Source organism: Trifolium pratense, linkage group LG1, assembly GCF_020283565.1.
Source record: "Trifolium pratense cultivar HEN17-A07 linkage group LG1, ARS_RC_1.1, whole genome shotgun sequence".
Lineage (NCBI taxonomy): Eukaryota > Viridiplantae > Streptophyta > Magnoliopsida > Fabales > Fabaceae > Trifolium > Trifolium pratense.
Genome location: NC_060059.1, coordinates 27,535,759 through 27,607,216, shown reverse-complemented (window position 1 = coordinate 27,607,216; position 71,458 = coordinate 27,535,759). Strand labels below are relative to the sequence as shown.

Below are 71,458 nucleotides of genomic sequence, written 5' to 3'. Positions count from 1 at the left end.
ACACAATGTCTCTCACACAACACACAGAACCTAAGACCTATAATGAAGCTTGTAAATCAGACCATTGGATACAAGCTATGAATTCTGAACTTGAGGCATTGGCTCGTACTGGTACTTGGAAGATTGTAGATTTACCACCTAATGTTAAGCCAATTGGTAACAAGTGGGTTTACAAAATTAAGCACAAGTCTGATGGCACAATAGAGAGATACAAAGCCAGACTTGTGGCTAAAGGCTACAATCAGGTAGAAGGCCTTGATTTTTTTGACACTTTCTCACCTGTTGCTAAACTCACTACAGTTAGAATGCTACTTGCTATTGCATCTATTAAAGGGTGGTTTTTACATCAGTTGGATGTAAATAATGCCTTCTTACATGGAGATTTACAAGAGAATGTTTACATGAAAATACCAGATGGTGTTCAGTGCACTAAGCCTAATCAAGTATGTAAGCTGCTCAAGAGTTTGTATGGCTTGAAACAGGCCAGTAGAAAGTGGTATGAGAAGCTTACATCTTTGTTAGTCAGGGAGGGATATAAACAATCCACCTCTGATTATTCATTATTCACACTCAATCAACAAAACAATTTCACTGCATTACTTATATATGTTGATGATGTGATATTGGCTGGTACCGATATGCAAGAAATAGATAGAATTAAAACTATCTTGGATCATAACTTCAAAATCAAGGATTACTTGGCTCAAAACCTGCATCTACACCTCTGGATCCCTCTATCAAGCTACATCAAGACAATGGGAAACCATTTGAAGATATAAGCTTGTACAGGAGACTTGTAGGGAAATTATTATATCTCACAAACACTAGGCCTGATATAACATATGCAACACAACAGCTAAGCCAGTTCTTGCATAGCCCTACTGTAACACACTACAAAGCAGCTTGTAGAGTCATTAGATATCTCAAGCATAATCCTGGTAGAGGCCTTATGTTCCACAGAAACACAGATATCCAACTCCTTGGATACTCAGATGCTGACTGGGCAGGGTGCTTAGATACAAGGAAATCAACCACTGGGTATTGCTTCTTCTTAGGCTTATCACTAGTTTCATGGAAAGCTAAGAAGCAGTCAACTATATCCAAGTCATCATCTGAAGCAGAATATCGAGCACTATCTTCAGCAACATGTGAGCTAACATGGCTGCTATACTTGCTAAAGGACTTGCACATTGAAAGTTCCAAACAGCCAGTATTATTCTGTGACAACCAGAGTGCATTACACATAGCCTCCAATCCTGTCTTCCATGAAAGAACTAAGCACATAGAGATAGATTGCCATCTTGTTCGAGAAAAGGTACAAGAAGGTTTAATGAGGCTGCTCCCTATTTCAACACAAGATCAATTAGCAGACTTTCTGACAAAAGCATTGCCTGCACCAAAGTTTAATAATTTCTTGTCCAAGCTTGGATTGCTTGATATATACCAAGCATCAGCTTGTGGGAGGATGTTAAGTGATGCTCATGATCAAGCCTAAGCAGCCATATGCAATGTACAGCTAACAGACTTGTAACTAACTTGTAGCTCAAGCTATTGTGTAGATAGTGTAGCATAGCTTATGGTAGGATCATTAGAATGTATATAAGCAAACATTGTGTAAGAATCATTCATTCAATTCAATAATGAAGTATTATTTTCTTCATTTCACTCTCAATTCTTAGATCATAACAGTCCGTAATGCTACCTCCAAATATTCTGACTTCAACTCAGCCGCACGTTATCAAGACTTGAGTCATCCTACAAAACGCGCCCTCTTTGACATCAAACCTTGCTACGAGAGAGAGGCGGTTTCTGACTCACTCTCAGAAGAAGAAAATGCGTGTTACACTTATGTTAATCCCTTTGCTCCTCCCCAGAAGAAGCTGAGGAAAAAGAAAACTGACAAGGGTAAGATGGTCGTGGTTCCTTCCAAAGATCATATGAGCCCTCGCATCAGTCCACATCCTGGTCTTCAGGTTCCTATACTTGCCGGCACCTCCACTCTTCCCGCTAATACTTGGCGTGATGTGCTGGTAGTTGATGATTTTGGTGGCGAATCCAACTCCGCATGGGATGTGCAGTTTTCTGGTGAGGAAGTTGTATCACAATACACCACCGCCTCGGACCAAGAGAACATTAGAAATCTTGGGTTGCTTTAAAGGATCGTTTTAGTATATTGTTACTGTGTTTGTGAAGGATATGGTGCCTAGTTGTGGCTTAGATTGTTTGTTTGGGAGGAAGATTTAGTGGAAGAGTGTAGGGATTTATTATCTAATATTGTTTTGCATGATAATGTGGAAGAGTGTAGGGATTTAAGTATGCTCTCTCACGGAAAGTAAGTTAAGGAATGTCTTCATTTGATTTGGTTAGCATGCATATGAATCTGGAAACATCATAATAATTTGGTTTTTGTTAATCCAAATCGCCTAACAAGTTCACTATTGACATGGTTAAACTATGGATTAAGGTCTTGGTTATTTGCTAGTTGATTCATAGTTTCTATTCGGTTTGGTGACACTGTTGTTTGGTGTCTTTTTGTAATTTTTTACTATTGTTTCCTTTCAATTTCAGCACTTCTTATGTTGTAATTGTGTTGTTTAATATATGTTTTGGCCTTATAAAATATGGAAATGTCTTAGATGAATTTATCAAAAGTTAAAAACTTTTTTAAAAGATAAGGGATGGAATCTTTTTATTAAGGACTAAGGAACGATAAAAAAAAATCAAGGTTTAAATATCACATTGGTCCCTATATGTACACACTTTTTTTGTTTTAGTCCCTGTATCATTGTTTTTGTTTTAGTCTCTGTATATCTAAATCTTGTTGATTTTCGTCCCTCCCATTTGCGTTTGTAGCTAATTCGTAGCTAATTGGCTACCAATAGTTATATACAAATGAATCAACACCTCTTCTTCAAAAAAAAATGAATCAACACCTTTCAAGGCTGTAAATCATACTAGGAATATTTACTAGCCTAATATAAAATATATGCATTCATGTACAAAGATATTTCCATATTCTATCTATCAAATGTTTATTTCCATATTCTATCTATCAAATGTTTCCATATTCTATAACACCCTCGCAGTTGAAGCGGGAGGATCACGTACGCTGAGACTGGTACGAAAATCATCAAAGAGTATGCGCGGAAGACCTTTAGTGAAAATGTCAGCAATTTGATAGCGAGAGGGAACATGAAGGACACGAACTTGGCCACGAGCAACTTTTTCTCGAACAAAGTGTATATCCATCTCAATATGTTTAGTGCGCTGATGTTGAACAGGAATGCCGGAGAGATATATAGCACTAACATTGTCGCAGTACACCAGTGTAGCTTTGCGTATCGGATAATGAAGCTCCAAAAGTAAATTACGGATCCAACATGACTCGGAAACAACATTGGCTACTCCTCTATACTCGGCTTCAGCACTGGATCGAGATAAGGTGGGTTGCCGTTTAGAGGACCAAGAAATCAAATTGACTCCAAGAAAGACGCAATAGCCAGAAGTGGAGCGTCTAGTATCGGGACATCCACCTCAATCTGCATCAGTGTAAGAGATGAGACCACTTATGGAGGATGTGTACAAATGTAGACCAAGATGAAGTGTGCCTTGTACATAACGCACAACACGTTTAAGAGCATTCATATGTTCAGTTTTGGAACCATGCATGTGTAGACATATTTGTTGAACAACATATGATATGTCAGGTCTCGTAAAGGTAAGATATTGCAATGCTTCTACTAAACTGCGATAATGAGTGGGATCCTCATATGTAGAGCCTGAGGATGCACTATGCTTCACATTTGTATCTACTGGTGTTGACACCGGTTTGCAAGAAGTCATGCCAGCTCTTTCTATGATTTCCTCAGCATATTTTCGCTGGCATAGAAATAAACCACCTGCATGTCTGGTCACTGAGATGCCTAAGAAATAACTGAGAGGCCCCAAATCTTTCATAGCAAACTCTGAAGCAAGAAGTGACATAATAGACTTACGAAGGTCATCAGAAGAGGTAGTAAGAATAATGTCATCAACATATAGTAGGATATATGCCATATGGTTACCGTTGTGATAAATGAACAATGAATGATCAGATTTACTATGGTGGAAACCAATGGTGGAGACAAAATCAGCAAAACGTTGATACCATGTGCGGGGAGCTTGCTTTAAACCATAAAGAGACTTCTTCAACAGGCATACATAATCTGGATGAGATGGATCCCAAAAACCCATGGGTTGATGCATATAAACGGTCTCATGTAGATTTCCATGGAGAAACGGATTTTGGACATCCAATTGATGAATGGGCCATGATTTTGATAAGGCGATGCTGAGAACAATGCGAATTGTTGCTGGTTTCACCACTGGACTGAAAGTTTCATCACAGTCGACTCCAGCCTTTTGAGACCTGCCATCACCAACAAGACGAGCCTTATACCGCTCAAAGGAAACCATCAATTTTTTTTTATGTTTAAAAATCCACATGCAACGAATAATATTGACATCAGGGGGCGTAGTACTAAATCCCACGTCTGATTTTTAATAAGAGCATTGTATTCCTCTTGCATAGCAGATTTCTAATTCGGGTCGGACAAGGCTAGTTTTGGATTTGCAGGAAGAGGCGAAGGGATTGGTTGGGTAATTGTGGAAGCTGGTAATTGTGGAAGCTAGATGGAACAGACATTTTGGTTTTACAATGCCATGCATGCTTCTAGTTGTCATGGTACGTATGGGTGTTTGTGTAGGTTGAGGTTGGTGTTGGTTGAGTGGTGGTAAGTCTGGTGGATGGTGAGGGGGGGAAGCTGTATTTCGGGAGAGTTAGGTTGGAGTGGAGGGGTAGGGGAGCGAGCTACAACAGGCGAGGCTGGTAAGTGTGGGTCTAACATTTGGTTTTGCCAATGATGTATTAGATTTGGATGTAGGTCATCATTTAGGAAATCATAGGTAGTAGGGGTGGGTGAATGTAGTGTGGCAAAAGGGAACTGAGATTCATCTAAATGGACATGTCTTGATATGGTTATTTTGCGAGATAACAAATCATAACATTTATATCCTCTATGATTTGGGGGATAACCTAAAAACACACAGGGGGTAGAGCGAGGTTGTAATTTGTTGATGATAGTGGAGGGGACGAGAGGGTAACATAAACAACCAAAAACCCGTAAATGTGCATAAGCGGGGTCCCGATGATAAAGAATTTGAGTTGGGGATTTGTGGTGAAGTATTTTGTTTGGGAGAATGTTTAGAAGATAAGTTGACATTTCTAAAGCATGATGCCAAAATGACGAGGGCATGGAAGCATGGGCAAGAAGGGTACGAATAATGTTATTAATGGTTCGTATTTTTCGTTTGGCTTTTCCATTTTGTGGAGAAGTGTGAGGACATGAGAACCGAAAAATTAGACCATTTGTGTCGCAAATTTTTTTGAAAGACTCATTATCAAATTCCCTCCCATTGTCACATTGAAAACACTTAATATTCTTTTCAAATTGTGTCTTAATAAGAGCACTAAGAGATGAAAAAAATCGAGTATACTTGGGACTTTTTGCTAATTGGAAAAGTCCACAAGAAATTAGAATAATCATATAAGAAGAGAATATAATATTTATGCCCTGTAGTGCTTAAAACAGGAGAGGTCCATAAATCACTATGCATAATATCAAAAGACATTAAAGTATTAGAAGATGAAGCATAAAATGGCAATTTAACATGTTTCCCAAAAATACAAGACTTGCAAACAATAGAAGAGGATAAATGTTTACAAGCAAATAAATTTATTCTTGCTAAGATAATGTAAAATAGATGGGTCTGGGTGTCCCAATCTATTGTGCCATAAACTTGGAGTAGTTACAAACGCAATCGTTTTTTAACGGGAGGGACGAAAATCAAGAAGATTTACACATACAGGGACTAAAACAAAAAATATATATATACATGGACTAAAACCAAAAAACACATATATACAGGGATCAATGCAATATTTAAGCCAAAAATCAATAATAATTATGAAAAATAAATTGGTTCCATCCTTGCTTATTTACCAAAAAAAAAATCCACAATACTCTTAACGAGACAAAAACTGGATAATTCTGGCAGCGGGGTTTTGTTCCGGAAAGCTCCGGTACGGTAGAGATAGGCTCTTAGTGCGGCGGATTGCGGTGACGAATAAACCTACAAAAGACATTAGCACTCTGACGCGTTAGTATGAGATAGAGGTAGATTGAAAGTTAATACACATTTTAACTTATTTAATTTTGAACGTAAGATGAAATTAATAATTTTATTAATAATTTAGAAATTTAAATATTATGAATATTAATTAAAAAAATACGACGAAATTAATATATTATTAATTTTAAATATTATATAATTCACGCTTAATTGATTTTCTCTCATTCTCATCAGTTAAATATGACTATATACAGTCATGCATTCCAATAACAAATAACATAACTATATTTCCATCAATATATCTTATAAAGAAATAATGTCTCTCATTTTTTTTCACATATTAAATAACTCTTTGAATCATGTATATCATGTGAGATTAAATATTATATATGATTGAAATATAAAATGATCGTATATTCTAAAACTTATTTTTTTTAAATCATCGGAAAAAATTTCAATATTATATTATTTTATCAAAATATAATAATTACTTATTTGTTTTGTTTCTCATTTGTTTTCATCTATTCTTTTTCTATTTTTTTTTTATTTTTTTCACACACGTGCATAATAATAGCAGACATTGTTGGAAACACACAAGTATTAAAAAGTATTATTTATCTAACTTGAAATTCCTGGCACACAGTGGACAGGTGTTGCTCAAGGTGTAGCAACACTTGTCTGTTGTAGACAGATGTTGTTACTGGTGCGCCAACACTTGTCTATAAACAGAGCAAATAACATAAAACAATACAAACAGTAAAGTAAATAACACACGAGAGTTGTTAACCCAGTTCAGCCTAAAGCCTACTCTGGGGGATACCAATCCAGGAATGAAGTCCACTATCAGCAGTATTACTTCGAAGCTAAACTCACTCGTTTACAACTTCTCACTTAATCACTACCCAATGACCCTTCTACCTAGGAACTCCTAGATATGAGACCCCGTCCCAATTCCCACCTTAGCAACACAGACAGCGCTGCTATTCAATTACACAAGCACAACAGGTGGAGACACACTCCTAAGAAACTAGGATTCACTCTTGCTTAAAAGCTTGCGAGTAAACCACACAACACAATAGAACAATCTCCGTACTTCAAAGCTTAGGAGAAGTTCACACTTACAACTCAATAACACTCAGGTCCTAAGCTTGCATCAATGAGACACAAGAAATGCTCACAATTAACACTCTAAAATCCTAAAAACACACGCTTTGTAAAACACGATTTTAGATGCTTGAAACCATATGCTTGCCTTCGTATTTATAGTAGTAGAACGACTTGGGCTTCAAGACAAAATTAGGGCTTCTAGAATTGCGGCAGCAGTGATATATTTTTGAAAACAATAGTTATATTTTTGAAACCGCAAAAATATATTTTCCAAAAATATAATTCCTTTGGAAAATAAAACTAGGGTTTAGCTGCCTCCTGAATCACATTGAACACGTGCGTCTTCTTCTGCAAGATACCTTGAACAAATTCTTCAAACAGATCTTCAAAAGATTGAGTAGAAAATAATAACATCCAGCTGGCGCGCGCAGAACAGAGTCAGGTGTTGTTTCAAAGTGTCACAACATTTGTCACAACACTTGGGGTCAGCACACTTGTCTCAACACTTGGCTAAAATATGTTTTTGCAAAATGTAGCCAATCATACAAAAACCCAACAATCTCCCCCTTTGGCAAATTTTGGCTAAAACAATATTAGACCAGTGTATATAGAGATACAGTATTACCTTTCCTTCGAGTCAACATGATCACACAACTAGGAAAGAAAGTAACGCACAATAAGACTACTTCATAGAGATTTAAGTAGCATCAGAGGCAATGCAACAGCGGAATACAAACACAACTAGCCTCATGGAACAACACAAGAGAGAAATAAACTCTCATAGTAGATGCAAAGAGATAGGAGAAATAAACTCCTAATAGTTTAATGCGCATCCATACATCATAAGAACAACAGGGAAAAATAAATTCCCATATAACATCTGAGAAAAATAAATTCTCAGTCACAAGAGATAGTGGACTCAATAGTCAGGTGCCATAACACTTGGCACAACATTTGTCATCAAACATATTCAGGCGATCAAGAGATAATATCACTCACACTCCCCCTGAATTCATACATACACACACCAGATAGAGAAAGAATATTCACTACTCCCCCTCAGTACATGCATATTACTCACACTCCCCCTCAATACGAGCATACGAACAATTCATGCAAACACAGGTCACCAGATGTGAGAACATCTGTCTTCACACTTGTCACACACACACTACTCCCCCTTTTTAGCCACAATTTAGACAAACATCATGCATAGGAAATAGTAGTGTACCAGAGCATAGAGAATATCAGTGTGCAGTTATTACAGACAATCTAGAAATCCAGGGCCTTGCCCATAAAAGGAACAACAAAGAAAAACAACAAAAGTACATCAGAAACACCTAAGAAAAACACCAGCAATCAAATTGAAGAACTTTCATCAGAGTCCTCCATCACATCCTCAGAACCATCCTCAGACTCACTAGCCTCTTCTCCTTCTTGTCCATTTGGCTCACCCTCAGCCATCTCAGCAGCTTCCTCAGCCTTGAGTGCCTCAATCACACGGTCTATTTTCAACTTCCTGGCCTCAAGAGCTCTGCTAGTTTCAGTAAGATCAGCAATCATCTGTTTCCTTGAAAGTACACCACCCTGGACAGATGTGCCAACACCTGCTGCAGCATTTGTCCCATCCAGCAGCCTCTGCTCAATCACCAACACCCCTTTCCTTTTACAAGGAACATCAGTACTCCTTAGTATATCTGGGTGTTGCTCAAGGATTATATTACATAGCAGAGTAGGGAGAGCAACCGGCTTCTCCACAGCATAAGTCAGGGCATGGCTTAAGGTTTCTTGAAAGAAATAAGCTCCATAGTCAAAATTGGCCTTGGTACCCACAGCATAGATGAACCTACCCAATCCTCTTGCCACATCTCCTGAGTGGGTTGTAGGCACCCAATTATGGGCAGCAATCCTATTTAAAACAGCATAAAATGGAGAGAGGGAAGTTGCAGACAACTTAGCCTTGCTTGGCCATACTTTAATTCTTCCTCCAGTGAGGACTTTGCAGACCTCATTATCTGTGGCTTTTAGAGGAGCCACTTCATCAGAACTTCTTTGCAGATATTGATTAATCACAATTGGTGAGAAATTCACACACTTTCCACGTACAAACACCTGCCTGTACTCAGGACTTGCTGGGTCATTACAGTTTGCAGCCACATTAATCAAAAATTCCTTGACAAGCCTGTCATAGCACTTGTCCAAACCAACCACTGTTTTCATCAAACCTGCATACTCAAGAGCTTCAACAACAAGAGGGCATTCAAGAATATCATCTTTCAAATTTCTTTCTAGAGCCAGCCTCCTGTGATACACAAATTTCCATCTTGCAGAACCATTTTCCAGATGAAATGATATATTGTCTAAAGGAGCATAGGGAACTGTTTGAGGGATCTTCTTCCTTCCTATACTCTTTCTAGATGTGCTGCCAGATGCAGCAACATCTGTCTCAGGTTCAAAATCAGAATCACTAGTTGGTGGAGCCTTCCTTTTCTTGGTCTCTGACCTAGGGACCACTTTACTGACAGGTTTTGGAGGTCCATACACAGGCTTTTTACCAGTAGCCTTTCCAGCCTTAGAGGGTTTGGGTGTTTGGACAGGTGTACTAGCAGCCTCTACAGTTTTACCAGCCCTACTTCTAGTCCTCCTAGCCACACTAGCTTCAGAATGTGCAGGAATAGCCTTATCACTAGCAGTAGTTTCATTTTCATTAACAATTATTACCTCAGGAGTTTCATTCACAACTTTATCAGGAACAGCTTCTTTATCAGTAGCCTTAGGTGGGGGACTCTCATCAGACTCAGAATAGTCCACCAGATTTTCTTGTGCCAAAGATGTGGGAACATCTGGCACCACATTTGGCGCAGCGCCATGTGTTGCAACATTCGGCGCAACATGAGTCTCAGGAGCAGTTTTCTTGAGAGACTCATCAGCAACAGCCTCATTGGTCTCAGTGGAAGCACCAATATTAGCATCAACAACAGTAGGGGGGTTAGGATCAGTTTTCCCCAATTTTTCAGACATAGCAGGGTCCTTTAAACCTAGGGTTTCAGTAGGATTTTCAACATTAAGACCTAAATTAACAGAAGTCTTACCAGATGTGTCAACATTCTCTTCTGTAGGATTAATGACAGGTGTAGGAGCATCACTCGATGGCAGTGGATCATTATACAGTTCAGACATTGTATAGGCCCTTCTCGATTCAGTTCGCGATTTCTTGCTTTTCTTCTTCTTTTTCTTAATTGAAGTGGAGGGAGATGAAGGATTTATACTCGTTCGTGATGATTTTTCCTTCTTTGCGACTGATTTTCTCCTCATCGTTGGACTTGTGGAAGGTATGGTGTTGAGAGGAATAGCATTAATCACCATTTGTGGTGACGGAACATCTTCATTCTTCGTTGGTGAGGATTTTGCAGAATCAGACATGATTATTGAGTGAGATTTTCTAAGAAAGGTCAAGATTAAAACAGAGTTGATGAAGAAGTTGGAGAGATTTTGATCGAGAGAAGATGCAGTTCTGTTTGTGTTTGGAACGAACACAAGAAGTTGAGCAGTTGGTTGCGTGTTTTGGGAATAGAATAAATGTTGTAATGATTTCCCTTTGTAAACGTGCAGAGAGTGTAGGAGGGAAGATAAAGTAACTGTTGTACACTCTCCTTGCAATAACTGCTATTGATTTTCAAAAAGGCAAATTCCCAATTTGCCCCTCAATTTTTCAAATTGACTTGCGTCCAAAGCTTTAGTAAAAATATCTGCTAATTGTTCTTCAGATGCAATGTGCTCAAGTTTAACAATTTTTTCTTCTACAAGCTCTCTTATAAAATGATGACGTATGTCAATGTGCTTAGTCCTACTATGTTGAATAGGATTTTTAGAAATGTTTATAGCACTTAGATTGTCACAGTAAAGTGTCATGACATCTTGCTCCACACTATACTCCTTCAACATTTGTCTCATCCATAACAATTGAGAGCAACTACTCCCAGCTGCTATATATTCTGCCTCAGCTGTTGATAGAGACACACTATTTTGCTTCTTACTAAACCAAGATACTAGATTGTTTCCCAAGAAAAAGCATGCACCAGAGGTGCTCTTTCTATCATCAGCACTTCCAGCCCAATCTGCATCACAATATCCAATTAAGGTAGAATCATTGCCATGAGTGTATAGAATTCCATAGCCACATGTGCCATTGACATATTTGAAGATCCTCTTTACTTGAGTCAGATGACTCATCTTGGGTTCAGATTGGTATCTAGCACAGACACCAACTGCAAACATGATATCAGGCCTGCTAGCAGTGAGATATAACAAGCTCCCAATCATACTTCTATAGAGACTTTGATCCACATCAACCCCTTTCTCATCTTTGGTAAGCTTCAAATGTGTAGGTGCAGGTGTCCTTTTGTGACTACCACCTTCCATTCCAAATTTCTTCACAATGTTTCTTGCATATTTTTCTTGAGAGATAAATATGGTGTCTTCCATTTGTTTGACCTGAAGACCTAAGAAATAAGTTAGCTCACCTACAAGACTCATTTCAAATTCAGATTGCATTTGATGCACAAAATGTTCCACCATTTGTCGCGACATTCCACCAAATACAATATCATCCACATATATCTGAGCTATCATTAGCTTCCCTTTCTCTTCTCTTACAAATAGGGTTTTATCATTACCACCCTTCTTGTATCCATGGCTGACAAGGAATTCAGTCAGTCTTTCATACCATGCTCTAGGGGCTTGTTTCAATCCATAGAGTGCTTTCTTTAGTTTGTAAACATGGTTTGGAAAGCTTGGATCTACAAACCCTTTTGGTTGCTCAACATATACCTCTTCATTTAGATAGCCATTTAGGAATGCACTTTTTACATCCATTTGATATAGCTTGAATTTTAAAATGCATGCCACAGCCAAGAGTAATCTTATAGACTCCAAACGAGCAACTGGAGCAAAAGTCTCATCAAAATCTACTCCTTCTATCTGGGTGTATCCTTGTGCTACAAGTCTGGCTTTATTTCTAGTAATATCACCATTTTCATCAGTTTTGTTCTTGTACACCCACTTTGTACCAATTACATTTATACCATCTGGTCTAGGTACTAGATCCCATACCTCACTTCTTTTGAACTGAGTTAGTTCCTCCTGCATAGCATTGATCCAGTATTCATCAGTCAAAGCTTCTTTAACATTCTTTGGTTCAATCTTTGATATGAAGCATGAATTGGAAATTGCTTCTTTTGATCTTCTTGTTGCAATTCCTTGATTTGGATTTCCAATGACAAGTTCCAGAGGATGATTCTTCTGTGTTCTAGTAGATGGTCCCTTGTTTGGTCTAGGAACCTCTGTAGTAGACTCAGAATGTTGATCAGGTTCAGGTTCAGTTTGATCATCATCAGGTGTTGGGACAGGTGTTATGACATCTGTCTCTTCAGCTGGATCTGCACTTGTTGTATCACTATCATCAACAACAACATTAATTGATTCCATCATAGTTCTTGTTCTGGAATTAAAAACCCTGTACGCTCTGCTGTTGGTTGAGTAACCTAAAAATATCCCCTCATCACTTTTGGGATCTAATTTTCTTCTAGGTTCTCTATCTGCCAAAATATAACATTTTGACCCAAACACATGGAAATACTTCACAGTAGGCTTCCTATTCTTCCATAATTCATACAGTGTTGTAGCAGTACCTTTTCTTAATGTTACTCTATTGTGAATGTAACATGCTGTATTCATGGCTTCAGCCCAGAACTTGTAAGGTACATTTTTGGCATGCAACATTACTCTTGCAGATTCCTGTAAGGTTCTATTCTTTCTTTCAACCACACCATTTTGTTGAGGTGTAATTGGTGAAGAAAATTCATGAATTATTCCTTCAGCAGCACAAAAATCAGCAAATTTAGAGTTTTCAAACTCCTTTCCATGGTCACTTCTGATTCTTACAATACCACAGTCTTTCTCCTTTTGAAGTTGTACACAAAGGTTTTTGAATTCTTCAAAAGTCTCAGATTTTTCCCTAATGAAATTCACCCAAGTATACCTAGAGAAGTCATCAACAATAACAAGAACATATTTCTTACCTCCAAGACTCTCAACTTGTATGGGCCCCATTAGATCCATATGTAGTAACTCAAGAACTCTAGAGGTGGACAAGTGTTGCAACTTTTGGTGCGACACTTTGGTTTGCTTCCCAATCTGACATTCACCACAGATATTGCCTTCCTGTATCTGTAAGCTTGGTAGTCCTCTGACAGCTTCTTCTGATATGACTCTCTTCATGCTCTTCAGGTTAAGGTGTCCTAATTTTTGATGCCACAGCTTAACCTCTTCATTTTTAGTTAAGAGACATGTAGATACATTACCTTCTTCAAGAGGGATCCACAAGTAGCAGTTGTCTTTTGATCTAACACCCCTCATAAGGATGTCTCCTTCATTATTGCTGACCAGACACTCATTTTTTGTAAAGTTGACTTTCATGCCTTGATCACATAGTTGGCTTATACTGATTAGATTGGCAGTTAGTCCTTTTACAAGGAGAACATTTTCAAGTTTTGGTAGACCATGGTCAATCAGTCTTCCAATACCTTTGATTTCCCCCTTTGCTCCATCTCCAAATGTCACAAAACTTGTGGCATAGGATTTTACCTCTTTCAAATACTTTTCAACACCAGTCATGTGTCTGGAACAACCACTATCAAAGTACCAATCTTCTTTTGATGATGCTCTGAGAGATGTATGGGCAATCAAACTTTTCCCACTGCTTTCAGCTGTATACTCCTTGGTATTGGTTGCATCATCTTTTTGCTTCCATTCCATCTTTGTTTTAGTGATGAATTGATCAGATTCTTGTTGAATTTCACTTGGATAACCATACAGTTTGTAGCAATAAGGCCTTATGTGCCCCTTTCTTCCACAGTGATGACATCTCCATGAATGGTACCTGCTTCTTGGTCTAGGTATAAACCTAGGTCTCTGCCATCTTTGCTGATGTGGTGCCACATGTGGCAACACTTGTCTCTGCTGCCTAGGAGACAGGTGTGACGACATCCTGTCATGCACTTTTGGAGACGGTTGTTTACTTGTTTCAGGCATGTATTTCCCTTCTTTATTGTAATCCATAATCCTATTAACATTTTTGTATTCATACCCAATGCCTGTTTTGGATCTACTAGGAGCAGGCAAAGTTTCCAGGATTTCATCTAGATCACTTCCTTTGAATAGCCTAAGAACATGCTTCTTTAAATTGTCAAGATGAGAGTTTAATTCAGTTACCTCTTCATTCAGATGGGCTATCTCAGTCAGTTGTTTGATCTTGTCAGCTTCTAAGTTGATGATAGTTGTCTTCTGTTCCTCAATGATCTTTAAACTGTCTTCCCATTTAGTAGTAAATTCGGAGATTCTTGACAAATTAGCAGTTCTCTCAGTTTGTAACTTAGTGATTGTCTCCTTTTGCTCTTCAGAGACTCTGCAGACTTCTGCACTCTTCAGACACAGCTTTTTATATGATTCAGCAAGTTCATCAAAGGTTAGTTCTTCTTCACATGATTCAGTGTCAGATGTGCAAACACTTGTCAATACATGTATAGCTTTTGCAGTATCGGCTTCTCCTTCAGAATCTTCATCTGACCAAGTTACAGTTAACCCCTTCTTTTGTTTCTTCAGAAAGGTTCCACATTCACTTCTAATGTGACCAAACCCCTCACATTCATGGCATTGAACACCTTTATTTGGAGCTGATTTTTCATCTGTTACAGGTTTTCTGAAATTCCTGTAAGTGTTGCGACCAATGTCAGCTGCACCTGTCTTAGAGCGTTTGTCCATTCTCTTTAGCACCTTATTAAATTGTTTTCCCAAAAGAACCATTGCATCAGAGATGCTTTGTTCAGACTCTGTGTCACTCAGTTGATCTTCTTCCTCAGCATTTGAAACAAAAGCAATACTTTTGTTTTTCTTATCCATCTTTTCATTTGTAGCTACCTCATAGGTTTGTAGTGAACCAACCAGTTCATCTAGCTTCATATCTGTGATATCCTTTGCTTCTTCTATAGCTGTGACTTTCATGTCAAACTTCTTAGGTAGAGACCTGAGCATTTTTCTTACCAGCTTTTCTTCAGGTATCTTTTCACCCAAGGCATCAAATTGATTGTCAAAATCAAGTATGGTCATGTGAAAATCCTGAATGGTTTCATCATCATTCATTCTAAGATTCTCAAACTTAGTTGTTAGGAGTTGTAGCTTAGACAGCTTCACTTTAGAGGTACCTTCATGAACAGTCTCAAGAATTGTCCAAGCTTCCTTAGCACAGACACACTTTTTGATGAGTCTGAATATGTGCTTGTCAACACCATTATATAGAGCATATAATGCTTTTGAGTTTGCAAGAGCAAGCTCATCCTCTTCTTTGGACCATTCTTCAGCAGATTTCAATTCAAGAGTTGGTTTACCATCTTTGTCCATCTTCACAGGTGGAGTCCATCCTCTCAGAATTGCCTTCCATGTCTTGCTATCAATTTGTTTTAGGAAGGCCATCATGCGGGACTTCCAATAGTCATAGTTTGAAGCGCCAACCAAAAGAGGTGGTCTGGTAACAAAACCTCCTTCTTTGTCCATCCTTGCCAGAAACGATTTCCCTGGAGCTCACCCTAAAATTCAGAACAGGGTGCCTGCTCTGATGCCACTTGAAATTCCTGGCACACAGTGGACAGGTGTTGCTCAAGGTGTAGCAACACTTGTCTGTTGTAGACAGATGTTGTTACTGGTGCGCCAACACTTGTCTATAAACAGAGCAAATAACATAGAACAATACAAACAGTAAAGTAAATAACACACGAGAGTTGTTAACCCAGTTCAGCCTAAAGCCTACTCTGGGGGATACCAATCCAGGAATGAAGTCCACTATCAGCAGTATTACTTCGAAGCTAAACTCACCCGTTTACAACTTCTCACTTAATCACTACCCAATGACCCTTCTACCTAGGAACTCCTAGATATGAGACCCCGTCCCAATTCCCACCTTAGCAACACAGACAGCGCTGCTATTCAATTACACAAGCACAACAGGTGGAGACACACTCCTAAGAAACTAGGATTCACTCTTGCTTAAAAGCTTGCGAGTAAACCACACAACACAATAGAACAATCTCCGTACTTCAAAGCTTAGGAGAAGTTCACACTTACAACTCAATAACACTCAGGTCCTAAGCTTGCATCAATGAGACACAAGAAAGGCTCACAATTAACACTCTAAAATCCTAAAAACACACGCTTTGTAAAACACGATTTTAGATGCTTGAAACCATATGCTTGCCTTCGTATTTATAGTAGTAGAACGACTTGGGCTTCAAGACAAAATTAGGGCTTCTAGAATTGCGGCAGCAGTGATATATTTTTGAAAACAATAGTTATATTTTTGAAACCGCAAAAATATATTTTCCAAAAATATAATTCCTTTGGAAAATAAAACTAGGGTTTAGCTGCCTCCTGAATCACATTGAACACGTGCGTCTTCTTCTGCAAGATACCTTGAACAAATTCTTCAAACAGATCTTCAAAAGATTGAGTAGAAAATAATAACATCCAGCTGGCGCGCGCAGAACAGAGTCAGGTGTTGTTTCAAAGTGTCACAACATTTGTCACAATACTTGGGGTCAGCACACTTGTCTCAACACTTGGCTAAAATATGTTTTTGCAAAATGTAGCCAATCATACAAAAACCCAACATAACTCATGATGTACGCCCTTCGTTCTTTCGTCCCCTTTTATAAGCAAATATTCTCATTGAATAATTGATATACTTGGTGTATAATATTTGCGACCAAATAATCAATTATTCAACCATGATTTTTGCTTATATAAACAAAAAGAATAGAGAGTTACTATTATAAAAAATAATCACAAATTTAAATAATTGTTACTCCTATAATTATTAACATAAACTATTATAAAAAATTAAGTGTCTCTCTAGATAAGATATTGAATTTATTTATTACTAATATGATAAAATTGAACTTTTGAATTGACTAAAAAAATAAATTAAGTTTTTCAATTGTTAGGTGAAAACATTCGAGTTTAAGTAATTTTACTGATTTTATAGGGAGTTAAATTGTGTAAAATCTTTTTTTGAACAATAGAGTTTACGATTTAAAGCGAGTTTTTAACAACCAATAACCTTTTGGGTATAACATTTGAGTAATCTTAGAACGAACGTTAAATTGAAGACTTGTGGCCTTTAAATGCAAGAGAAAGTAAGCAAAACTGATCAGCCAACTTCCCCCGCCCATGCTTGGAACCTCAAACCCGTGACAGAGCCAACAGATGACAAAATACTCACGCCCTATGTCGACCGTGTAAATACCGTGCAAATGGCACCTTGACTGTTGGATTTTCAGCTATTTTTCTTTTGGGAATTTGACCAGTTACAAAACATTTATGGTCTTACATCTCTCTTTAGACATGTTATTCCCACTCGGACCAAGATATAGTTTTTTTTTTTTATAATGGACCAAGACATAACTTTACTTGTTAAAAGAACAATTAAGGTGAAGCGGAGTCAGGAACAACGAATCCATTTAGGATAAACAGATTCATTTTGCAAGTTTGTTATTACGGATAGTTTCTATAAAGGATCATACTAATGATGTAGAACAAGATGTGCATAGTGTGCCTCACTTTGACGAAACTTTTTTTTATCAATAAAATAATCTTTAGTTATCCTTAGTTGTTGTTCAAGGTTTCCATTGCTTTGATTATCCAATCAATTTGTGTATGACAAGCATCATCATGAGTTGATTAGTGACCCTTATCTTAGGGTGGCAGGGAGTACCTATGTTTGAGGTTATATGATTCATTCTCTTACTTTATTTTATGGTTTTTTTTTTGTATCTAATCTAATTATGCGATTTAATCGATCTTGTGGGCATATAGGCCAATGTGTTCACATGTATGTAGATAATGATTGAAGGATCGAAAGGTGAAGGTCATTGTCGGGCAAATAGGATTAGACATGAATAGCCGAAAGCATGAAAATGCCTAGGTATTCTTGGGACATTGGGCGAAAGGATTTAAGAATTAGGACTTAATAAGGTTCATTATCCCTCTAACCGAAGGATTGGGGTAAGATATGAACACACTACGTGGAGCATTCCGTTAATTGACTTGAGAGGGTATGTAGATACAGATCAGTACTCCGTTCTTATATACAATTGAGGTTAGGGTAAGGAAGGGAAGTAGCATAATCGATACCTCGGCGACAAACTTTTACTCTAAGGTGTCTTAGTTATCATTATAATCCTCGATCAATATTCTCAAACTTTGTGTTTCTGATCAAAACAAATAAACATTTCTCCAAGTAAATCAAACTCCCTTAATACAATAAACTTCAGAATTCTCACTTTTAATAGCACGAGTCCATGTGGATTCGATACTCTTTTTATTACGGCGATATACCCGTGCACTTGCGAGTATATCACACACTTGTTTCTAAGAAGTATATATAACAACAGTGAGACAATTGTAAATTAAATTTTACACTTTCAGGCATTTGTCGGCCTTACACAATAAACACAGCCAATTTAAAAATGATAGGATATGAATTAGCAACAAACTTATAAGGCTAGATAAACTAATAGTTTAACATAATGATTCAAAATTATTAAAGCTTAACAATTATAGGATAGGATAGGAACTACCAACAAACATGTGAATATATTGCCTCCTACTTCCTTATTCCAAAGTAACCCTTTATTGGTTGTTCAAAATTGATCCCATCGCTGTATTTTTAAACAAAATAATAATAGTAAATTCATAAGTCTATGTTGGATTTCAAACAAAAAAAAAAGATAATTACATGGTTCAATATACCCACATGACAAGAATAGCGGTAATCCCTCTCCCCGCTATCCGAGTTTTAAGGTCAGCCGCTCCGCTCGGCTATTTAGGATTGACAACATAGCACTGACACCAAGCCAACAGTTTACTTTGGATAAGCCATTTGTATATGCAGTGGTCTTTCAGAATAGTAGGCAGGAATCAGATTGGGAAGGAATGTCCAATATATAAGATACAGAAAAAGCATTTCCTTTATTCTAATCACCCCAACCATTAGAAAATGCTTGTAGCAAAAAGATATATGAACCAAATACAAGACAGCAATTGTAACCTTTACAGCTATCATTTATCATCTCTGATGTCGACAAACCACAATTCAAAAGTAGCAAAAAATGTGAATACAATCTTCTATTAAGTGTCCTTAATGATAAAGCAAGCGTACATCTTTCAAATCAACCAAAGTTGATGAACCAGTAAATTTAACATACTTGCAAATGAATTTAATAAAGGTACCACTTTTATTGAAAATACTATCTATAATTACAGTGTATGGTCAATTGAATTAAAGCCGCATCTCTACAGAAGAGCAATGATGCTATGCATACAAGAAACATTCTTCATATTGCATCATGGTATCAAAACTCAAAACTATTACTAATACAACTTCAATTAGTTTAGCATTGCAAAAACTGGAGGTGAAAGATTTTTAAAAAGCATATTTGCTTCAAAAAGTGAGACATCATATCTTCCTAATGGAATTGATGTATGTTTCTGGAATAAGTGATTTCAGTCGCAAAAGAAAAGAGTCACTACAATCCCCAACCGAAAACACCTGAGGTGATACTGTGGCAATAAGAATGAAATTTTCACCATTCCCCACAGCTATCTTATAGAGCTCATGGAAAACTTTCTGAAAATGATTTACCAAGTTGTCATAGAAGGACTGACTTGGAGAAATGACATTGATAGCGAGAATTCCAAATTCAGAAAGAACTAATTTAGCAGCAAGAAGAACACGCTTTCTAACAAATTCCAAAGGCGGAGAACTGATACCATCTACTATATCGCCTGAATCCAAATCAACCATAACAACATCAAACTTATGTGTAACCTCGTCACCATTTTGCAAGGGGTCAAAACCACCGGACTCAGAATCAGCAAAAGAACTCTTATTGTTATGTTTTCCACGGTAAGCAAGTTTCTTAATATATTTAACCGCGTCTCCAACAATAACATGGAGAAATTCAGAGTCATCCAATCCAAAGTAATTCTTTGCAACCTTCAAAACCTCTTTATCACTATCAACACCAATGACCTCAAAACCCAATTGAATTGCCATAAAAGTTAACAAAGCCCCACCTCCAACCCCAAGGCATAAAGCTTTCGGTCGTAAACCACTTTGAATCCGTCCCTCTATATACTCACTTATCAATGAAAGACTAGCCACCATAGGTGCCAAATAAGGATGAACCAAAACTCGAAGATCAAGCATAAACTTTGCATCTCCAATAATAACACTATTCAAACTAGAATCACTATAATCAGTCTCTGGAACAATAAGCACCTCTGTTTGAATAAGATTAGGCATTCTCTTAAACCTCAACCGCCTTCGAAACTCCCTTCGAAAATTCTTAGTTTTGATTTCGACATTTTCAACTAACATTTCACCAACATGAGAACTAACACATTGATGTATAACTACACTAGAAACAATATTATCTTCATAAATCAAAATAGGTATATCAGGGATTATGCCGTTAATAAACAAAGATTTTGGAGATAAAGCTAAGAGAAGAGGTTTTGACCAGACCTGAAATTTTTCTTGATAAGAATCATCGGCAGTACGGTGGTGGAATTGGTTTCCGATGAGAATGAAGCGGGAAATTGGTTGTGGAGAAGTGAAGAGAAGTTGGAGATGACCTGATTTGGTGGAGAAGATCCAATCGGATTCACGACCTTGGGGGACTAACATGGCGGCAACGTGTGGTGGTGGTGAGTGAGTGAGTGGTGAGTCAAGAACAGCAACTCGGAGAAGAGAATCATGAGAATGAGAAGAAATTGGATTGGGTAGAGTGAAGGAGATGAAGCGAGAAGGGATTAGGGTTTCAAATGTTGATGCATCAAGCGCCATCATGGATGGGTTCGATTCAAGGAAGCAAACAGAACATAGGACATAAGCTTTTCATTTCGAGAATGAATTATCTTTGGCGCCCCATACTTCTCGTGGGCACTACCTGTTCTTTATTTTACTCTTTCAGGTCCCGCTGCGAACCTTATAAAAATGAGAAATTTTGAAAATATGATTTGCTACTTGCTTTGTGGACATCATCTGCTATTTAAATAGTGGATCGGTTAGTAGTCGGTTCTTCTGCATGACATACATCTAGTCAATCAAGAGCCTTCAAATATTCTAAGAAACCCTTTCTCTTCTCCATCGTCTAAGTTCTTATGTTTTTTTATTTTTGTGTAAATTGCATTTTTTGCCTCATAACTTTCACAAACTTGCAATTTTGTCACTTAACTTTAACCCATTTTGCAAAAGGATGGTCTCTCACTGATTTCGACCAAGTAAATACACATGTCGCAAATGAGTAACATGTCACGTCGGTATGACTTATCACTTTGGACACTTGAGTCCACAAGTTATGTTTTGCTTGTTGAACTTGATTTTCCGTCGTACGTTTATTGATATTAACGAGCGTAATTATCGACACATTAGAATAATAATTATTAACATAAAAATTATCCAAACAAAAAAAAATTACAAAAACAACAACCAGACTACTGCATTGCCGCTCCACCACCCCTCCTCTGGTAATGAAATACATAATTCGCAACCAAATATATTTCGTCCACAGTTGCCTTGACACATGAGCCATAAACTAATTCCCCACTCGTCAACAGTGTAGCCACAATCTGTCGATCCGATTGTTAGCAACGGTCAAGTCTGCGTCCAATCATACCCTCTCTCTCAGCTTCCTCATCCATAAGGGCCTCATATTCACACGACCTCGGTGGATCTCTTGGCGGTAGAGGCTTCATGTAGGGATGTGTGATCCGAAATACCACCTCACGTACTCGGGTGCAACCGCAACATACCACGAAAATAGAGAAAGAGCACCTCTTTGCTCTTGAGTCAACACTCAGTCATGTATTGCATGTACTGCTCGAAAACTTATGGCCGACCGGTGAGTGGAACTGTAGGCTAAGATGGTTGGAGAGGAATTGTCTACACATGACCGAACTGTTGAAGGAATCGCTCAGGCAGGCACGTCACATCATCGGTCCATATCTGATCCAGACATAACAATATGAGATCTCCTCAAACGGCCATGTAACCATGTGGTCTTCATATGAGCCCCTATGATATCGAAGGTTGGGGCTCAGGCTGAGGGTTAGGCTCAAGCTGAGGCTAAGGCTCAACATCAGACTAAACCTCAGGCTGAGTCTGACGCCGACAGTGCAAACACTAAGTCACTAACCCACCATATGTTAGAATGCAAACTCTTATTCCAGTCATGCAGACATGGTGGGACCCTTTCCTCTAGCATGCTTCGGAGGCGGTTCAATTTCTGATGACATTAAAACAAACATCAAAACATTTTCAATAAACACCAGAGCAAATTTCGGAACAATGATTCAAACATGATAACAAAATTCAACATGCATCAGACGAATCCACTACTTAAGTAGCAGATTTAACTAGTTTCCATAAGAGAAAACAAATGCAAAAAAGCACGAAAAAAATTCAAAGAAATGTTCTAACCTCGTCGTTGATGATGGCTGAAGTTCTTTTCGAGTCAATTCCAAACACAATGACGATGAAATGGGTGGATTTGAAGTTGATTTTGCATTTTGGTGTTTTAGGACGGTTTTGTAGTGTTTTTGTGTTTTTGTTCAAACCTGGCAGAATGAGACGGAAGGTGGTGGATTTCCTTATATACGTTATTACAAAGTTGTCTTTAACTTTTTTGTTACTTAAGTAGCGGATGGAAAAAATTTCAAATTTTCTTAGAGTGTCTTTTGGGGGTGTGAAACCTTATGTTGGTGGGTTTTTTTTTACGCAACTGCTACTTATGTACTAGATTTAGTTTGTGGGTATTTTGGTAATTTAACAACGCGCATGAAAATTCGGGGGGTGCTAAAAGAAATTCTCTTTCATTTTATCATTGAGTGCTTCACAAAGTTTGTTTCAATCGATTTTGATGGGTGATTTGGGCCTGTTTCACGAATTGAAGTGGACAACTACGGGTCGGTTCGGTCTAGGATCATTGGACCAGTGGTACCCAAAATTGATTGAGACGGAAATTTAACATGAGAGATGAGAATTTTAAATGTCAGCCATTAAATTAGATACATGGTTCAAATTAAATTTTATTTTTAAACTCTAATATGAACTTTTTCTTCTCTTCTCTTCTCTTTCACTGAATCGTATATTGACTCTTCCAATTCTTTGCCGACCGCCGACGAAATCAACAGTTTGCCTCTCTGTAAAATCGAATTGTGCTAAGGGCATACATCAATTTATAGAAGCAAATGAGCTACTAATCCAAACCTTACTCTCTCGGTTACTCATTTCGCCCTTATAAGCTTAGAGTTTCAACCATCAAATATCAAAATACTACCTAAGATACAGACTCCTAATATTGCCGATGAAGTAACAAAGCATACATTAGAAAGAAATTTCCTTTAACAACAACCGTGTGAATGTGATCTGTGACTATTTACATCTCTCATCACTCATCCGTCGGAAATTGTTGGGAAAATTGACACCCACGACAAATAATTTATTTGTCTTTACCATATGGGTTCGTGAGAAGAGAGAGAGACATATATCTATGTAGTTGGATACCAACAAATAAAATTACATAGCAAATAGAATGATTTAAGCATGCCTCTTTTCCTTAGCTCCTAAGGAATGTTGAACTTGGATGAATCTAGCAATGTAACACTCACTTAGATACATGAGTATGAATCGAATGAAGACTTAAATTGTTCGATCTTATCAAGATAACCACGAATTCACCCAGATCACAATTATTTGATCTTATCAAAACATCTTATATATTTTTTTCAAAAATGGGTATGAAATTGTTGGATCATATCAAGATAACCACGGATTCAACCACAAATACACTATCATATCTTAATTGTGTGATTCAGATCTATAATAGTGTCATTGTATAATGGTTGAAAATCCATTTATGAAAAAACCAACTTATTGTAAGGAACATAATCTATATGAATATAAAGATACTAAAAAACCAGCAATTAAAATTACATAGGAAATGAAATGATTTAAGGATTCCTCTTATCCTCGGCCGCTAACATGGGTTGAAATTAGGTGGACGGTCATCCTCGTTTTTACGAATGAAATAATGACTTAATTGATACTGATTTTATGAAAATAACAGATAATAAAAATATAATTTATATTGAATTGACATCAATCATATAATATTTTTTAGCTGTAAACTCGTGATTTATTACTTTTAAAGACTATTGATAGTGAGAATGAAATGAACACGTCCTTGAACCCCATGATATGTGATTCGATTCCCACATAAGGCAAAATATCTACTAGAGAAGGGAGTAGAAAAAATCGTAAGGTTGCAATGCTCGGATAGCCTATTAAGGTAGTAATAATTTTATTAAGAAACAAATATGATCTTTGTTATAATAGATAAACATATATAATAGTTGATTTTATTTTAAAAAATCTCAAAAACGTAATCCCTAAATTATTGAATATCAAAATTAACTTCTCTAAAGTCTTCATACCTTATCTAAGATGTTCATGTCATCAGCCATCGAGAAGTTAGAAATGTTAAATTCCATTTGGTTGAACTCGCCCACATTGGTGGAAGTACAACCATTATGGTTCTTCTCGTATTGAACAATATTTCTATTTGATTTCCGTAAAGGAATTTCTCTGTTCTCAGAAACATTTACTTTTTAAAACAATTGTTCTTGAAATTCACTTCCACTCTCACCCCTAACATAAGAAAGAGAACCAAAATCTCCTTGAACCAAACCAACGTTTTCATGCGCCAATGATCCAAAATTCACATTTGTATTTTGTCCTCCAATATTGAACCCAAAGTTATTGTTATTTGCATTATCATACCTTATACCAAAACCATAAAACCCTCTTTTATTCATAGTTCCAATTCCACCCATTTCAGATGTGTTATTGATTTTTATTCCAAAAGGGTTATTATTTCTTGCATCACAAGTAACATTCTGAGCCATACTCTTAGAGTTGTTCAAATATTCACAGTTTCAATTTTTCATACCATGATTCGTATGATTAATTGAACCATTTCCAATTGAACCATTTAGGAACTAGTTTCACCAAGTTTAAAATCCCTTGGTAAAAAATTTGAACAAGCAACCATCAATCCTTGTCGAGATGCATGTGTCATCCCTTTTTGTATATAAGAAAAAACATTATTGTTGCTTGAAAAATTGTTGAAACTGTTAAGAACATTATTTCTCTCTCCATATTGATATAATGTCGGTACATGGAGTATGTTTGTTCTCATTTCTTGAATTTCTTTGATCATCTACGTTGGAATATTGGATGCAAATCTCGACCTGAAAGTTCTATGAGATACATCTCCAACCATTTCTTTCTCAGCAACTTTGTCCAGAAATAAGCGATATTTCTGCAATTGTTTTATAGTGTTATAAACAATTGCAAAAATATCGCTTATTTTTGGACAAAGTTGCTGAGAAAGAAATGGTTGGAGATGTATCTCATAGAACTTTCAGGTCGAGATTTGCATCAAATATTCCAACGTAGATGATCAAAGAAATTCAAGAAATGAGAACAAACATACTCCATGTGTACCGACATTATATCAATATGGAGAGAGAAATAATGTTCTTAACAGTTTCAACAATTTTTCAAGCAACAATAATGATTTTTCTTATATACAAAAAGGGATGACACATGGATCTCGATAAGGATTGATGGCTTCTTCTTCAAATTGTTTACCAAGGGATTTTAAACTTGGTGAAACTAGTTCCCAAATGGTTCAATTGGAAATGGTTCAATTAATCATACGAATCATGGTGTGAAAAATTGAAACTGTGAATATTTGAACAACTCTAAGAGTATGGCTCATAATGTTATTTGTGATGCAAAAATAATAGCCCTTTTGGAGTAAAAATCAATAACACATCTGAAATGGGTGGATTTGGAACTATGAATAAAAGAGGGTTTTATGGTTTTGGTATAAGGTATGATAATGCAAATAGCAATAACTTTGGGTTCAATATTGGAGGTCAAAATACAAATGTGAATTTTGGATCATTGGCACATGAAAACTTTGGTTTGGTTTAAGGAGGTTTTGGTTCTCTTTCTTATGCTAGGGGTGAGAGTGGACATGAATTTCAAGAACTGTGCATCAAAGTTCAAGAAAATACCTAGCATCGTGTTAAAAGAAACTCGCTCATACCTTGAACCTTACAAGCTTTCCCGTCTCCAAGATGACAACTCCACCTTCAACTAGCTCTAGGGATTCAAAAGTATTTCTTCTTCAAACACATGTGATAGGAGCTTCCAAAGTCCATGACTCAACACTCCATTGATTCCCAACTTCCACTAGCACCTCCGCATACTCATAATAAGTTGTTGTTTCAGACGTAACCCGAGTATTCTTAGAACCGCCTCTCCAGACTTATGTCGAGTATTATTACCACCGTCTCTCCAGGCTGATGTCGAGTATTATTACCAGCGCCTCTCCATGCTGACCTTATGTAACCCTGATTGCATCAGCATATCTTCGACTTAATATTCCACAAGCCAAACATGATTCTTCCATCAATTTTCTCTAGCCTAAACTTCACAGCGGAACTCCCTCCTCCTGAATCAAACCAAGAGCTCTGATACCAGTTGTTGGGAAAACAGGCATATAGAAAATAAAAGAATGCAATCACAACACTAGAATATAACGTGGAAACTCCAAAACCGGAGAAAAATCCACAGTCGTTGTCAAAACCGACAACCAGAGAATAAATACTATGTAAAAATTGTTACAACACATGGACTTCACTCTCAACCACCCCATGACCCCAGTACACCCACACTTTACAAAGTAAATATTTGAACTACATCTCAAATACTTGTAAACAAGAGCATAAGAGAAAAGATAAAGACACAAATATAAAGTTAAAGTGTTTACAAGTGTCACTGCTTGGTGTATTGAAACAAGGAACTTTAGGTCTCTATATATAGCATTGAGCTCCTCCACTCTTCACGTTTCTAAGCAATGTGGGACTTCTCAAATATAATTTCCTTGACCTTTTTTCCTTCATTAGCAATGTGGGACTTACATGGCAATCAACCCCACCAACAATATGGCTTGAAACTCATCGAAGGTGCAATTGTAAAAAGGCTTTTTGTTTCCATACGTGCGAAGAGCAACAACTTAATCTTCGTTCGATCCAATGCGAGGTGATGCAGTGTTCAATTCTAATAAAAAAAATTAATTTTTCTGAGTGATATTTATCTATAAAGTATTATTGTTTTGAAAGTTGTGTAGTGAAATTTTTAAACTTTATAAAATGTTTTTTCTATACAAAATTTGCTTTTTTTTTCCTTTGCAACTCAATTCTTCCACCATTGATAACTTTTAAAGTTTATTGTGTTCGCTACACCTCCATCTCCTTCCCAACTCAATTCTTCCACCATTGATGTCCTGTGTAGCTGACGGCCAGAAGCGCGACATTGAAGATAAATAGTTATAGAAAGATAACTCCATCAACAAAACTTCTCAAATTGTTGGTCTTTACCTTACACCAGCTTTATGAGGACTCAAGGGGTGCATATATTTATAATTTCGTGCACTTGGTTTGCTCGTGACATTTATTACACTATTATTTATAATTTTGTACATTTGATTTGGCACTATCAACAACATTTTAATAGAGAATGGTAGAGTGATAAGATTGAAATCAGATACTTGCCATAATTGGATTATTTTTGCCTTTATGTTCCAAATAGGTTTTTCTATGTTAACTTCAACAATTTGGTTTAACACATTAATAGTTGCGACTTTTTATTAGAAAATGAACTTGAAAAATTAAACTCGGAAATTGCAAGAAAGTTTAGCTAAAGACTAAAATTGATTAAGAACTAAAATGCAGAAAAATAAAGATGAGAAAAGAAAGAAAACAAGCAATGAGTGTTTTGCTAGGGTTTCATGAACCCAAACCAACCCTTTCATAGATGGAAAATTAGGGTTTGACACAGTATAAAAATCAAAAAAATCAATTGATTTACGGGAAAAATTAAAAACTGATAAATCATTTACCTCAATCTTTCACCTTCAAAACCCTTGTCCTCTTCAACAATTTGATTCAACTTTGATCCATTTGCAGATAATCCTTTGATTAAAGCAACCTCAATTGAAACAACATCACCGTTTAGGTTAATATTGGGAGGAGGAGGGATACGGATGGTGACAGGTTGAGATATTGTAGTTTTGTTTTGGTTCATCATCGCAGAGTAGACATTTTGGCGGCCTCATATTATGGTGCAGTGAACTTCACAATTTGGGGGTTAGGGTTGATGTTTGGTTTTTGCAAAGGTTTTTACCGGTACTTATAAAGAAATGGTTTTTTTTGTTTGGTAAAATGTTGGGCTTATTTGAAGTGGGCCGGATTCAATTCAAATTTATTTTTTTGACTTTTTTGCTATTCAAAGACCCATTTGAAGGAAAAATAGAGGGAAAATTCAAAATTTGAAAAACTTCGGTGACGAGCGACATTTTTTATTGACAAAGTTACATTAGGGGTCATTTATCTTATTGATTTACAACATATTCGTCTTTTATCTGCATAAATGTGTACATGTTAATCATTTATCTTATTTATCATTTGTCTTTATAAACATGCACATGTTAATAATTTATCTTATATATTTGTAACATAATAAAAGGCTTAAAATAGGTAGACATGTGAGGGGTTTGAAACATTCCATTAAACCTAAAAAAAATAAGTTCGGTAAATTTAGAGTTTAATGAGAATTGGCGATTTCGATTTTGGAAGTTTAGAATAAGATTGAAGCAAACAAAACAAATAGATTAATACAGTATCGAGGTGTCTTTTAGTGTACTTTGTGATAAATTAGTGATGAAGATGTTGAACCCGATGAAGATGAGGATGAACAAAAGATGAATATTCATTATTTTTTGTTTTTAATGAACTATTTCAAACCCTTCACATGTATACCTCTTTCAAAAAAGTTGTTATCGATGGATGCCATGTCACAACCACACACGTGGCCAATCAAATTTGGCCACATGTTTGCACAATTTGATTTAAGGAGGACTTTTTTTTACCGCCAACAGGTTCACCGCTTAAAGTGCGAACTTTTTTTCACACTTGCTACTTAACTCATGAAGGGGATAAAATTATAAACTCAAGAGCAAAAAAAGAAGGGTTCTTTTCTAAGAATCTTCCGACGAACAAGTTGTAAGAAATTTCAAGATATGCTTTTGAACCCAAGGAGACAAATTTAGTTTACAAACTTATATAATTTCCATTTTTTTCTTCAATCTTGAAACAATCAAGTTTGTTAAACTGTTGGAAGTTTCAACCTAGGAAGCACCGACACCTCTATGATTAGGTGTGTCGCGGTGTCCGACACTCTTATGATGTTTAGAAACAATTCGGTGTCGGTGTCGAAAAAAATTCAATTTTTCCTTTAGTTTGACACTCATTTGATCGGTGTCCGACACCTGTAAGACACTCGTATGACACGTGTCGGACAAGTGTCCCAAAAATAATTATTTTTCTTTGCTTATACTCTCTTTAGGCACATACCAGACATATCTACAAGAGTTAAAGATGTTTAGAAACAATAATATTGATCAATGAGGGATCGAAGACATTACATTTTGATTACGATATTTTTAGTTTTTTCGATCGTAGATGGATAAATAAAGGTAAAATACTATCATATCTTGTTTTAAAACTTTTTTAAAAAAATAACTTGCTCAAATTTGATTTACATGTATATATTTTGATTCTCAATTTATATGTTTTATAAATATGTAGCGGTGTCGGTGTCATATATTTTTTACATTAGCGGTGTCGTGGTGTCCGTGTCGTGTCACGGTGTCCGTGTCGGAGTCCGTGCTTCATAGGTTTCAACGCAATAATGATTTTAATTTGGTCTTAGCGAAGAATTAGTTGTTTGCGGTAGGCCGGTAGCTATAAATACACGGTTTAATACACGGTTGTATTAAACAAAATGGTAGTTATAAATTAAATACTACATGTCTAAATGACAGTTAAAACAATAGGAGTTATCACAAAAACAACCTTCAAAACTAAGGTTCCATGAATTTGTATGCAATCTAAATAACAAAAAAACAAATTGATGCATTCGGGAATAGAACAAACACCCTCCTCAGTCTACCTACAGCTTATCGAGCTGCCTAAGCTTGTGCATGTTCCAGAAGTTGAGTCACCAACTTGTAAGTGCGGCCGTTAAGGGCTTTAGTATGGTCTATAGGTATGAATGAATATCTGCGGGTAACTTAAATGAATACTCAACTATACATTATTTAATGGATGGATACAAGTATTTGAATCCGTGAATATCTACATCCGTTAATAAAATAAGAACATTACTAAATATTTTTAGTTATTAAATATTAAAAAAAAAAAGCTTTTAAATTCATTAAAACTTTGCAATGACTATTGTTTTGATTAGAAATTATAAATGAAATGTATTTACATTAGGCAATGTTAACAAGTGTCCCAGATACTCTTTAAAACCTTAAATAATATGTTTTTTATATTAGACTTTAATGCAATTTTGGTCCCTTATTTTGAAAAACCCGAACTTTTGATCCCCTATTTTAAAAGTCAGCTGTTTTATCCCCTATTTTAGTTTTTTTTTTTTTGAATTTTAGTCCCCCAAACTCAGTTTGATCAATCTTTTGCTAATGTGGCAAGTTCATTAATGACGTGACAGTGTTCATGTTAACAAACATATTCCATGTCAATATTTTTTTTTTGGTGAATCTGTCATTATTTTTTTTAAATCAAATATTATATTTAAAAAACAATAAAATAATTAAACAGATAATTAATAATAATAATTAGAAAAAACAGTATAACCTATGAATAAAAATTCTGGAACCCTGTGTTCCCAAATCTGAAAAACGTAGCAATGCAGCAAACTTCTATCCCTCTCAATCGTTCTCTCGCTCTTAAGTATAATTCTACTGTATTGCATGACTCAAAATAAAAAAACTGGAGTTTGAATATGGAAACTTAGCGTCTGTTTGTTTCGGCGTTTCGACGCTCCAAACACGAGTTTCACACAGAAAACGCGAGTTTCTCATTTTATGTAATGTTTGGATAAAAATCAAACGCGAATCTACGAGACTACAAACGTGATTCTTCTTCACTGAACTTAATTTTTCTTCAAATAACCCAGATTCGCCAAACTAAGTTGCATGCTGCCTTTTCCCCTTTGTAAGTTTGAAGCCATCACAGAAGATGTTTGTCAAGATGGAATATGTTTGTCAACATGGACACTATCACGTCATTAATGAACTTGCCACATCAGCAAAAGATGGACAAACTGAATTAGGGGACTAAAACTAAAAAAAACTAAAATAGGAAGATCAAAAGTTCATAATTTTCAAAATAGGGGACAAAAATTGCATTAAAGCCTTTATAGTATTATTCTTAATTTTTGAAGAAGGATGTATAGGTATTACTTTTTTTTTTTTTGGTTACAAGATGTATATGTATTACTATTATTATGTTTAGGTAAAAGTAAGAAAAATAAATGTATATTGACTTTTATTTTTAAATTGAAAGTAAAATCTATAAATGTTATTTTATTTTATTTATTTTTAATTTTGTTGTTTTTAGTTTTTTACTGTAAAAAAATACAATTTCTTTTTAAAAAATTATTATCTTGGAATATCTGTAAATAAAAAATAAAAATTCACAATTTTACAAACAACAATGACACCGAACTGTAACATTCCACCACTCCAGTTTGGCAGTGACACTGAACGGTGGCGGTGACGGTGGTGGAGGGTGGCGCTTAAGATAGCTCGTGTTTCCGGCGATCGAAAATATTACCATTACTGTGATGGATCCTCCTCCTTCTCCACCTCAATCTTCTTTCATTCCTCCTTCCCAATTACCATCCCCTCCACAAAACCCTAACCCTAATATTCAATCCGATTCAATCCCCAATTGGGACCAAAACCCTAACCTCACCCATTACATTGATATATCCGTCCCTAAGAAGAGAAGACGTGGCAGGTCCCAACGCAATCCGGCGTCGTTTCATTCTCCTCACACTCCCAACGCCATCACTTCTTCTTCTTCATCTTCAGCTGTTGCAGCAGCTCCAGTTTCCATTTCTTCAATCAGAATCCCACCGCCATTGTCCACGCCTGCACAAGACTTCTCCGATGAAATTATAGTGATAAACAAAGAAGCTAAAACGGAGGCAATGATTGCACTCACTGCTGGTTTTCCAGCAGATTCGCTTTCCGAGGAGGAGATCGAAACCGGAGTTATACCTGTCATCGGAGGGATCGAACAGGTGAATTACACTCTCATTAGGAACCACATTATTGCTAAATGGCGTGAGAATGTTTCGGTTTGGGTTACTAAGAAAATGTTTACTGATTATATACCTCAACATTACAATGCACTTTTGGATTCTGCTTATAATTATCTTGTATCGCATGGTTATATCAATTTTGGTATTGCTTCCGCAATTAAGGACAAAATCCCTACTGAATCGAGTAAGGCTCGTGTGATTATCATTGGTTCTGGTCTTGCTGGGTTGGCTGCTGCAAGGCAGTTGATGCGGTTTGGGTTTAAAGTGACTGTGTTGGAAGGGAGGAAACGGGCTGGTGGACGGGTTTATACTAAGAAAATGGAGGTAGGGAGTAGGGTGGGTGCGGCTGCTGAGTTAGGTGGGAGTGTTTTGACAGGTACTTTAGGGAATCCTCTTGGGATTGTGGCTAGGCAGTTAGGTGATTCACTTCATAAGGTGAGAGATAAGTGTCCACTTTATAGTGTTGATGGAAAGCCGGTTAACCCTGATATGGATGTGAAGGTTGAATCTGCTTTTAATCGCTTGTTAGATAAGGCCAGCAGGCTTAGGCAATTAATGGGGGAGGTCTCTGTCGACGTGTCCCTTGGGGCAGCGCTGGAGACGTTCAGGCAAGTATATAAGGATGCTGTGAATGATGAGGAGATGAAGTTGTTCAATTGGCATCTTGCAAATTTGGAATATGCAAATGCAGGTTTATTATCACATCTTTCACTTGCGTTTTGGGACCAAGATGATCCGTATGATATGGGAGGAGATCATTGTTTTTTGCCCGGAGGAAACGGAAAGTTGATTCAAGCCTTGGCTGAGAACGTGCCAATTTTATATGAGAAAACTGTAAATACGATTAGGTATGGTAGTGACGGAGTGCAGGTTATTGCAGGAAGTCAGGTATTTGAGGGTGATATGGCATTGTGTACTGTTCCCCTGGGTGTTTTGAAGAAAGGGTCTATCAAATTTATACCGGAGTTGCCTCAAAGAAAGCTTGATGGAATTAAAAGATTGGGTTTTGGTCTACTGAATAAGGTTGCTATGCTCTTCCCTCATGTGTTCTGGGAGATGGATCTCGACACATTTGGGCATCTTTCTGATGATCCAAGTCGTCGTGGGGAATTTTTTCTGTTTTACAGTTATGCAACAGTTGCTGGTGGTCCTCTGTTGATTGCTTTAGTGGCAGGGGAAGCTGCACATAAATTTGAGAGCATGCCCCCTACAGATGCAGTAACAAAGGTTCTTCAAATTCTGAAGGGTAACCTCTATGTGAAAGCTACAACATTGATATTTCTTTTCCATCATAATTCATCAGCTCCATCGTAAATCATAAATCATCAAATACAATTACATGATAAGAATGTTCCTAAAATATGCATCACTACAACTACAACTTACCAGATAAAAAATTGCAAGTCCCTTAAGTAATTTAGATGTTTTCCTCAACTCCTTTTTGTGCCTTGGGATATAAGTTTTGTTCATAATATAACGATATATACTTCCTCCATCTTATTTTGATTGTTACTCTTGGAAAATATGTTTGTCTCAAATTATGTCACTTCAGAATAACAATTATATTTTTTTCAATAATACTTTTATTTATCGTTATACCAACCTATTCTATATTAATTAGCTTTTCTACCTAACTCCTGCTACAAAAAGGGCATTCCAGTCAAAACATATTATTTTACTTTCAAAATGAGTATAATCGGTGGTTTTCTTAAGATATGTGTATTGCCTTAAACATCAAGTAAAATGAGATAGGTGGAGTATAAACAAAAGGTGAAAATGTTTTCTTGCATGGAATTTCCCACAAATGCTAAGTGCTGAGGGAAAACTTTCTCAGTGAACTACTTAGCATTTTTCACGAATCTAGAAATAAATCACAATCAGTTTCGGATTGTCAACCATTTTAATAGAGGTTCTTATCATATGTCACTGGAAATGCTGGATTTATGTTAAGCCGAACGGCAACCGTGTGTTACTTTAGTTTATACGTAACCACCAATATTCACTTCTGATTCTTTAACAATATTAAGATCACACTTTTCTTTAATACTCCATCCAGTATTTCTTATTATCTTCTTTTCAGAAGTAGTATTTATTTTTGTTTTTGAATTGTCAGAAAAAGATTGCGAGCAAGATTTTGCTGCTGATATTTTTAGATCTGATTACTATATTTTATTTAAGAAAAATGCTTTATCTGTGTGCAGGTATCTACGAACCAAAAGGAATCAGTGTTCCTGAACCTATCCAAACTGTCTGTACTAGATGGGGTAGTGACCCCTTCTGCTTTGGTTCTTACTCTAATGTTGCAGTTGGAGCTTCAGGTGATGATTATGATATTTTAGCTGAAAGTGTGGGAGATGGTAGACTTTTCTTTGCTGGGGAGGCAACTAATAGGCGCTATCCTGCTACTATGCATGGGGCTTTTCTAAGTGGTCTAAGAGAAGCAGCAAATATGGCCCACCATGCTAATATTAGATCAATGAATGTGAAGGTTGAAAAGACCCCTTCGAATGCTCATTCTTGTGCTTCCGTTCTTGCGGATTTATTTAGAGAACCTGATATAGAATTTGGGAGTTTTTCTATCATTTTTGCTAAGAAAAATGCAGACCCAAAATCACCCGCGATCTTGAGGGTAACTTTTGGTGAGCCTAAAAAGAAGTATCACGAAGTTGCCAAACAAGACCAACAACAACACTCAAACAAATTACTTTTTCAGCAGCTTCAGTCACATTTTAATCAAAAGCAGCAGCTTCATGTTTACACTTTGCTGTCAAGACAACAGGTTCTTGACCTAAGAGAAGTAAGGGGCGGTGATGAAATGAGATTGAATTACCTTTGTGAAAAGCTAGGAGTGAAGCTCGTGGGAAGAAAAGGATTGGGTCTGAATGCTGATTCTGTCATCGCTTCTATTAAAGCTGAGAGGGGCAATCGTAAACCTGTTTCAACTTCTATGTCTCTTAAACCAGGTGAGTGATTTATCTTTCTGTTTATTCTTTCTCCTTTGTTATTACACAGATGCAGCAATTTATTAACATTTTACACGGTCTATTTAAGGGTTAGGGGTGTCAAAGCTAAAAGCAGGCATTATGAAGCGAAAGATAATCAGGTTTGAGCTGAATTTCTTGATATTAATAAGTTATAGTATCTCGTCACCTCAAATCATAAGCTGTTCTATTTGATATAAAATTTTAACTTAATTATATTGATTGATTCAGAAAGGCAAAGGTGGTGAAGAAAAGCAATGGATCCATACCCCCTGCAAGCATGAATGTGGGGAGTTCCTCTAAAGTATCTGAAGAGAATCGGATAATAGACCAAGTGCTTCCTGATGTGCTTGCTTCAGGTAATTGTTCTATAAAGGAAAAATATTTTGATACTCAGTGTCCCCTTTGAAAATGAATACTCTCTGGACTGGTGTTAATTGTATTTAAAATTTTTAAATTTTTCTATAGGCAACAGTTTCCATATAATATTTGGCTTTGTTATGAAGGGAAACCATTGCCCACATTTAGAATTTGGATCTTTAGTTTTGCTCCTTTAAGATGAGAAATATAGGTGCTGTTTGTTGGAGAGTTTGTAGTTGTACATATGGTGAAATTCTAACCTGATTGTTAACTGAAATTTTGTTATTATATCGTTGTCCTTTATTATTATTATTATAATTATTTTGTTAGCATATGGTTTAATCAAATATTGCAAGACTTTATCTATTTTCACGGTAAAGTTTTTCTGTCATCAAGCAGAAATATATCTTCCCCTTTACTATAGTATCTTTCTGGTTTCATATATCATTAAAAGATTAGGCTAAGAAGGTTGGATGCACAATTGTTTCTCTCACCTGCTCCTTCTCTTCAAATGGGAAAAATTGTGAGGAGTTGATGATAGCTTGCTAGTAACATGGTTAGTGGTATCATGGTCTATTTTAATATGGATGAATTAGCATGTTTTGGAGGATAATTATCCTTTCCTCAGTTACTCCCTACTTCTACATGCAATTTCATTAGTTTTTTGCCCTATTCAAATGATTGACAGTATCTCCGGCCTTTTTATTATTAGTAAACAGAAAACTTCAACTTCCAATTAAGCATTTGTTAAAATTTTATTGTACTTTGCTTTTGGTAGCTATCCAGTTAGTCTTGCTGAAATACTAACTTCCAAAATATTTCTAGGGAACAATCAAAATGACTTGTCAAACTCAAATCCATCCATAAATGGAAGTTGAATAACTGGATGACATTTCTTCATCTAGGAGGTGAGACATACCTAATGAATCTTAATTCTGATAGCTTTTCTTGGATTCCAGATGTATGATTATACTTTTTAAAAAGACTAATTGTTCATATTAATTTGCAGAAAGACTAAGATATACCATTCAGATTGTTCTCTTTGGGAACTTCAGTCGGGATTCTTTGTGTTCTCAATAGAATATTTGTAATACATATACATTTTTTTAATGAAGTATTTGTTAGAAATACATTGATTGTTGTTGTAAATAAGATATTGTAATTGAATAGATTATCACTAGAGGTAGGCTCTTGCATTATAAGCAAGCATACATCCTTTGACAATCAGGCACCAGCTATTTATCAAAGTTTCATACATCAAAGGCTTGAGTTAGCTTTATTTAGTTGTGGTATGATCTTCGGCATTTCACCTGATCATCTCGGTGCTTTTGTTCAACATATAGAAGATGGCTCTGACTTGCAAATACGTTTGGTGCTGATGGTATTTTGATGCAGCAAACTGGCAAATAATCAACACCAAATACAATGTTGGCATTGCCAGGGTCTAAGTAGCCTCCTGCTATGCATGGCATAGTTGGACTTCAAGAGACGAACATGATCATACCTGACAGCACTGATAGGTTTCAACACGTTCATGTTACCTGCAAATTGAGACTGGCCACTGTCCTTTTTTGGGTCGGTGCAGCCTTTTAGGGAAGCAACAGGAGAAAAGAAAATATACAATGTATAAGTTCCTTTTTGTTGTGCTAATTGTATGGTTTATGAGGACATGAAACATTATACTGTAACCTATACTTTATGATCTGAAAACTTTGTTGCTTAAAAAGGTGATATTGGTGCTTTTTTTTTTTGCAAATGATATAGTTGAATGAAGAAAAAAATGGGAAGTTACAAATATGACAAAGATGTTCATACTTGTGGATAAATCATAAAATGACCGAGTGATATGGGAAAGATGTTCATCATAAGATTTAAATTTAATGGATATGTTTTTGGTGTAATTTTTAAAAGAAAAGAAAAGTATATCACTTAAGTTTAAAGGTTTTATTGCACAATTTGAGACTATTGAGCAACAAAAAGTCAGCAAAAATCAGCTATAATTTTAAAATGAAGATCCTAAAGAGAAGGTCAATAGCTTTCTTTGTAGTAAAATGGTAGAATCCCAGGGTGTGTTTGGTAACACAAATAAGCTAGCTTATAGCTTATTATGAGCTTATAAGCTTGTTTCAAAAAATTAGAGGTGTTTGTTTCAAATTTTGGTTTTTTTAAGACGATTTTCTTTTATTTCCCTTTTTGATTCTTAGTAAGTGTCCTTATTGGTTATGGGTTTGGTTTTAAAGGGTTTTAAGAACCCTAATTATTTAATTTGGATTTTTATATTTTTTAATAAATAAAAAATATTGGTTAGTATCCTACAAGAACTTGCCACACCAGTGTTACGACTGCCACGTCAATATTTTTTAGAGTTTGACGAAAAATTAAGAAAAGAACACGGAGTACATATTTTATAACTTCAATGACAAATTTGTTACAAAATATCCTAAAAGACTAATATATTACACGCCTCTAACTTAAAAGAGAGCTTGTGTGCATAAGTTCAAGTTCAACTAGTAAAAGCCGATATAGTTAAGGTGAACACATTCATCCGGTTGAAACCCGGGATCTATGTGCAAGTTTCAGCGGTATTTGCTGCTTCATTTAACACAAAAAAGAAGAAAGGAGATTAGTAAAAAAAGAAAAAAGAAGGAGGATAAGAAGAAGAAAGGAGAGCATGATGTATTTGGCCACTAATTAATAATCAATTCTAATTTTTCCAGGCAGCAAGAAATGCTGGATACTGTGCAAATAATCCCACATGATATCATAATTGCTTAAAGTACACTTAACAACATTACTAATTAAATTTATTGTTTATATTTGGTAGTAAGAGACAATTAGATACTCCTACAAAGAAATATATACAAGCTGAATCTGTGTATGATATCAGAGTAATAATGGCTCAGCTAAGGCTTATTCTCATTCTCATCACTTGTCCTGCAATCATGGTTACTACTTCCTTCCAGCCACTCCTCCAGCTTAGCTTGTTTACTAGCTTTGAAGTCATCATATTTTTCTGTTACTAACAATAACTTATTCTCAATATCACTAGTATCACTCTTTTCTGGTTGAGATTCATCTTCAATCTGACTCGGCAGTGACAGCTCGTCAACTTCCATTCCTTGTGAAGATGCACAATTGCTTGCATATATGACAGACAAAGGCACATCAGGATCCATTGATCCTGTAGAATCAAGTTGTGACCACTTCGGAATACTTTGCTTCACTTTTGAAAACATAAAAACACTTGAAAAATAGTTGTGCCTTTTTTCGCTTCCTTCTTGGGGATCAACCGAAGAACTACGCCAAAAACTAGTTCGTTCTGTATGAAAATTTGATGCTGACTGACCACGAAGTAGCACTCCTTTTGGTTTCTTTGATGAGATAGTAGCGAGAGTTTTTTTAATATCGCCAATCATTTCATCAACTATTGGAAATCCACACTCTTTCATTGATTTCACCATTGTGACCGAGTCCTCCAAATCTTGTGTATGCAAAGATGTTTCATGAGACTTGTCAATAACATTTTTCTTAAGCTTGATGACATTAGGCACTGCATTTTGAGTATGCTGTTGAATGAAGAAAAGACCAACAGATGGTTCATTTGCCACGTATTTAATCATCTCTGCCAAAGATTCGCTTATCTCCACAAAACCATCGACAGCGGAGAATCCACGCATCTTCTTCCCAAAGACAAAGTATTGTTCATCACTGACATTGTTCAGGAACGAAACATTCAGATATATTACAACACAGGAAAATAAAAGTAGTGATCGCCAAATGCTGATGTAATAGGCAAAATTACACAAAGACTAGATTGAGGAATTTGATGTCAGTAAATCCTATAGTTGGTGTCTGTAACAGATGAACAGATTCAATAAAATGAATATATCTATTTATGATATGCTACATCAAACAGTACATGTGCAATATCTTTTCTAAAGCGATATCAGTGACTAGTGAACAATAGGATCTGAAGATTAGCACCAGGGAAACAAATAAAAACTGTAATTATTATATTATAAAGGCCAAATTCATCCATGAGTCATTTAAGTTTCGCGTTTGTAACGGTTAGTTTTAGCTAACAAATCGGTCCTTTAAATTTCTAACTTGTTACATGGTTACCCTTCGTTCAGTTATCCTCCCTTCTGGTTGGGCCTCAATTGTCTGGGCCCCATGGTTCACATCAGATTGAGCCTCAAATTAACCATGGAAGGGTAACTGTGCAACAAATTAGAAACTTGAACCTATTTGTTACCTACAAAACTTAAAAGGACATAATCGTTACAAACGCGAAACAAAGAACCTAAATGCATCTGGGCAAAGTAAATATGAAAAGTATATATACTAGTAGTTTACCTACCTAACTACCTATCTTGAAAATGTATGTATGGATGGGCTAAGAAGTTTATGAGGAGAAATTCTCACATATAATGTAACAGGTCATTAAACTTGTTTGTTCCTACATATAATATAAAAGAAAGGATGAAATTGATCAGAAAAACAGATTCCAAAAATATTGTTTCATTCTATTCCTGAAACACAAGTATATTATTGTTTTCAATACAGAGTTGTTCTAATCTAATGAATAATGATTCTTTCTCTACTCAACATAAATATATCACATAAATGTAGAGTAAATAAAATCAGAACACAAAAGTTTGTTGAAAAAAGGTGACATTTTGATGGATATCGTATCAATGCATAATAATGATCAACAATATAATAAGGTTAATTTGCAATATGCTTATAAATTGACTATTTCATATGAAACCAAAAACTTCATTGACTTTAATAAGGATCGACAATCAAGAAGAAGAAGAAGAAAATGAGGAAGGACGTACCCGCAAGCAATTGAGGACACCGAGAGAGAGAGAGAGAGAGAGAGAGAGAGAGATTCCTTAATTTGTTTCTATTTGTATTTGTATATAACGTGTCTCACTCACCGGAAATTTTACCTGCATTCCCTACATTTTATATCATCAAATTTTATTTTTTTTTAAGTAAATTTTACCTGCTAGAAATTTCGCCTTAAAAGCGGATAAGTGGAATGTCCGGAATTCGAACTCCGGCTCTTGCATATATAATACATATCCTTACCAACTGAGCCAACCTCCCAGAAACTATTTATTAGATGAGTTTAATTATTGTGCACCGTCGGTGTAAATTTTTTTTACACATGCATTCAATAACGTGTTGCCACATCATTTAATGAATGTGACACATCATGTGTTTTTAATTACCATACATGATGTGTCGATATATTATTGGACACATGTGTAAAATAACTTTAGACCGACGGTGCATATAAATTAAATTCTTATTATATTAGATTGACTATTTATTACTCCCTCCGTCCCAAAAAGAATGACCCAGTTGACCGAAACACGCATGCCAATGCATAACTTTGGCGACTAATATCTTTAATTGTATAATAGTAAAAATTATAAAAAATTGATATTTTGAAAATACTCATCGAGACTAATCTAACAACATCTTATATGTTAATATTTATTTTTATTTATTAGTAGAAAAATATGGTCAAAACAATATATATAAATAGTGCATATATTCAAAATGGGTCATTCTTTTTGGGACGGAGGGAGTAGATTAGATTGAATAGTTGAATACTTTTTTGAAATTGCAAAAATTGTTAAATATTTTTTTAAAATTGTTTAATAGTAAATAACTTTTTGAAATTGTCAACTTACGTCAAGCTATATGGAATAATTGATCAGAATAAAATTTGCATCAGTCCTCTTCTTTAAATGAGAGTTATTCATTATCTTTAATGGTGTTTTCTTATCCATTTTTCTTATTTCCAACATAATGGGTGGTGAAATTCATTTTTATTCCCTTTTCTCCCCCAATTTTATTTTCCCCTTTTTATTCCCTTTTTTCCCTCAATGAAAAATGAGGATTTTTTTTTTTTAAGAAGCTAAATTAGCCCACCCAAATTGACACTAGAGATAATCGAATCTGAGACCTTAAGGAGTAACACACTCTCAGGTCTCAAATCAATACCACCAAACTAACCCAAGTGGGTTATGAGGAATTATTGTATCTCAAATTATCTCTCTCAATGAACTTTCGATTCAATATGGTATCAATAACATTCTTTCAGCATTGATGCAAGAAAAATGTTCACTTTAGTAGTCTTTCTCAAATTATTTTTTGTCATTTTTATTATTTCTAGAAATGCAAAACAAATGTTTACTTCAATAGTCTTTTTTCTCCATGTTAACAAGTAAAACTAACACAAATTTTAAAAAAAATGGAAGAGATTAGTACCGATTAAACTCAAAATTCTCATACCATGTTTCACGCAACAATATCACGAAAAATAAGAAATCTAATTCAAAAGTACACACAAAATATGATTTTGTAGGAAAAACAAACAAGTCTTGAGTTCGAGAAATCCTGGGTTTGAGTCCCGCTAGTGCTTTTAAAGAGGGGTAAATGTAAACCTTTGAGTCCTAAGATTTTTTTTGTCTTAGATTCGAACACCGTTCCCTCACCGTAAAAAATTTATTATTAAAAAAATGATTTTGTAGACAGATTATGGAGATACACAATCAGAATAAAATAGTTTTACACCTACTACATTAGATGAAAATTCGCGATATTGCCACATTAAGTCCAATTTTATAACCATAATTTAAAAGTAACCGCAAATGCAGAATTGTTATTAGAAGTCTGTGTAAAACTAGCTGCTTATGTCCTTTTTCTCTTGTAGAACAAAAATAAACATCTAATGCACCAAATGTGGAAGTCCTCGAGAATAGTTCTTTTCTTACATGATAGAAGTTCTTTGTAATTGTCAATTTAGAGATTTTATGAAGTTGAGATGATATCACATGCATTACATACTATCTACTGGATACTGTACTCACTTCCACTGCAATCCCTTTACATTTTTGTTTCTTTTTGCTAGACTACTCAAGCGACAAAAGGGCTCACATGTCAGCAACCAATTTTTCCTCACCAGATATAGATTCGGCAAGGGTTCCCCGAGTCCACTTCGTCAGCATCTCTAATGCAGCCTTGGGCTGGTCCATTGGAACCATGTGACCCGCATCATGGACCTGATTTTGTTACACATAGTACTTAACTCAATAAAACATTTTCCAGTAATCATGAGCAAAACAAAAAAGGATTTGGTAGATAAACAAAGTGTCTATTTGTGGACAACATTTAATGTGATTGTATCACAGGAAAAGCCAAGTTTGTATTAGATCACTGCAATAAAGTATGCAATTTATCTCCGCACAATATAAACATTCAATAGTGAGTCACTCCAAATTTTAACATTCTGTCCAAGTCTTGACAAAAAAGCACTTATAATCCTTTCTGCTTTTATCATCGTTAATGACTTGGATGCAATGTTGAAATTGGGGTAAATTTAATCAGCACTGCTGAATAGTGAGTCCTGTTACCAGTGCTGATTAAAAGTTGTGGAGTATTTTGCAGATAGTGTAATGTTGAAGGAGGCAATCTATAGTTTACCCTGTTTTCCATGTAAAGTATGACTTATTCGATATAGATTGGTAGTTTTAAGTTTTTCTACATAAACATGTGTCTAGATGTGTATGTATGTAGAGAAAGAAAGCGATAGAGACCTTAAGGAAACTCAGAGGACCATAGTTCTTCAATAATCCAGCTTCTGATCCATTAACAATAAAAGGAGCATCAGGGGAGGCTACAAATTCTTTCTGACCGGACCATTTCATGGCATGAACCCATCTTGAATTACCTACTCATTGAAACCATACCACCAGCAAAAGGTCCATCACGTCATTACTCACAAGATTATAACATGAAATATTAAACTTCTCAACAAATCTTAAATATATAAAGTGTAAATGCTTACCAAGCCAGTTACAGATGAGATCATATTCCCCAGCATAAACAAGCAACTTGATTCCATCATCAAGAAGGGCAGGAATACCAACTTCAAGATTCCTCATCCAGTCGACCAACATAGCCACATAAACTTCAGTGCTACAAGAAACAAAACGAATTTTGCCAACCCCTAGTGAATCCCGAACTGATTGTTGGTCAAGGAACTTCTCCATGTTTGAAAAATCATAGCAGAGGCTCCCCTCACACTTCTTTCTGATATCATAGTACTGCAACAAATGTATATAACTACTGGTAAAAAATTATGAAAACACCCATATATTGCTTCAAGATTACAATTTCCATAAATAACAAGATGAGGAAGAATTTGTTTGCCCACATTTATATTTCCGGCGTGTAAAAGGATGTCATTGAATATGAGATTACAGACTACATTTGCAGCCAGGCAGGCAGCCTTTCCATCAGTGCCTGAAAGGATTAAAACAAATATTAAAGATAAATGTACAAGAAGCCAACCGGAAGAAGATTCCAAACAAGTAAAAGCATTGGTTTTAGAAGAAAAACAGGCAGCGATTCTTATCAAATTTACTTCCGATGTGAATGATCAGGAAACACTTGGGGCACATTTGATTTGATTGAAAAACGAAGGATGGAACAAACAAAATTGTCCAAAGTTTGGTTTTAAAAATATTCGTCGGACAAAACAAAACCAAAGATGAAGCATTAAATCAAATTCTAAAATTTATTAGTCAATAAAATACGGATGACTTCTTGTTCCAACAATAACATCTAGAAATGAAGAAAATCTAATTTATTTTTCTCCTCAATAGTTGTACTCTCTCTGTACACACTCATAACATGAATAACAACATCAAAAAACGAAAAGAACCTAATTTATTTATCGTTCTGTGTTTTTTCTCAGTGCAAAGTGTAAATTACCGCATAGCTTTATTGCCAATTCGCAGGCTGGAACCAACACCAAACCAAGGCGGGTATGTGTACCCTTCGAAATTAAGCCCATGTCCAGTGCAAAATCTGGGTAAGCTTTATACTGAATTAAAGGATCAGTAAGCCCATTGCCAATGGCAAATCCCTGTTCAAACCATTAAAAATAAGATACGCTGGTAGTTTGCTTTCCAATTCAATTCTTTCACTTATAAATATAGCAGAACGAACCTTCAAATTTATATGAATTCCTTCACTAGCTTGGTTTCCCTGATGGATACGAGATGCTAAAGCAGGAATATAGTGCCCAGCATATGATTCACCTGTAATAAAAAAATCATTCTTTGCATATTGGGGATGCTCTGCAAAGAAGGCCTGAGGGAAAAAGATTAAAAAAAACTGTTAAGATGCTATTGCAGTCGTTTTGATATTATTTTTACTATGAATTGACATGTGTATTACACTTCCTACTTTGAACTGTGATATAAATAAAACCTGAACCCACATTTTGATATGAAGCCCATAATTTTAACTTTAAATTTGTAACAATAGCCACTTTTTTAATTTGTTTGTGAGTCATGATGACCTAATGCCAGTTTTCTGCATATTTGAACAGGTCACTCATGGATTACAGTTGCAAAGATTTTTCAGAAAACCTGAGGTTTGTGGATATCTATGTTCTTAATCTCAGAAAGCGGCAAGTAGCGCCAACCCCCAAAAATGCTATAGTGGTATAGCGGATAGCGGGATGACCTCTATTGTAAAGACTAAAAACCCATGTACACAGAAAAAATAAATCCCAACAACATACATAAATACTAAAAAAAGAAAAACACACAAAATCAAAGGGACAATCATATCTAATCACTTTGTAATGAAAATATCATTCCATCAAGTTTTAAATGTACTCAAAAAGGAAGGAGAAGGAACACAAAACACAGAAACAAAAAAGGAAGGAGAAAACAAACCTTTGCACAGAAATAGAGTAGCAAGGACAGAAACAGAACAGGGAATAAAGAAGAAGAATGGTGAACTCAAAGAGAAGAGGAAGGGACACTCAAAGACGAAGCAACAAAGCAGCGATGGGGAACTTAAAGAGAAGTAAGAAAACGAAAAGCGGCCACAATTGCCTTTTAAAGAGTTAATAGATATTATGTCACCCATAGGGGGTAAGAAAATAGCAAAATACCCTCAACCAATTAAAAGAATTTTAAAAATTAAGGTTTTCTGGAAAAAAAAAAATTTCCCCCAAAAAACACGATGGCGGGCACGAAAATGCTATTGCACCACTACTCAACCACTTTTCATGGCCACTAAGACCACTTCTCTCAATAGCGCTTCGTGGCCCCATGTCGTAGCGATGGAGGGCCTCACAACCACACTATGCCGCTATAGCAGCGCTATTAACAACATAGGATCTATGTGACAGAGGGTAAAGATGGCCTTCGAAGTCAATTAAACCATCTGAATACCGGATGGACCAGGGATCCCAAGATAGCCTATTGTTGCCTGTGTCTCAAAGGCTGCATGATCAAAACGGTCACCACTGATAACAATGGCGACAACTAGGATGGTGCATAGTTAGCTGGTGAGGACTTTTTATCTTGATCTATTACAACCGTGGATCCCAATGCCAGCCTTTTGTTTTTGCTTCACATGACTATTACATGGTTACTTTACTTGTAAAGCATACATCCTTATTTTGAACACATGAATGACGTAATACATCACAGTACACAGATATCAGCTGCTCGGTAGTTCAATGTGCTAATTTGAGTTGCTTGAGTAATTAAATTAGTGAATAGAGAAAAATAAGAAAACAAGCCCCTTCCTCATTGATTGTCAAGTAAACCCTTTTCATACAGGTCAGTTCAATGTGGAAAAATAAGAGCAAACACAGGTACCTGCAAAAAGTCATATAGGTCATTGCTAACACCCTTTTCATCATGACGCATATCACGCAAATCAGTACTGTAGCTAAAGCCAGTTCCAGTTGGTTGATCAACATACAAAAGGTTTGACACCTACAAAATTGGAAACAAATTTAACTGTCATAAATAATTACAATACACAAAGAAATGATCAAGGATATAACAAACATGATATCAATTTTATTTCTCTCCCCATAAAGACACTCACATCTTTCAGGAAGATGTGAAGCATGAAAAACAGCTGGTGGTAGATAAAATTACATGTCAGTACTATACAGAAAGAGACCACTGTGAGCCCTAACATGGCATCAAAGAACAACATACATACAAATGAGTTCAACAAGAAACTTGATAATGTTTTAAATGTGTGATTACTGATTAGATTGTTTCTTATTAACATGATTACTTTATAAATATTCATTATTATGATAACAACCAATGGGTAATAAATCAGGAACAGGAACATCCCCACTTCCTATCGGTTATCCACTTTCGGCTCCATTTCATAATGGTTGAAGTTACTCTTAAAGACTAATTTTCAACAAGGCAAAAAGTAATTCATATAAGACTGTCTAGTTGTGGCATCTTTTTATATTCATTAACCATAACATCCTTAACCATCCAAGTTGATTTGGAAATTTAATGTCAAATTTGTGTGTCAAAAGTATGGCAGTAGAATGGTTAGTTATTAGCACAAAAAGCAATATGACTTGGAAAAAGTCTGATATGATAATTAGTGGTAGCTTAAAATATATACACCAACTAACAAAAAAGACCAGCAGTACAATACCTTAAGTTCTTAACCACGATAATTGGTAGCGCATTAAAGTAAAAATAGAAAAATTTGACATTAGGTTACCTTGTCCCAACCATACTCGTTCCACACAAGAGACAAGTTGTCGTTAATTTTGAAAGGGCCATTTTCATAAAACAAAGCCAATTCACTGCTACACCCAGGTCCTCCGGTCAACCAAATCACAACAGGAGCTTCCTTATGGTCGCGTGATTCAAAGAAAAAGTAAAACATCCTGCCACATCAACAAAATATAAGGAAAAAATGATTAAAACATGCTAACAATCCACATACAAACTGTAGTGTAAGAACACTAAGAAACTACAACACATAATATTTCATGCAATGCAATTTTAAATGAGTTCAAAGAGTCCTAGCATCAGAGCTGTGGATCTTCTGAAAAGAGTTGAAAGAGTCGTGCATAGCAACATCGTGTCTCCTAGATCTCTGCATGCAGCTTGTTGTCTGTTTGCTTTTCATTCAAGCGCAATTATCTTGAATATATATACTCCCTCCGGTCCTTAATATAAGAAGAAATTCACTTTTTAGATACATTGAAAAATTGATGTATCTAGACTATGTTATAGACTAGATACTTTTTTTCAATGTATCTAAAAAGTCAACTTCTCCTTGAGGAGTATACAAATAATACTAATTTTAAATGCACATATATTATGATATATTTATAATTTACAGAGTTAATATAATCATACAAATACAATATAGTAGGGAAATGCTATTTATTAGGGAAAGAATTTTGAACAAAGGAAAAAGAATGACACAAAAATTGCAGATAGAATTAAGAAAGAAAGTACTTTGCGGCATGGGAATGTTGAATGGGGTAATAGCCAGCATAGTGACCAAGATCCTCAACGGAAACATCATCAACATCATCGTTGATTAGGTTAGGGAACTTGAGACGCTTCTCAACGATCTTGCCGCCATGGGGATCTAATGAAGACGAACTTGCAGCAGCATCAGCAGCGATGTTGAGGTTGAGTTCCGGGAACAAATTAAGGTCTCTCACCAGCTTCTTAGCTTCCAGTGTGAGGCGGAGATCGGCGGTGGCGGTAGAAGAAGTTGATATGGAGAAGAAAAGGAAGAGTAGATTGAAGATGACGAGGGTTGAAGTGGAAGATGAAGAAGAAGAAGAGGAATGCCCCATTTTGATTTTGACTCACTGTGTGGTTGATAGATAGATACTACACTACACACGCACTTATATCATGAATGGAGAGTTCAAGTATGCTTCAGTGTCATTTTCAACTTGTGTTGTGTGTCAAGGAAAATACTGCAATATTTCCTTTCTTTCTTTTTTTGGTGGCACTATTCAAACAAAGAGATTTTAATTTTAATTAATAAGGTTCTTTTTTTTAAAAAAAAAATTAAAAAAAAATTAAGGTTCTCTTTTCTGAGTACTCTTCGATTTCAACAATTCATTTTTATAGCTTTATATTGAATATTTCATGGATTTAAAGTGAATATTGAATGGATTAAATGGTTTTGGATTCAAGTTGTTAATGAATTATCCATAGAACAAACGTTCGGGAGAATATGAGTTTGATTTTTAGAAGGAATTTGTGAGGGAGGGGGTTTGTTGCGTTTGTGTTCCCTTCCTGTGCTGAGAAAGATTAAGCTTGTTAGTCTATTACGTCTCTCTAATATAAGTGGAGAGTGGTCATATTATGGTTATTGTGTGAGTGAAATTTTCTGAGAAAAACAACCTTCAAAAGAGAGAGAAGAAGAGCAAAAAATTTTGTTTTTTCACAAGGTCTGATGAATAAGAATAATGAGAGTTTGAAGTTTGAACATCTACAGGTATATAATTTTATTCATCAATATTTAGAATACAATGTTTATAACTATATTGCTAATGAGATACATTCAAAAACGGTGGAGAGAAGATATATATAGAGTCTATGTATGCCTCTAAATCGGGTAATAATAAATTATTTTTGTTAAATAGCTTCATAAGTTATAAGTTTGAAGTATAAGGAGGGGAATTGTTGTTGAATAGCTTCATAATTTTATGAAGCCCATCTTTGCAAAATTTGAGACAATACAACAAACTAAATGAAACACGGATAATATGGCTGATAATGTAAGTTTGACATAAAAAATGTTGCTCAACAATGTAGTCAGCATAATTTGCAACACAAAACATCTAATTACTATGTTCTTTGATGCTTCAACAAATATAAGCTCGTTGATGCCATTTCATATATAGATAACAAAACTTATCCAAAATATTAACAATATATATCACAATCACAATATATTATAAACCCATATTTATTATTGTCATAAGCGCAGTCTGCCAAACTTGTTTATACATATGGTGTAGATAATATTTTTGGGTGAGTTTATACAAGATATATGTTAACAGTTTCAGGCCACATACATCTTCAAATGAAGATAAAATCTCTAGTGCAGCTTATTTGGTCCTGAATGGAGCTGAACTGTCTGGCTTGGAACAACTTGAAGAACACCTGGTTGTTCTGCAAGTTAAAACATCCAACATAAATTATAAAAATGGGAAGCATGTTTACCAAAATGAGAAAAATGAGAAGAAGTATCAAATCATGAATACACAAACAAAAAACAAACAAACAGAATATGTGTAGTATTGATAGATAGGTGACATATTTGGTGAGAAAAATTCCATAAGAACAATAAATATAGATCATACAATCATGCATGGATGGTCAAGACACAAGATTAATAATTCTCATGTTCAAAAGAATTACTTGTACTGATGTTACATTAACCATATGATAGAGCCAAAAACAAGGATTTTTCTCTACAAGAGTACAATAAGCTGTTAGAACAAGCATTGTGATTACTAACATTCTCGATCAACAAAAGAAAAGAAAGTATATGGATACTATCTAAATAAGAGGATGAAATATCTGAAAAACTAATAACTGGCTAATGATAGACACATGCCCTAAATTCACCCATTACCAGTCTTGTCTCTAGAAATATGTTACTCTTAGTAGAAAACTTATTAATGGTTTCTTATTCAAAGGTTAATAACTGAACTTTTCCCTTGACCTTCCCCAAGACACAATAACACAGAGGCTAGATAGTGTTATCGACTGTGGAGAGTGGACCATGGTGAAAGGCCAAAACTCAGCTGTTTTAAGCCGCTATTTCTGCCATGAAACACCATCCTTCACAAATTGACCATTACGGTTGGCAAAAAATCCACCATGACGCTGCCATGGTTTCTATTTGATAACACCGACACCAATAAAGCTAGAATTCACACACACACACACCAAGTTCTTGCAGGAGTCGACATATAATCGTTAGAATCCAATTAGTATAATCGCAATGCAACAACTCTCAAAACTTGGGCAGAGGAATCTATAGTATGTGAAGTGCATTCTGGTGCGAACATATACACAGAGCTTAGCACATTGGAAGGTGTAACATGAGCTTGTAATCTCATAAGAAGCAAGCATAGAGGTTAACAGGGTGTTCAGGGGGAATGGATTATCTCAAGTGTAATTTACACTTGAGAGAATAAAGTGTGGTTTGTTACCATTGATCAAGAGAGAGAAATATATAAAAATTTAGAGAAAATGAATTTAGATGGTGTTAGATTACACTTTATTCTCTCAAGTGTAAATCACACTTGAGAGAATCCATTCCCGTGTTCAGGAGTCAAAATATGAACATTCAGACAGTGTTTGTGTTTCACAAAATATGAAGACAGTGCTGCTAGGATATGAGGTAAATATTTTATATGAATGCATTAAGATAACAAATCCAATATATGACATTAATATTATAAGCTTGCTTGATCAAAGAAGAAAAACCAAAGCATGCTTGCGTATAATCAACCACAAATGAAGTTACAACTCAATAATACCCTAACCATCCAACACGCTACTATTTACCTCCAAGCCAAAAGCATTTAATAAAACACAAACAAAATAATAATATCCGGAACAAAACATCAACAGTAATACTCCTTCTAGTCTTTATTATAAGAAAAAGTTTACTTTTTAGATTCATTGAATGATCGGATACATTAATCATTCGATGAATCTAAAAAGTAAACTTTTTCTTTTAATAAGGACTAGAGGGAGTAATAATCTTGATCAGCTTTTGAAGAAAACACGTTACATAAGACAATTTTAAAAACATAAAAATCATAATAATCCAAAAGGGAATTGAAAAAAGGAACTTACTTGAAATCTGAGCAACCTGTTCAGGAGTAAGCTTAGCAGAGAAGCCACTTGCTGCAGACTTATAACTATACAACAAAGCCTCCTTTGCAGCATCCTCACTGCAATAATAACAATAATCAACTTGAGTTTGATGTTCTAGAATCAATTCTAAGCTCATGCAACTATGAATTCTAACTTATTTTGTAATTTTGTATACAGTACTAGACATATTAAAATTACACAGAAAAGCAATTTTGACCTAAAATACAGAAACAACATGAATTGATAGAGAGAATAAAGCAAACCTGCCGAGAACCGCAGTGAGGGTTCGGATGTGGTAAGTCTCAGGTTCCTCTTCCTGTGGCTTCTCGGTGTATATGATGTGAACTGCAGGAGCAGAAGAAGAAGAATCGGAGGCGATGGATTTGGGTGCTGAATCGGCCATGGCGATGATGATCAAAGCGAAGATAACAATGAAGCAGCAGGGTTTCAACAATAAAGTGTTCATTTCTGATTTCGTTTCACTATTTTATTTTCCACTTTTATTCGAGAGTTTGCTTAGGAATATTGTCTTGCTATTTTAATTATTATTTATTTATTTAAACACATGCATGCGTTTTTTATACGGTAGTTTTGTTTTGGTGTTGTATGTCGGTTCTTCCTTGTTGCACGTGCCAAGCGTATATCAGACTGTAAATTTGTAATGTTCATCTGTTTGTAGTTTCGACTTTCATGAATCAATGTTTTATAAATCAGACCGTCATGCTTAAAAAAAAACTAATCTTATCAAACCTAACCGGTGAGGATATCGAGTCACTGGTTCATTAATTGAACCACTAGATCGCTGGTATGACTAAACCGGTTAAAATCAAATAGCACGGTTGAATAAACTAGTCTCTATATAACAAACTTTATAGATATTAAACCTGGTTGAACTATAAAAAAATATGACACCTAAAAAATTTGAAAATTTCATAATTTCACAACTTCATTCTTTAAATTCAAATTCTACACATAAACAAAGTCATTCACAAATTCTTAAAATTCAAATATCAATTAAATTGTATAGATATTATTTATGACTTCATCCTTCATCACAGTTTGATATAAGGAACGGTATTTAGACAACAAAAATATTGTCCACCACCATATCTATAATTATTTTTATTGCTTTCTTCCCTCTCTTCAAATATGTCATTACACCTACATGATTGTAAACTTCAGAATTCAAATGCCTCCTAATAGAGTCGATTACAGCTAGGGAGGATTTGCAATTTAGTATAATAGTGAGCATGCAAAAACTGATAGTACAACCACGGTATTTAATATTTATACAAGCTAACTGTCATAACTACTACTTACTATATAGAACATTTTATATTATACCACTCTGTAACTGAATCTAGAAGCCTCTAGAATTGGCCTAAACCCGATAGTACAACACAACAACAGCAATAGCTACAACAGCACACAGTAAGGATATAATCCTTAATCCTCCTAATATACAAGACAATCGATGACAAAGAGGTGGCAAACAAATTACTTGGAACTTATGTAAACAAGAGAAGAATGAGATGATAAATTTCCTATCATGATATCCACAAGCTGTACATGGTATGCAGTTGGACCATGTCAGTACCCTTTAGGGACATCTTGTACAGTTCCTTGATCTTTCGACTATCACCAAATCTGCTAGACGTTGAAGATGGTTGGCAGAGAGATTTATTTGCACTCGATGAAAGCACCGTGGCCAACATTTTCTTCAAAAGCCCCTGCAACTGACTCCAATATTTTGCATGAAGTTCAGGATAGCTAGTACTGAAAGCGTCTTCATTTGTATTTGAAACATGGCGTCCTTCAAGCATATGAGCCAAAGCTGATTCCAGCATCTGGAACAAAAGTTAGGAAGTATAAACAAATGATAAAAATGTACACTGAAACTCTGGACCTGATTGATGGTTCTATGATCATTAAATACCAAAATTTTCAATAAAACTATTTAAAGGTTTTCACTAATAGTTTAGAACTTCGTACAATACTTTTGGGTTTATAACAGCTAATTGATTCCCAAAAAAATGCAAGCCAACAAATTTAAATAAATTCATCATTTATTCTCATCCTCCATATACCAAAGGAGATATTTGAAATCTAGCACTTCAGAAAATATGCAGCTCATATCTAACATATCACATCATCCCAACTCCTTTGATGCACACTAACCAAATTTCAATTAGGATAAAATATAAGCTGGAAATGAAGAAAATTTCAAGAATTTTATCATCTTTTCGCTAGGGAAGGGACTAAGGAGGTGTTTGTTTCAAGTTTACTAGATTTTTTTTTGGGGAATAACACTCCATGGAATATATGGACGAGAGTTTTATTCCTAGGTGCTTTTAAAAAATGATGTTTGGGCAACATTTATATTATTCTCGAGAATCATTTTAAGAGGAAGGTTTATAGGCATGGATTTATTTCCCACCATTTTCTTTGGGAAAGCTTTTTGTATCCCAGATGGGATAGTACCACAAAATCAGGAAGAAAAATTACGAGTTAAGTCATCTCAATGAAATTTTCAAAATAAAAAAGCACCGATCCAAATCAAGTTACTGTGTGAAAGAAGTGAAAGAAAATACCATGTTGGAGTGTAAATGGCTTGAAACGCTTAATGAAAGAGCTGATCTCTCCATCAGAATAGTTAAGTACATGTGAGGATGTGTTTTGGCAGCATAGAAGTCCAGAGCTTTTTGCCAGTTCCTCTCTGCAAGAGATGCATACTGCTTGATTCGTTGTACCATGCTGTTTTCACCTTTTGACAAAACACTTTTCTTATCGCTAGGATTCATAAATTTCAAACAACAGTCTCTCTGATAACAAGCCAACTGGAAGTAAGCATATGCAGCCTCCTGTTTGCGTAGCTCCCCCAGGGACTCATACACAGATAATGCTTCCCTAATGGCCTCATTAGCTGAAATTTCATGTTTTCTTAGATCTTTCTTTGCTTTTCTGCCATGGGAATTGGTATGAGTAAAACGAGTCTTTTCCAATGATCCATTTTCATAAACTTCTGCTGTAGTATTTTCTCTTGCCAAGAGCATGCCAAGCCGCAGATAAGTATGTGCAAACTGCGTATGTACCTCATTCCTTAAGCTGTTTGCACCAGTATCATCAACATCTTTAATGGCATTTAGTTCTAACCTTGCTGCCCCATAATATCTAAGGGATTCTTTATATTCCAGTTTTGCAGTTTCTAATGCATGGTTGTATGCGATTTGGAAGATATTATGTAGTTTAAGATTATCCATTTTAGATACCATCTCCTCTGCAAGTGCCCGTTTGCCATGTCCCAAATTACAGTTTATCAATATTATGTTGGTGTGATCTGAAACTTCTCTGAATGCATCTATAGCATCAGTAAATGCCAATTCAGCTTTATGCAATTCTTTATTTTCAATTCTGATTCGGCCCAATTCATTGCAAACCCACCCTTTCTTTTTAATCACTGATTGTAACTCTGACAAACCAGATGGAAGTTTAAGCAATGTTTTTCTAGCTTCTTCATAGCATTTCAAAGCTGCTAATAGATTGTGCTCTACATCTCCAACTAGAGGCTCAACTAGGTACTCGAATATCCCGCCAATTTTTGCTTTACCTGTTTCCCTTGAAATAAATTCAGGTTGAGAGACAACACTAGAACACGAATTGTCCATCTCTGAAGACCCCTCATTATTTCTAGAGTTCATAGCAGATGAGGATTCAACTTCAGCCCTATTATTTTCAACAGTTTCTGTCAGGTCTCCACCATAATTACTGTGCTCAAAATATTCAGTGTCAGAATCTTTTCTACTCTCCCTTTTATGAACGAACTCGTCTCCCTCTCCTCCTGAGTCTCTTGCAGGCAAGTGATTGGCAAGTTTAGAAGACAGCCGTTTACTATGCTTTCTACTATAAGTCATGGTCACATCTGCACTACTACTACTTGCACTGTTCCCACTACTAGCTCTGTCACTCTGGCAACTGCAATTTACCAAGGAACATGAACTGCAGTTCTGGTTCAACTGCACCAGCTTCTTCTTCAGTCTCTTTACTTCCTTCACAACCTCAGATGACATTCTCAATTCTCTGGTAGCAGGTTTTGTTATATCTTGTGTTGAGATTTCTTTACCTTTTATCCTATGAAACTCAATTTTAACATCTCCAACTAACACCCATGCCTTGGCCCAGAAAAGGTAAGAAGAAGATTTCCTTTCATTGTATCCATAAACAGTCTCAGCTTCTCTATCATCCAACAAAGTCATATTTTCATTCATATCAATGTGTTCTCTCTGTAAAGATGAGTAACTAGCCATTGAAGAAATAAATTTTGTGTCTTCAAGATGTGAAGGCATTGATCCATAAACAGAACATGATAACTGTATAACCTTTAAGGCTTGATAAAGTTGGCCATCCTCTTTATAAGCTTCTGCTAGTGCCAAATAAGATTCTCCGAGCAAAAGAACAAGCTTCCACAGCTTATGATTCAACTTGGACGTTGGAAGCCATTCTCGAATGTCACAGACTTCAATACAGTCGGAATCCCCACAAGCACAGACAGAAACATTAAAAGATGATGACGGCTTATCACCATTATTATTAAATTGATCCATCATTTCAGGTTCAGTGCTCTGAAGCTGCCTCATCCATCTCAAAGACTTGATGGCCTGGGAAACATGATGTACAGCAGCTAACTTGGATGAGATTGGATCAGCAACCGTCTGAACCACAGGTGTGGAAACTGGACATACATCATGCACAGAAGACCTAACATCAGAAGACAAGCAAGGTTCAACCCCTCCTTGGGTGTTGCCAACTGGTATAAGCTCCCCAGAAACAAGATTGTGTGCTTCAGAAACCATCTTTGCATGACCTTCTGATTTTAAGTGCTCAGGTACTTTCCCGTGTTCACCTGATTTGTCATCAGTATGCCAATAAAACATTTCAAGGGCAACTAGTTCAGAATTATTGTTTTCACCATCCAAAGATGATTCCTTGGCTTCAGTAACAGATGGTTCACATTCTACAGCTAGAGATTCAGGAGTTAATTGCAACTCCTCGTCATAATTTAAAATCAGCCTCGCAAATTGTTCATGAGCAATTGCACGTACCGCCTGTTTATTAAAATATTTAACAGAAATGAGTCATCTCAACCGAGGATACTTGGAAATACCACAGAAACAGGGCCAGGTAAAACATCAATTGTATTATTCTTAAAACATACCAGATGGTCAGAATCATCAAGGAACTCCAAACACTGTCTAAAGAACCTCACACACCTAGCCCTATTTTTAGCAGCCTGTAACAAAAGAAATAATAATTAGTCATTTAGAAGCCACTTAAAGCTGGATTAACCAAAAATAGGTATAATTCTTCCACACCATTGAGAGTGAAAGCCTGTGAGCAATTCGATAGAGGAGAATTCCCAGGGAATATACTGCATCACTTCTACCACTACTAATTAGTGACGGCAAGGAGCTAGATGCATCATCACTACTGTTGGATGAATGGTTTTTCGGAATAACAGAAAGATCGAAAAGTTGTATATCATCTTCACCAGCACCTTTATAAAGCTGCAAAATTCAAAGCCAGGCTTGGTAAGCATTACTAAGGGCAACCAATTTGTTTAAAACATTAACATAATGTAAAACCATCAAATATTTTAAATGTATTTAAAATAGAAAATAGTACCCAATAAGCTCCGGGATCCTGTTTGCAATTATCCTGAAGAAACCTCAAAACAGATAGACCATTTTGTTGGACAACATACGGATGAAATGCAGGGGTTCCATCCTCCGATATCCCTTTAAGGAGAAAAATGTCATCAGTTTTCAAAAGCTCGTATCCCTGAACAACACCATTGTGATGATAACATATGGCCAACTCCGGTACACTTGCCATAACATTGTCAAGCCAAGCTTCAAGCCAATTTAAAGGCGTGACCTATCAAGGTAAGGAAAACAAATATTGGCAATTTGCCAAACATAAAACAGGTGATAATTTTAGAGGAATGATCCTTACCTGTCGTGTGACATCCCATAAATGCAAGCTCACAGCAACATACTTTTCATTACTGAATAAAAGTAGGTCACTTCCTAGGAGCATACGGAAATTATGAAACTGCCAGAATAAAACTCTCAGAAAGCTATCATTACCAACTTTTCTCTGTTTTTCAGACTCCTGCATTGATGATCTGGTTTTTTCGCCAACTTGCGACACCTTATTAACTGGACTATGGCTTTTATTTCTCCTATTCTTCTTGCTTCCCCAAAATAAGCTGTCCTGTCCGACTTGTGAGTAGTCGGATTGGCAATTGTATCCTTCAGTTTGAACATCATCATCATTCTGTACAACAATATGGGGTGTTTTTCCGGGAAAGACAAAAGAATTTGATTGCTCTTCTGATGGAACATGATGACTTGGTGGACAATCACAGGCCTCCATTCTGACTGAATGCATAGCAAAATTCAAAAATAAAGATTGATCTGCACATTTTGATTGATTATTATGCCTCCTAATCAACTTTTCACCCTCTTCAATATCCGGCCTGCAGTTCACAGATATTTATTTTTTGAATCGGCAAATATATTATAACATTCAACCATTAGTATAAGACATACAAATGCACGATTATGAACATAGAAGTTTGCCAAATACAAAGAAAAGGAAGCTAGTCAAATAGTACACTGCAGAAATGGAGTAATAATATAACAAATGCCCATAACTAAATGCAATAACCTCAAATAAAAAATTAAAAAATTACAGAGCTAATTAATTTCTGAATGCCTGTTTAGAGAAGGAAAAAAAATCAGCTCTGCAGTATCATACATTACAAGTAGATCGCAAGATCAAATAGGATGCACTATAACCAAAAAGTGGTATTAAATTCACCAACTAATATTTTCTTCTTAATCAAAAAGTGGTATTAAATTCACCAATGCTTTTTTAAAAACATTAGATTGTTCAAGTTTCCGAAGTGAAAAATTCATCAGGGTTTTAAAAACATTAGATTGTTCAAGTTTCCGAAGTGAAAATTCATCAGGGGACCAGAAGGACAGCAATTATGCGCAAAAGAATTAAATAGTGAAAGTTAGGCACGGCAACAAAATAGAGTCAATAGTAGGGCAAATACCCAGTGTTCAAAACAAGAGTATCACCAATGCGACGAACAGCAATCGATAGCCGAGCCTTGGAATACGGCATTTTAAATATCTGCTTCAAAATGTCTGCTGGAGCAATTATGTCAATCTCATCGCCATAATCAACAAGACCTGACACTGCAAGGGCCTCACATTTTCTATTGAAATTTGAGGCAATAGCAGTGTCTTCCCATGGAAAATCTGTCACCAAAACAATGTCAAAACAACAGAAAACATCAGTGAATGTTAAAAGTATAAATCTCTGGTATAGAGAACTGGATACCAGAGTAGGTATATATTAGTATTTCACTATCAACCAATCAATACAAAATTATAGGTATATTTTACATTATATAGACTCGTGAAAATAGATGCCAGCCAATAAATACTAACCTAGAACTACAGGAAATAAATCTTCCTAATAACAAATGATTAAAAAAGTCTATGCAGATAAAAAGAACATAACAAGCTAATATGTACGGAGAAAGGTTCTAATCACAAGTACACAACTGTTGAATTTTGGGGAATTTATGTGAAAGAATAGGAGAAAATAATAAGGAACAATAACATATTATTGATAATGATGTCAATAACCCTAAAAACAATATTTACATTACTATTTACATTAATAAAATAGTATGACTACCTTGGTATTTATAACCAAGTGAATAAACTTAAATCTAAACTAAATCACATTATTATAGGGCTAAGAATAAACAAACCAAATCGAGATATTTTCTCAACAAATAATATTATAATATTTTCTATTCTAACACTCCCCCTCAAGCTAAAGCTTACTAAGCTTTAAGCTTGTTACAAAATTAACCCTGAAAATAAATTAAATCCATTGATAGCAAGCCAACGAAGAGCAGCAACCAAAGAAGCAGTAGAGGAGCGGCTGAAGAGCTGAATCCATATCAAATTAAGTAAAAATACCCGCGGATTGAAATATCACAAACGGGGGCCCGCGGATTAAAGAATCACAAACGGGTAACTGTGGTTAAAGGTAACGGGACCCGCATATTAAAGAATCACAAACGGGTAACGGGATTAAAGGTAACTGGGACCCGCGGATTAAATAATCACAAACGGGTAACAAGAGATTAAAGGTAACGGGGACCCGCGAATTAAAGAATCACAAACAGGTAACGGGATTAAAGGTAACTGGGACCCGCGGATTAAAGAATCACAAACGGGGTATGCCCGCGGATTAAGGGATAACAAACGGGGTATGCCCGCAAATTAAGGGATCACAAACGGGGTATGCCCGCGGATTAAAGGATCACAAACGGGGTATGCCCGCAGATTAAGGTATCACAAAACAGGTAATTAGGCCACCAAAACAAGATCAAGAGAGACTGATGATCAATCTTGGGAAAAAACGGTGGTTAAAGGTAAAGGATTCATGGAAAATTGGCATGTGACTGCATGTGTTAAGTAACATATCAATAAGGGTTAGAAAAGAAAGCAAAGGGGTAAACAAGAACCACAAAGGTGTGGAACAAAATAAAAAATAAATTCTAATGACGGCTAGGGTTTATATGAAAAAAAGATAAAAAAGGTAAAGTGAAGAATAACCAAGAATTAATTATTCTCGGGAGAAATTGCAGCGGAATTATGTTTCAAGGTGGATACCATGGCTCTGATACCATGTTGAATTTTGGGGAATTTATGTGAAAGAATAGGAGAAAATAATAAGGAACAATAACATATTATTGATAATGATGTCAATAACCCTAAAAACAATATTTACATTACTATTTACATTAATAAAATAGTATGACTACCTTGGTATTTATAACCAAGTGAATAAACTTAAATCTAAACTAAATCACATTATTATAGGGCTAAGAATAAACAAACCAAATCGAGATATTTTCTCAACAAATAATATTATAATATTTTCTATTCTAACACACAACATTCCCCCTCGAGTTGATGAATGGGTATCAATCAATCCTGGGCTATCAATAAGATCTTGAAAGCACTTGTAACTTGTAAGTAGTTGCCTGGTTAAACATTATACATCTACCCACTGACATCCTATAGGAACATGTTATGTGTTTATAACTTATAAAGCATTTTTTTAACTTTTTCTCGATGAAGTGCAATCTAGCTCAATATGTTTTGTCCTATTATCTTGAACTAGATTATAAGTAATACTAATAGCATATTTTCCGTCACAAAACAGCTAATACGAGCTTCCCATTTTATTCTCAGGGGTCATCTAATGTGATAAATTATCCTCAAAAACTTATTCTCGGGGGTCAGCTTGATAACATGTTATGTGGTTATAACTTATAAGGCATTGCCAGGCTTCTACGTTTGACTGAATAACTTCATCTTGCTTATTCCTTCATATTAGTAAATTACCACACGAAAACATACAGTACCTCAAGTTTCATCTTCTCACAATGACTGAACTTATCTTACAAATCTGCATTTGAATGTGTGTACACCTTCATTGACAGGTTTCTACAAGCTTTGAATAGTAGCCCTTATCTAGATGTAGACGAGTTAATATCCTATAGAATTCTGCTTAGAGTTTGTAAGTGTCTTACTCACAGGTCGTGTAACTAACTGCATATGCTATATTTGGTCTGCTATCTACCAGGTATACTTGATTCCTGACTGGCATCTGATACGGGCATTATACACGGTTGGGCTCTCTTTTCATCTCATCATTCCTCATTCTATTATTCTATTTGATGGGTTCCCTACTCCCTGGTACCTTTACAGCCTAACTTGGTTTTTTCTTCAAGGGGTTCAAGAACATATTTCCTTTTTTGGGTAAAAGATGCACTTCTTTAATTCCAAGGGAATACTTCGATTTCCAAAGGTCTTTCATCTGGAACTAAGCTATTAATTTCTACATTAAGAGATACTTCTTGACCACATTGTTGCATGATATAATTATGTCATCCACGTAAAAATGTTAGATGTCGAGTTTATCTTCATGTGTATGTTTCCCGAAAAGACTGTGATTAGCTTGACTCCATCTATGTAATTTCCAAACCTAGCACAACAGGATTGTTTCAACATGCATAGTTCCTTCTTCAACTTGTAAACCTCATTCTCTCCACGAGTTGTCCCAAGCCGATCTCTATGTAGACCTCCTCTTCTAAGTCTCCATGAGCACATGCATATTTAACATCAAATTGGTGCAGTCTTCTGATTGCTCTACTCATTAGAGAGAATTGGGTTCTAACATAACTCTCATTTTTGCTATTGAAGTCAATTTTTCCTCATTGCATTGCTAATCCAACATGCAATGAAACCAATATTTTAAAGTATGACATACAATCATGGAAACAAAAAAACGGCAACTTGAATAATCATAACATTTATACGCTTTTGACTGGAATATAATCTAAAAAGATACAATTGAGCAATTTTATCAAACTCGTGAGCCAGCTCATAGGGTAACATATTCCTAAGATAGCATATTCCACAATTTATCGCCTCACTGACTCAACCCATCATGCAAGTTTTCCTCTGAATTCAACCGTGTTAAGAGTCTCACATCATATGCGAAATGGCTTGAACATGAGTTTATAAGTAGAGGCAATTCTCAACTTACAAACCAGTTTTGTAGGGTTGAGTTAGGCTCGACCCAAAATTCTAAGATGGAATCAGAACCTCCTCCAAGATCCGTTGGGTCACCTGCTATCAGGTTTCCACTATCGAGTCACCCACCATTTGTATCCACGCACAAGCCCGATAGTGTTGGTCGTGAGAGGGTGTGTTAAGAGTCCAAAATCGGATGTGAGGTAGTCTGGACATGGATTTATAAGTAGAGGCAACCCTCACCTATGAAGTACGGACACAGATACGGATATTGACTCGTCGACACCGATAATAATTTTTAAAAATGACATAATATCCACGTCTACGAGTCAATATCACTTATAAGCGTCAGACACTGACACGTGTACGACACCGGAACACACCTAATTCGAGGAATGTTCGTGTTTTATAGATCCTTACCTTACATTACAAGCTAGTTTTGTAGGGTTCAATTATGTCCAACTCAAAATTCCAAGAACCCAAAATTCTAAGAAACCGACAGTCTTCAAATAAATGCAAGTATTACATACATAGTACATATAAGAAACTCTAAAGAAAGACAGTAATCATCATCATGATCATAATCAAATATAATGAAGAAGAATTAGCACCTCCGGCAGTTGTCTTGGAGTGAACAGCACCAACTGGAAGAACCTTTTCCGGGAAATTAGCAAGAAGCGGAGGCGTATTGAGGTCAGTTTCAGTTGGCAGCATTCGGTACCGATAACGCGGAGCATTCACTCTGAAAAATCATCAAACATAAATTACTAATGAAATTGGAATAAAGAAACAGATAAATTGATTATTGAGAGAGAGAGAGAGAGAGAGGTTACGTTTGCGGAGTTGGGAGAAGAGCGGAATGAAAAGAATGGAAAGATTTATCGGTGGGAACGGGGATTGAACCGCAGAGGAAACCAACAGGTTTGGGAGTAGCGATTTCTAACGTTCCGACGCAAAGAAGGTCGCCGGAATTTTCAGAGTTTGATGACGACGACGATGACTTCGCCATCGGAACTTTACCTCGAACAACAATAGCAAAACCCTTCAACAAATATCTCTGTGACTCTGTGTAGCGTTTTTCTAAGAAATGATGAGTTAGTAAAGGTTACATTCATAACCTTCCAATTCTTATTTATGATATGATTTTTCTTTTTTAAAATACAGTGGATAATAAAGTAAGTAGGTTTGGTATAATAGTGAGAGATTTTGGTACTATAATATGTCATGAATTGTAAACAGTGTATAATATGATTTTTTTATTGCATAAAGAATTTCCTACAAAAAAAATCACATTAAAAAATTGTAGTTTTATTATTATTGTGATTGTGAGTGAATGGATCCTTTCGGCAAAAGTTAATATCCATAAGGATATTTTTATGCACAGTGCATAAGCTGGTGACAGTCATCCGATGGTGATTTTTTTATGACACGTGTATGGATCTGAAGGTCTCACATCTGACCCCGAGTCACACAGGATCACAGTCTCAAGCTCTCTCAAGGTCTTACCATCGCGATTCTCTCTGAATCTCGCTGTCTCGCCGTCGTCTTCTCCCTTCGTAATCTCGCCGTAATCTCGCCGTCGTTCGCCGTCGTTCGCTGTAATCTCGCCGTAATCAAATGGTACTAGATTCCTCCTTTTTCCAAACCGCAATTCTTCGTTTCTTCGGTTTTCTTACTTGCAAATTCAATTTATATAAATTAATCAATTATCAGGATTCATAATTAACCTAATTCAATCTGCTGTTTGTTGAAATAATTAACATTGATTTCATTGATTTTGTGTATTATACTGTAATTTGATGATGCAAAACTTTTCAGAATCTTATGCGAGTTCCCAAATTCAGTTCCACATTGAAAATTTTGGTATTCTGATAAGCTAAAGATGTGTAAACCTTCACCAATAAGAAAATGTGGTACATGATAAGCTAGCTACGTGCTTAATTAGGAAAAACCTTATGACTTGAGAGTGATTTTCCACAATTTGAATAGTGCTTTATTTTGTCTTGTGGTGTTTGAAACTTTTGCAGTTTATATTATTGAGTTCTTGATAATGTTATATTTGGTTTTTAATAAGTGTGGCCTGAAACTTGAAACTTCAAAGTGAAACTTGATAGTGTTTGAATTTGTTTAATTTAGGATTGATGCATTAATTGGAGGTGGGTTACGTGAAGGACAGTTAACTGAACTTTGAAGTAGAAATACTCACTGTTTGAATCTGGAAAGACACATGTAAGAGCTCACTTATTTTCCATAAAATTCATATCATGTGTAGGAGTGTTAATGTGTTGTAGCATGTTTGTGAAATCTGAAATCTTGACACAAAATTATGAATTGACCAGCAGTAATTCAAAAGAAGCCCCTTGTGTTGTAGCATGTGTATATAAGCAATATCCTTATATATCTATTGAAGGTGCATTCATATCTAATGATTCAAAAATGATCTGAATCAATACTAGGAAAAAGTAGGAAGAATGTGAATTATTAAGTTCCATTAAATCCCAGCCATAAACTATAACATGTGCATCACATCAACAAAGGATCACCAAAGTAACAACAATGAAAATAGTTCTGTAAGCTTGGAAAACATTCTTTGACCATATCCTTTAAATGCCAAATAGAAAATATTACTAGAGGATTCACAATTGCATACTGTGTTCATACAAGTCAACAAGATTCTTATATAATTTCTTATACTTTGGATGTCTCGACCCCCGTCACATGAGAATTGAGAATATTGATCTATCGTTGCAATTCCCGATCCCAAAAATAAATAAAAACCTAAGGAATCAAACACAGGTCCCTGCCACCATTATACAGATGTCTTATATAACTAGTTTTACATAACCAGTTTTTTGCTGAAAAAGATTCTGAAAATATTTACAAAAACTGTGCCAGATCCTTGCTTCAATAATGCAACAGACATACTTTCTTAATTGTATCAGATATCCTGCCTAGTAGCTCTTCAAGATAATTTGTTTATTGAATGACTATGTAGTTCTTCTGTCTCTTCTATCAAAATTTTACTATGTTAGTTTTAAATCTCAAGCAGAAAAACCAAATGGTAATCAAGGTGGTTCAAATTATATATAAGGCTCACACAAATAAACTCTATCACCTCATTTCAGCCACTCAATTTAAAGTTCAATCTTGCCTTTGCCTTTGGAAATTGGCTCAATGTAAAATTTAGTTTATTTACTTCAATCAAAAGGAAAGAAATCATTTGCTCATTATCCTTAATGTTTTTTTGTTTTACTATATATAGACTTGAAAGTTGCTTATGAAGTATTTACTGTTTATTGTCCAAGTCAAGTAGGTCAGCAACAGATTGAAACCATTAATATTGGTAAATGGTTTCAGTGTATAACTTACTGAAACCATAAAACCATACTTATGGTTTCAATGTTATATTTCTCTTTTTTTAGGCTTTTATATAGTGAATGTGTTCTTGATTTTGATTTTTATTGATTCGATTGTGTTTTTGTATAGGTTTTGATTCAATTGTGTTTTAAATGGATTTAACGTCCACTTCATCTGGAATTGGTGATATTCATTCGACTGAAGCATCTGAATGGTGCTGATGTATTGAAAAAAAAGACCCACTTACTGAACTTTTTGCAGACTACTACTTATGATATCTTTGAAGAGTCTTGGTTTTTCTTCTTCAGCTCAAGTCAAACTGTATAGATCATACTGGTTCAATAAGATAGGGGTGATGGTAGTGCTTGGTTATTGATCACATTTGTTCTATAGTTTAAGGCGAAAATGGAAATGCATTTGTGAATAAGTGTGTACTATAGGTTGTGAATAATGGTTTGAATATTCAGGATTTAAAAAATCTATTTTACTCTCATAGTCAATATTAATGGGTTCACAACACTGAAACCATTTAACAAGACTAATGGTTTCAGTGTATAACATGTTGAAACCATTTTACAAGAGTAATGGTTTTAGTGTACAATTTTTATTCAAAGTCATTTAACAATAATAATGTTATACTACATTCACTTATTAATGATTTTACCCTCATAGTCAATATTAATGGATTTTAAAAATCTATTTTACCCTCATAGTCAATATTAATGGGTTAACAAAACTGAAACCATTTAACAAGACTAATAGTTTCAGTGTATAACATATTGAAACCATTTAACAAAACTAATGGTTTCACTGTATAACATTAGTCAATGAATTATAAATATACTAGTAACTACTACTATTGATATGGACTAAGCAGTGTATAATTTTTCAAGTCAAGAATTGCGAGAATTTGTGTCATGTTTCTTTTACTTGTCTAGTTCTTTATGAATTATCTTTTGGTGTGAAAGGTAAAAAGATTTAGGCTTTTTTATAGTTAAGACTTAAGATGAAAAAAACGGGAGTGACTTTGAGAGATGAGAGGAAAGATATAGGGGAATTTCGTATTTTGTTTGAAAGAAAATTATTAAAGGAGGGAGGAGGAGAATGTTTGTAATCAATATTTTTTTTGTTACCCTCATAGTCAATATTAATGGGTTAACAACACTGAAACCATTTAACAAGACTAATGGTTTCAGTGTATAACAAGTTGAAATCATTTAACAATAGTAATGGTTTCAGTGTATAATCTTTATTTAAAATCATTTAACAATAATAATGTTCTATTACATTCACTTATAAATGCCAATATTAAGGATTTGAAAAATCTATTTTACCCACATAGTCAATATTAATGGGTTCACAACACTGAAACCATTTAACAAGACTAATGGTTTCAGTGTATAACATATTGAAACCATTTAACAAGACTAATGGTTTCAGTGTATAACATTAGTCAATGGATTATAAATATACTAGTAACTACTACTATTGATATGGACTAAGCAGTGTATAATTTTTCAAGTCAAGAATTGCGAGAATTAGTGTCATGTTTCTTTTACTTGTCTAGTTCTTTATGAATTATCTTTTGGTGTGAAAGGTAAAAAGATTTAGGCTTTTTTATAGTTAAGACTTAAGATGAAAAAAACGGGAGTGACTTTGAGAGATGAGAGGAAAGATATGGGGAATTTCGTATTTTGTTTGAAAGAAAATTATTAAAGGAGGGGGAGGAGAATGTTTATGATCAATATTTTTTTTTTACCCTCATAGTCAATATTAATGGGTTAACAACACTGAAACCATTTAACAAGACTAATGGTTTCAGTGTATAACATGTTGAAACCATTTAACAAGAGTAATGGTTTCAGTGTATAATCTTTATATAAAATCATTTAACAATAATAATGTTCTATTACAAAACCATTAGACAAGTATTTTGGTTTCTCATAGAAGACTATCAAGCAAGTATATACAATCAAGTAAAGTAGCAATTGTAACAAAAAAAAACAAAGTAGCAATCCTTTTTAATCTTTCAATATTCCACTAGTATCATAGTATAAGGGAAACTAAAGTAGTAATCAATTTTATACTTTCAATTGAAAGATAGCAAAATTTGCTATCAAATTTGAAGCCTCGACATAGCATAGAATGCTGCATTTTCTTTAATCATTGTTTCTGCAAAGTGTTTTGGTTCTTCTTTTCTTGTGCTTTCTTCGATCTCTAAGTAGAAAGTCAATGCCTTATTAATCAATGTTTCATCAATAGGCTCTCCTGCTCGTTGTCAATCAATCTGTGCCAGTAAATGAAAAGAAATCCATTATAGAGGAAAATCAAATGAGGCAGCGTGTTTTTGACAAAAATAAACAGAGCTTTCCCAAGAGTCAAACGTAGTCTATTACTTAAAAAAATGTATGTATATATAATATAATACATGTATATGATCCTTGATATGTAGCTCTTCGAGGAGCAGCAACATTAAAAGCAAGAGCTCTAAAGGAAGTATGGAATATTGCTGCAGTAACACCACTAGAGAAAGGAATGGGGGGTATGACAGTATGTGGAAAAGCTAATAACATAAACAACAGCACCAGTGACAGTGGAGAAATTGTGAATGGAGATAATTTTTCAGGTTCCGGCATCCAAGAGCTACTTGCTAAGGGCAATGAATTACTCAAACGGACTCGCAACGGTATCATTATCGTTATTATCAATTACAACTTAAGTTATTAAATCTGACTCATAATATAGTTTGAAAAAACAAGTAAAATTCATTTGGTTGTAACTGCAGGTGATCTGCATTGGAAAATAGTTTCTGTTTACATACATAGAACAGGACAAGTAATGCTGAAAATGAAAAGCAAACTTGTTGCAGGAGCTATTACTACCAAAAAGAACAAGAGTAAGTAACAAACAGCTTCACAACTTAATTTATTTTTACTTTTTACAAGTACTAAACTACTAAGAACCAAGGTACATAAGTCAAATAATGTTGGACTCATGAATATGCAGATGTTGAACTCAATTCTCTCAACTGAATTTGCCAGCTCCCACTCTTACCTTTTTAATTTCAAGGTACATCTACCATATGCAAACTCAACTAACTAATACATTTCAGACACAATGCTTTCCAAAACTTTTCCTACCTATAAAGGTTTATAAAGAAAAGTAACGAGCTTAGATTAAGAGTGTGAAAAATCTTTACACATTACACTGTCAACACACATGCATTAAATCCTAACTATAATATAACGACAAGACTGTAAATCTTAATTTCAGCAATACTGAGAACAATCTATCTCAGCATAACAGGCTGGAGCCAAATGCACTCTTGCAAAATCCAACACTAAAAATTCATCAACCAATCTATCAATGTACCAACACTTGTGGAATTACTAAGTTTCAAAACTCATATTAGATTGATAGCCCGTATCCATGCCGTTTCCAATTTGGATGCAAGTTTAATATTTTTTTTTCTCTACAAATTGCATCTAATTTCTAGACAGCCACACTGTTCATATTACCAAAATCTGTCAAACGTTCCTACTTTCTGCTTTGCAGCAAGGCAGTCCAAAAAACATACAAGAAAAAATTAGGAAATTAGGAAACCTAATTCCCAAAATATAATTAGGAAACCATTTAGTACATCCCATGGTTTTAATCTTGTGAAATTAGAAAATAATCAAACCAAAATAAAACCTAATTCCCAAAATCGAAGTAAAAATCTAGCTCTAACCTGTTTTCTTTTCACCATTTTGTGTTTGGTTCGTTCAAATGATGGTGACGGTGAAGATGATGAAATGTGATGAACTGATGATGAACGGCGGCGACGTTGAAGATGGAAGGCGTTAATGGCGACGACGACGGTGATGATGTTGAGTTTTGATTTTCGGCAAGGGTGATGATGATGTCGACGGTGATGACAGTTATGATGTTGATGATGATGAAAATCGTTTAACCGTTGCAATTAATGAGATGTGTGTAGTTTGGAGAGGGCTGGAGTTGGGCTGCTTGGAGATGGGTTTTGGAATGGGGGGTGTATGACGAAGGAGGGGGTGTACGAAGGAGACTTATGCACAGTAACCGGACCCGATCCTTTCCATTGTGATTTTCACTTGAGGGATTAATGTCTTGATCTTGACCTTCCATTCCTTTTTTTACATCATAGACAATTTACAACAAAAAAAAACATGTGACTAGGATTTCACCGGATTCACTTTCCAATGAAGAGGATCCTCTCCCTGATTGTGAGTGTTGTCGAGCTCATAAAATTACATAAATTTTTTTATAGAAAATTAGGAAGATCACATGAACTCACTTTAAAATTAATTGAAATTTAATACAAAATGACCATTTTTAAAACTCATAATAATACTATAAATATTTTATTTTTGAAATTCCGTGGTTAATAAGATTTTAGTTAAAGTGTTAGGATGATATATAACAGGTTGAAATGTGTCTTTTACAAATGTGTTTCTCTAAACTTATATTTCAAGATTATTCATTATATGAAAAGTAAAACAAAAAAAAACGTTGGTGATGTGATCCTCAAGATTGACTTTAGTAAAACTTACGGTAAAAAGGTGTCTTTTACAAATCATGCAGTGTAGTTTTGATAAGAAACAAGTTTAGTAGGTGATGATGTATATGGAGTCGAATTCTTTCTTCATTCAAGTAAATGATAAGTTAACAAGGCTTATTTATCATTTATCATGGTATATGGTTGCGTAAAGTAGACTTGTTCGCTCTTCATCTCTATTAATTTCCCATATTTTTTTTCACCTCTTCAGTTGGAAGTTTTCATTACATTAGTGCTATATTTTATTTCCCATATATATGATCACAATTTTCTTATTACTTTAATCCCTTGGACATGAAATTCAAAAAATATGAACTCGTTCTGATGGGATTAAAAAGGTGGAGGGAATTAGGGTTGAGTATCGAGCCGGTTCGGTCGATTCTTTGACAAAATTTCACATCTAATCTTTAACCGAACAAGATAATATATTACCCAATTTCGTCCGGATTTGTCGGGTGACAGTTTTGACGAGTAGCAGTTTTAATGGTTCAGTTGTTATGAGTTTCAGGTTTAATTTCAAATTTTAAAAGAATCAAAACAATTTTAAGAATCCTCCTCTATTAAATCAAGTGGAAAGAAAAAAGTTTTTCAACAAAAAAAAGTGCAAAGAAAGAAATATTAAGAAATGTAAATATAGAGATAGATAGATAGATATTCTCTTGCAAAAGTTACTTTCAATCTACTAGCTCCAATTGTATAAAAATTGGTATTGGTGATGAGAAACAACAAATTGTAGTGGTGGTGGGAATTGTTGTGGCTAAGATTTTGTGAGATAGATGAAAGGGTAAAAAAGAAGAGAAGGAAATGTGAGAATAATGTATGAGATACAATTTTTTAATTAACATTATAAATATTTTTTTTAGTAAACTTGCTTTGTTAAAATAACGGTACTAGTAATAATTGGTAAAAAAATAAAAAATTAAGAAAGATAATTATAAGCACATAAGAGAGTATACATGCACTTGTTGTATTAAGTCTTTTATGATGTGTTTGGTTTGAAGGAGAGAAAGAGAGAGAAAAAAAATTATGGA

At 35.3% G+C, this 71,458-nt stretch overlaps 6 protein-coding genes and 2 long non-coding RNA genes across 13 annotated transcripts; 2 read left to right on the top strand and 6 right to left on the bottom strand.

Annotated features, from left to right (window-relative positions):
• Positions 1-19,599: 19,599 nt before the first annotated feature.
• On the bottom strand, positions 19,600-21,533 carry LOC123902728 (eEF1A lysine and N-terminal methyltransferase). The gene has a single exon (XM_045952516.1). It carries the CDS (start codon positions 21,236-21,238, stop codon positions 19,844-19,846), a length of 1,395 nt encoding a protein of 464 aa, XP_045808472.1. The 5' UTR covers positions 21,239-21,533; the 3' UTR covers positions 19,600-19,843.
• Positions 21,534-32,064: 10,531 nt separating this feature from the next.
• LOC123914239 (protein FLOWERING LOCUS D) lies at positions 32,065-37,807 on the top strand. 4 transcript variants are annotated; one of them, XM_045965325.1, is made up of 6 exons: positions 32,065-33,962; positions 34,918-35,679; positions 35,768-35,819; positions 35,929-36,056; positions 36,883-36,965; positions 37,067-37,807. In XM_045965325.1, exons 1-5 carry the CDS (start codon positions 32,234-32,236, stop codon positions 36,933-36,935), a joined length of 2,724 nt encoding a protein of 907 aa, XP_045821281.1. In that variant the 5' UTR covers positions 32,065-32,233; the 3' UTR covers positions 36,936-36,965; positions 37,067-37,807. The 4 variants fall into 4 exon arrangements, with proteins under 4 accessions (XP_045821281.1, XP_045821289.1, XP_045821296.1 ...); XM_045965333.1 differs by having other exon boundaries at positions 32,077-33,962; positions 35,774-35,819; XM_045965340.1 differs by having other exon boundaries at positions 32,077-33,962; positions 35,774-35,819; positions 37,042-37,807.
• A 985-nt stretch (positions 37,808-38,792) lies between these two features.
• On the bottom strand, positions 38,793-40,981 carry LOC123884817. Of its 3 annotated transcripts, XM_045934036.1 has the most exons (3): positions 40,899-40,950; positions 40,418-40,516; positions 38,793-39,765 (listed from the first exon to the last, which is right to left on the bottom strand). In XM_045934036.1, exon 3 carries the CDS (start codon positions 39,732-39,734, stop codon positions 38,961-38,963), a length of 774 nt encoding a protein of 257 aa, XP_045789992.1. In that variant the 5' UTR covers positions 39,735-39,765; positions 40,418-40,516; positions 40,899-40,950; the 3' UTR covers positions 38,793-38,960. The 3 variants fall into 3 exon arrangements, with proteins under 3 accessions (XP_045789992.1, XP_045790003.1, XP_045790009.1); XM_045934047.1 differs by lacking the exon at positions 40,418-40,516 and having other exon boundaries at positions 40,899-40,981; XM_045934053.1 differs by lacking the exon at positions 40,899-40,950 and having other exon boundaries at positions 40,483-40,503.
• A 1,839-nt stretch (positions 40,982-42,820) lies between these two features.
• LOC123884799 (serine carboxypeptidase-like) lies at positions 42,821-48,919 on the bottom strand. The gene is made up of 9 exons (XM_045934019.1): positions 48,399-48,919; positions 47,650-47,818; positions 46,764-46,883; positions 45,091-45,234; positions 44,854-45,007; positions 44,294-44,382; positions 43,925-44,183; positions 43,674-43,807; positions 42,821-43,139 (listed from the first exon to the last, which is right to left on the bottom strand). Exons 1-9 carry the CDS (start codon positions 48,746-48,748, stop codon positions 43,011-43,013), a joined length of 1,548 nt encoding a protein of 515 aa, XP_045789975.1. The 5' UTR covers positions 48,749-48,919; the 3' UTR covers positions 42,821-43,010.
• Positions 48,920-49,859: 940 nt separating this feature from the next.
• On the bottom strand, positions 49,860-52,334 carry LOC123884809 (subtilisin-like protease SBT3.17). Its single transcript, XM_045934028.1, has 3 exons — positions 52,067-52,334; positions 51,783-51,880; positions 49,860-50,081 (listed from the first exon to the last, which is right to left on the bottom strand). Exons 1-3 carry the CDS (start codon positions 52,267-52,269, stop codon positions 50,008-50,010), a joined length of 375 nt encoding a protein of 124 aa, XP_045789984.1. The 5' UTR covers positions 52,270-52,334; the 3' UTR covers positions 49,860-50,007.
• Positions 52,335-53,069: 735 nt separating this feature from the next.
• On the bottom strand, positions 53,070-63,716 carry LOC123884789. The gene is made up of 9 exons (XM_045934009.1): positions 63,331-63,716; positions 63,109-63,239; positions 58,924-59,131; positions 57,813-58,338; positions 57,483-57,734; positions 57,173-57,364; positions 57,016-57,090; positions 54,395-56,905; positions 53,070-53,650 (listed from the first exon to the last, which is right to left on the bottom strand). The coding sequence occupies exons 1-9, from the start codon at positions 63,504-63,506 to the stop codon at positions 53,351-53,353; spliced, it is 4,371 nt and encodes a 1,456-aa protein (XP_045789965.1). The 5' UTR covers positions 63,507-63,716; the 3' UTR covers positions 53,070-53,350.
• Positions 63,717-63,881: 165 nt separating this feature from the next.
• On the top strand, positions 63,882-66,354 carry LOC123903036. The gene is made up of 3 exons (XR_006807795.1): positions 63,882-64,117; positions 64,634-64,726; positions 65,984-66,354. It is a non-coding gene; the product is annotated as an uncharacterized LOC123903036 (long non-coding RNA).
• A 1,358-nt stretch (positions 66,355-67,712) lies between these two features.
• LOC123923632 lies at positions 67,713-69,920 on the bottom strand. Its single transcript, XR_006814455.1, has 2 exons — positions 69,585-69,920; positions 67,713-68,141 (listed from the first exon to the last, which is right to left on the bottom strand). It is a non-coding gene; the product is annotated as an uncharacterized LOC123923632 (long non-coding RNA).
• Positions 69,921-71,458: the final 1,538 nt, after the last annotated feature.

Bases quoted from the DNA above. Each gene is read 5' to 3' on its own strand.
- LOC123884809 (XM_045934028.1), bottom strand. From the start codon at position 52,269: ATGAACACTTTATTGTTGAAACCCTGCTGCTTCATTGTTATCTTCGCT. The intron at 51,881-52,066 runs GTTTGCTTTATT...TTATTATTGCAG, and splicing joins CTCACTGCGGTTCTCGGCAG to TGAGGATGCTGCAAAGGAGG. The intron at 50,082-51,782 runs GTAAGTTCCTTT...TTTAACTTGCAG, and splicing joins ACAGGTTGCTCAGATTTCAA to AACAACCAGGTGTTCTTCAA.
- LOC123884789 (XM_045934009.1), bottom strand. From the start codon at position 63,506: ATGGCGAAGTCATCGTCGTCGTCATCAAACTCTGAAAATTCCGGCGAC. The intron at 57,735-57,812 runs GTAAGGATCATT...TTACCTTGATAG, and splicing joins TATGGGATGTCACACGACAG to GTCACGCCTTTAAATTGGCT. The intron at 56,906-57,015 runs GTATGTTTTAAG...TTTAATAAACAG, and splicing joins TTGATGATTCTGACCATCTG to GCGGTACGTGCAATTGCTCA.
- LOC123902728 (XM_045952516.1), bottom strand. From the start codon at position 21,238: ATGATGGCGCTTGATGCATCAACATTTGAAACCCTAATCCCTTCTCGC.
- LOC123914239 (XM_045965325.1), top strand. From the start codon at position 32,234: ATGGATCCTCCTCCTTCTCCACCTCAATCTTCTTTCATTCCTCCTTCC. The intron at 33,963-34,917 runs GTAACCTCTATG...ATCTGTGTGCAG, and splicing joins GGTTCTTCAAATTCTGAAGG to GTATCTACGAACCAAAAGGA. The intron at 35,680-35,767 runs GTGAGTGATTTA...GGTCTATTTAAG, and splicing joins TTCTATGTCTCTTAAACCAG to GGTTAGGGGTGTCAAAGCTA.
- LOC123884799 (XM_045934019.1), bottom strand. From the start codon at position 48,748: ATGGGGCATTCCTCTTCTTCTTCTTCATCTTCCACTTCAACCCTCGTC. The intron at 46,884-47,649 runs GTAACCTAATGT...CCAATTTTGTAG, and splicing joins ACGAGTATGGTTGGGACAAG to GTGTCAAACCTTTTGTATGT. The intron at 43,808-43,924 runs GTAAGCATTTAC...TTCAATGAGTAG, and splicing joins TCTCATCTGTAACTGGCTTG to GTAATTCAAGATGGGTTCAT.
- LOC123884817 (XM_045934047.1), bottom strand. From the start codon at position 39,734: ATGCGTGGATTCTCCGCTGTCGATGGTTTTGTGGAGATAAGCGAATCT.